Source organism: Papaver somniferum, unplaced genomic scaffold (assembly GCF_003573695.1).
Source record: "Papaver somniferum cultivar HN1 unplaced genomic scaffold, ASM357369v1 unplaced-scaffold_117, whole genome shotgun sequence".
NCBI classification, from domain to species: Eukaryota; Viridiplantae; Streptophyta; class Magnoliopsida; order Ranunculales; family Papaveraceae; genus Papaver; species Papaver somniferum.
In genome coordinates, this window is record NW_020620714.1 from 1,189,310 (window position 1) to 1,261,398 (window position 72,089).

The 72,089-nt window shown below is 35.3% G+C and overlaps 4 protein-coding genes, 1 long non-coding RNA gene and 1 pseudogene across 5 annotated transcripts in view; 2 read left to right on the forward strand and 4 right to left on the reverse strand.

Moving 5' to 3' along the window:
- Positions 1-12,097: 12,097 nt before the first annotated feature.
- On the reverse strand, positions 12,098-13,751 carry LOC113330100 (annotated as a pseudogene).
- A 21,332-nt stretch (positions 13,752-35,083) lies between these two features.
- On the reverse strand, positions 35,084-35,794 carry LOC113330101 (probable E3 ubiquitin-protein ligase plr-1). The gene has a single exon (XM_026576960.1). It carries the CDS (start codon positions 35,792-35,794, stop codon positions 35,084-35,086), a length of 711 nt encoding a protein of 236 aa, XP_026432745.1.
- An 8,654-nt stretch (positions 35,795-44,448) lies between these two features.
- Positions 44,449-47,126, forward strand: LOC113330102 (wall-associated receptor kinase 5-like). The gene is made up of 4 exons (XM_026576961.1): positions 44,449-44,750; positions 44,820-45,433; positions 45,618-45,794; positions 45,898-47,126. The coding sequence occupies exons 1-4, from the start codon at positions 44,449-44,451 to the stop codon at positions 47,124-47,126; spliced, it is 2,322 nt and encodes a 773-aa protein (XP_026432746.1).
- Positions 47,127-69,224: 22,098 nt separating this feature from the next.
- On the reverse strand, positions 69,225-70,685 carry LOC113330205. Its single transcript, XM_026577059.1, has 5 exons — positions 70,646-70,685; positions 70,287-70,496; positions 70,053-70,145; positions 69,877-69,978; positions 69,225-69,773 (listed from the first exon to the last, which is right to left on the reverse strand). The coding sequence occupies exons 2-5, from the start codon at positions 70,440-70,442 to the stop codon at positions 69,402-69,404; spliced, it is 723 nt and encodes a 240-aa protein (XP_026432844.1). The 5' UTR covers positions 70,443-70,496; positions 70,646-70,685; the 3' UTR covers positions 69,225-69,401.
- Positions 70,686-70,691: 6 nt separating this feature from the next.
- LOC113330206 lies at positions 70,692-71,009 on the reverse strand. Its single transcript, XR_003350110.1, has 2 exons — positions 70,962-71,009; positions 70,692-70,858 (listed from the first exon to the last, which is right to left on the reverse strand). It is a non-coding gene; the product is annotated as an uncharacterized LOC113330206 (long non-coding RNA).
- Positions 71,010-71,086: 77 nt separating this feature from the next.
- The window catches only part of LOC113330104, a 1,557-nt gene continuing 554 nt past the window's right edge, over positions 71,087-72,089 (forward strand). The window contains exon 1 of the mRNA XM_026576962.1: positions 71,087-72,089. This exon is cut by the window's right edge and continues 554 nt beyond it. Coding sequence (XP_026432747.1) covers positions 71,087-72,089 — 1,003 coding nt within the window.

A 72,089-nucleotide genomic window follows, 5' to 3' on the forward strand; every position in this document is an offset into this window, starting at 1 on the left:
TTGTTTTTTGTATCTCAATCACTCTATTTCACCCTAGCAGTGGTAACAACTTGATTCGTGTGCCCCACCTAATCACTTACAGAAACATATTTTAAAAAGAAAAAATAAAAACATAAGTGAAAATGACTCAACGAGATATGGCGAAACTATCATGTTATTTCTAACACATGAGCTCTCTGCTTTTATTAATAGACTCTTTAGATGTTTCCATCTAATCAGATTGGTCCCTCAACTCCTAAAACCAAAATGCTTCCATCCACTTAGATCGGTTAGTGCCATCCTTAATAGGCATAAATTTCTAGGCTCTGGAGTTTATTTATTGCAACTAAAAAGTTTCTCCCATACCCCCAAACTTAAATCTAACATTGACCTCAATGTTCTAAATATGAAACTAAAAGCATGAACAAGGAGAAACTGTTACCATTTGAAGCAAAAGAGTTAAGGAAAGATATTACTGTGTTGCATGAGAATAGGTTACCTCCCAAGAAGTGATAAGTTTAAAGTCTTCAGCCAGACATTGAAAAGGATTAGTCACCTCGAATCGTATAAAAGTATCCGGAATAACTGTGGGTCTTCAAAACCAAATAGAGATGACCAAATGAGACTACAATAAACCAAGAAAATGAACAAGACTAGCAAACCCTTACCTAATTTCCTGATTAAGATATCTATATATAATTGTATTTCAAGTTCAGGTTCTATGAAAGGGTCTAAATAAAATATTTTCATTGGATGCATTTCCTCAAAGTTAGATCCAAATTATTAGGTCCTATAGTCTGTCGAAACTCAAGTAAGAACTTAGAAGCACATAATAATAATCTAAATAATTCAGGATCCTCTAAGTCAATCAGTTTTGACTTACATAATTGACCATAATGAGAGTAGTGGTCATTCTTAAGAAAATGTGTCGATTCTAATTTCCTAAAGCATTTAGGTTTAGTATCACAACTTAATATTCGACACATTTGAAATACAAACGTTCCCACATTTGGAAGAAAACTATTTGGTGGGAAAACAAAGTCAATCTGGGTATCATAGCCTGGGAAAACCACATCAACCATATGATGGGTTTTTAACGACTGAACTTCTTCCTGGATATCATTAGGTTCGGGAAAACGAGTATGAAGGTAATCTTGTAAAATGGTTGAGGCACATATATCAAGTCCTAAGTGAGGGGACTTTCTGAGAGTTAAAGGTAAGGCACTAGGAAACTGATAATCACCCCAAAATATAGAGTTTCCAATGTCTCTAGATAGACTAGTCACAATCTCCCTAATTTCTAGATCATCAGATTCTTGAAAATGGTCAATTGATTCTTCTAAGTTATTATCAGATAGTGCATTTTTACTCATCTCTACGAGTCTATCTTCATCTAAGACTATTGTTTTTAAGTCGCTGGACTCTAAAATAACATTTTTGAGTAAACTTGTTCCTCTAAACCAATTGTCTTCGTAATCAAAAGGAAATACTACATCGTCTAAAACGGTGGTATCCCTAGTCAATTCCTCGTCCTTTTGAATAGGTGAATAATCATTCAAATTATTTGGATTTGAACTAGAAATAATATAATCATTATAAAGCTCAATTAGATTACTAGATTCGTGATCATTATGCCTACATATTTTAGATTTTTCATCATTACTATCCTCATCATTATAATAGTACGAAGATGATTGAACCTTATCTAAATAAGTAGTGTCTTTTATTCTAACCTCTTCCTCTAAATTAGGAAAATATTCACCATTGATATCAAGTGTAAAATTGGAAACACTATTTTGAAAATTTAGATTACTTCGAGCAGTTCTTTTCTAGGCCTCTAACAAAAGCTTCTGGGTCGACTCACATGACTTCCTGACATAATCTAGGAAAGAAGGTAAAGAAAGTTCACTTGTTACATTCCTTTCATCCATATCTAAGTTATTCATTTCTGCTAACTTACGTGTCGACTCTAGTAAAGATGAATTATCAGAATTTTGCTCGTATGACTGATGAGTATGGGAATAGTGATTGGGCTCATCATGGTATGGACTATAACCTTCAAAGTTTTAGCGTTCCCAACCACTATTCCCACCATGGTCATAAAAATGATGATGCCCATATTCAAATTTAAGTCGATACTCATTGTATTGGCTTCTATCGTACCAGTTCGACATTCTTAATTGCAAGGGAATTCAACACAATCCCAAACAAGGCTGACTCGACCAAATCAAACCTATAAAATCTAGCAAACAACAAGCATGATGGCTCCCTTAGATTGTTTCTAGACTATCTTATATTATTCCAAGAGGAAACTAGGTATAGTTTTAGCAAACCTCTATAGAACGATCCGAATAAAGTAAGTCGAAGAGAAGTAAGGGAAGCTCAGATGATCTTTGATACCCCCACCTCTTTGGAAACGATTCCCTGGGTTACAAGGCGGCTCTAATCGACTTACAGTAATCTTCCTGAACTTTGACTTAGGATAACAAGATACCTAATACGATCCTTTTGAACGACTTTTATATATAGATAGTTACCCTATCGGTCTCGTTCTAGTACAAATTTTAAGGCTTAAGTTCGCGTTAGGTTTCGTTTTCATAAGACAGGCAAGAAGGAAACTGTGATGAAATCCGAGCCCTTATCTTAATTTTTCCAGACCTTGCCCTTTACTAGGAAATTAAAGTCCGTATTCAAAGCCTCAACATATATGCACCTTAAGGAAGACAGTAAACTCGCTCACAGGGGATTCACGGGTGTTTAGAAGCTTACCTCCCGCACCAGAAGGGGGATGAATCGGTTTTAGTCGAGTCAGGCCATTGACTCCTGTGTCAGTGTGCGACCCCAGGGGACGAGACGATATCGTAATCTTCGTCCTTTCCTGCAAATAGTTTATATTTAAAACTATTATTCCATAGGGTTTGGAAATAAAATAATAATGTCCAGAGTCCAAAAAGAAAAGAAAAATTACGAAATAATATAGAACCCTAATATAGTTTTTTTTAAACTAAACTAAAAATAAAATAAAACAAAATAATAAAAACCCTAAAAAAATATGTCTTCTTTTCCATTCTTTGGCTTTAATCTTTCGCTGTCTTTACGAATCAAAAATTCTTTGGCTCACCTTTCTTTACGATTCGAAAACCTGTAGACAAAAGATAAAAACCAAAAACGTAAAAAGGAACAAAAAAAATAATAAAAAAGAAATACAAACCTAAAAATAAATCTAAAAACTCTATCCTAAATACAAGTCCGCGTCGGCGGCTCAAAAAATTGATGTGATTTTAGATAGTGGTATATACGGTTGTAATTCATTCGGACTTGTAAAGATTAAAGTTTTTTTAAAAATACTAAATAAATATATACAAAGACTATTAACAATGCTGAGAGGTACTGAGACTAAGGATTTCACCAAATTTCATTCATGTGATTCAAACAATAATTCCATACAATTATAGCTCAAATATTAAAAACATGGACTCTTATTCTTTGCCAAAAGTAAATTTTTGAAAAACAATGAATGTAAATCACAAGCATGATGTATCAAAAATACAAAGACAAAGCATACATCATCAAACAAAATCACACTGATTCAATAAAAACCATAAATCATTTAAAATTAATATAAATACTCAAAAAAAGAATTATTAAAATTACCACATGCGCGAAATAGGGCTTCCTCCGTCATCCTAGTGTTGGGTTTTAGGTCATCATAGTAAACATGCTCTCAAAATATTTATTATTGCTCAAAAGTGGTTTACAAATGATGAAATCGGAGAAAATGGTTAAAAACAGGATTTTTTGATGCATGAAAAGCATTGCAGAATCACTATTCAAAGAACGAAAAGGAAGTGCTATAATCATTGTTCCACAGTAGCTAGAAAGGTTTTGCAAACCGTCGCTTACTTGCGACAGTTTCCAACGACTTTCTGTGACGGGTCGTTGTTCTTTGTGTGTCTTCCTCTACACCAGCAGAAAAATAATTCATGCAACTCCTCTGATCTTCTCCCCGGTCCCCAAACTCTCTCCTCTCGACCCCAAACTCTAGACAGCCTATCTATGACATCTCACGACTCTATATAACCCAACAGGTCTTCCAAAAATCAACAACAACTAAAAAATCTTCTGCATTCACTCTCTGCAATTTTCTGAGATATTATTCCCTTATATTTCTATTCTCTTCATTCTCACGCGACTTCATATAGTTGGCACGCTCCAATCTAATTTGTTCTTCATCCAAACACGTAACAGATTGATCACAACATACTCAGGTCACACGCAGTTACCGTAAATAGCTCGGAAAATCCCCAGAATATTTCTTTCTCTGTTTTACGTGGAAATCTTCTTTTTAAGTTAATCCAAGTTACACACCTTCCCTGTTTAGTCATAACAGGATCATACCAAACCAAATCCACGAAAAAGTTATGTAAAATAAAGTCCAAAATCATCCCTGAAACTATGTAGGTTACCGGAAATCCCTGCTTTGTTTCAATCTCGAATTCTAGCCAAACTTCAACCAAATCCTTGTTTATACCACCTGGTAACCCCAGAGGAACAAACCCAATTAAATTCAGCCGTTGAATCTGCTTAAATCCCGTCCAAAAAATCAAACCCAACTCTGCCTGTGAAGAACCAGATTTCCCGCCAAGAGTAAAATTCAAACGAAGGGGATGAAGGTGCCCCTTATCGTGTTGCTTGTGTGCTGATAGTAATTTGGGTGCCTCTTAGTAATTTGGTACCCCTTATCCAGTAGTGAGATTCCGAATAACATGTGCTTTCTGGGTGCTTAGACAACTTTTCGAGCCGGTTTTTTCAAAAATATTTATTGCCAAAAATACCTACAAATAAAAAAAAATGCCATAATAAGTACAAAATCAAGTGCCAACAATACAGAAAATTGAGGACAATGTTGACGTAAAAATGTGTTGGTGCTTGGTACACGCGCATGGGCATGGGTCGAAACATGTATTTTTTGAAAGTATAAAACGAGTTTTGTTTCTTGTAAAACAATTAAACACAAAAAAGGATTTTTTTCCATAAATAAAACTCTTAAATAAATTATTTATCAAGTTAAAAACTTGCAAAAAATAATTTCAAGTAGACACGGACTTGGTGCTTGGTACACGCGCATGTGCATGGGTCGAAACATGTATTTAAAGGCATCACTTGCCCAAATAAATACTTTTGAGGAAACGGATTTGTTCATTTTACCCTATTATCTCTCCTTCTTCTCCGTTTTAGAAAGGCATGTCTTGTTTTTTCAGAGTTTTGTTTTATGAGATATTTATTATCGAGAGTAAATATTACTTAAATCATCCAGTCAAGTCGAGCCAATCCTTCATTATTTCTACTACTGAATCATCTCCCTGGTAAGTATTACTTGAATCTAGGTTATTTTTCTTTGCTTGAGTTTTTAACATTGCACAGATGTTTAGGTTTCTTTCATTTCCCCTGTTCTTGGTGTTCTGTCTGTTTACATTATTCCCATGCTTATTCCCAAATGTTATGTTTCTACCCTAGCTGTACTCATTCGAAACCTCTGCAGCCTATGCTAGTGATCGAAGGGTGGCTACGAAGGGAAGAAGGATTCTTTCAGAAAGAACCTCCCACAAGATATGGCCGTTAAGGATGATGAGGATTCGCCCCAGAAGAAGAAGGTTATGCGTCGCAAGGCCCTTGTTTCCTGTGTAATTCCATTGTCGATCTTGGGATCATTGTCCACGATGAAAGCGAGATGTCCATTAGTCTCTCTCCATGACCCATTTCCTCTCTTGCTCCTTCTCCCGTCCAGTCTTCGTGTGTGATTTTGACCACGTTCGCGACAGATATTCCTCTTGCGAAAGAGGCTCTTCACGAAGGCTCTTCTACAATTGTTGAGGCTTCTCAATGGTCCAAGTTGGCTTCTCGCGCCATTGATATCCCGCCCCCTAAAGTTGATTATGATTCGTTTCAACTGTCTAGGCGCACAGGCTTATCGCCTTTGAATCCGCGGTACGGTTTGATTATTCTCGTGCTAGTCTTAATTTATTCTCGCCTTAATTCTAATTTTTTGGTGTTTTTCTAGGAATTCGGTCATCGCTTTTTTCAAACCAAGGAGTACTGCAAGTCTGAGCAGGTTATTGCTGATATAAGGGAGCATGTGTCCAATTTAACTGCCGAGGCGAATGATGCTTGTAGATACATGAAAATTATTACCCCTTTAATAGGGCTTGTGTAGCCCCTAAGAGGGTTCCAAACCCAACATGTGACAAAGGATACTAAGGCTCAAGTCCACTAAGAGGTATCCATCACTAGAAAAAGATAAGGAAGGGATTAAGGGAAAAAGAAGAGGTTGTATTTGTGAAGGGATGAAAATAGTGGTAATTAAGGGGGTTTAAGACATGTGGTACGAGGTCATAAAAGGAAAGATTTTTGGAAAAGTCTATAAAAGGAGGTACATAGTATAATGGAAAGCAAGTTCTCTCTCTTATTATTTCAAGAAGGTGTTGTCATTAAAATCACCTCTCAACATTTGACAACCACACCGGAAGCTCGTGCATAGTCCACCATGACGCATCAAGGAAGCACTAGCGCGGACAAACTAAAAAATAGACCTAACACCCCACATACCAACCGTGATGAGGTAACAATAGAGGAAGAAAACGAGGACAACGAGGATGAGGTACTAATACGAGACGAGATCACGCAGCTAACCCGCAAACCTCAGGAGAGAGAGGAAGGAACAACACAGGGAAGGAACATATAACGAGCAACCCTGGTCTCGCATGTCACATCACCAATTCTATAGAATATGCAGAAGGAGTTGAAGGAACGCACACAAAGGGAACAAGAACTGAAGGAGTGGATAGAGAAAGCTGCATCCGCGGACCAAAGCATCACCGAGGGAACAATAACAACTGAAAAGGGCGAAGATAGCTAACTAAAAACAATGTCACGAAAAGTTGTGGCAGTATATTTAGAGACTAATTACCGAGTGATAAAGCAGGACAACTTCATCTCTACAAGCAACCCCTACCCGACGAGTGTAAGTGAATACCGATATCCATAGAATTACATATCACCAAAATTCAAGGTATATGATGGACAAGGGAATGCGCGAGAAAATTTCAGCCGGTTACTTTCAACAATGAATGATAAATATTGTGACGGGAAAAATGTGTCTAAAAGAATTCCCGAAGTCACTCACATACACGACATTCATCTGGTATGACAATTTGAAATAGGATAGTGTAGACTCGTGGAAAGTCATGACCGCACTCTTCCTTAGGAAATTTTATTCGGCCAAAAGAAAGATAACATTGATGACCTGAGTAGGTGCAGTCAGTAGACAAAGGAGGAAGTAGGAAAAAATATATCTCCGTTCCGCCGTCTCGCACTGGACTGCCACGAAGACTTCATCGAGGAAACGCTAGTAGATATTTGTACAAGGAGAATGATAGCTGCTTTCAAAAAGAGATTAATCAACTTCAGATTTCAGAGTTTCGTCGAGTTAGAGGAGGCAGCGGAAAGGATTGCCGACCGTATTGAAGAAACGCATACAGAGCGCCCATGGTACCACACAGCAGATGCCGCAGTTGATACGACGCGCAATGTAAGGATCGACACTGGTAAAGGAAGAAAGAACCCATATCAAACCGTCAACGAAAACCCAGGGGGGGGAACAAGAGGTCAACCTTCCACCACCCTTACCTTGCAGTCGGGAACGGATGATAGAGATCTTAGAACAATGGGTGGATAACAAGGAAATCATATTACCTCCGATTGTGCTGGATACCAACAAGATAGATAAGAACACCACCAGATACTATCATCATCATCAAAGGCCGGGCCATCCGAATACGGCATGCCTCTCCCTTAGAAGCATCTTCGATCGCAAACATGCGGCTGGAGAAATTGAAATAGCGAGGCAAGCAATTTAACACGACTCTCTTCCCCACCACTGAGTTCCTAACCAAGCAAAAGTGGGAAGGAAGCAACTTAACGAATGATGGTACCACACCCTGTTCATCACATACTCAGCAATAGGTGACACCGTCGCGTAACTAAAAGCAAGCTGCGTTTCCCTTTTTTTATTAAATAAAAGATAAGATTCGTTACAATGGAGAAGAGATTGGCTTCACAATTTGCTAAAAGGCTACGGGTCGCCAACGACACCCGGTCAGCTGATGAATTGATATAAGGTTACAGGATGCTCAGGCACCTGGTCGACCAACGAATAAGATTTAGGATGCGGGCTGCCAACGACACCCTATCGGCCGATGAATTGATATAAGGTTACAGGATGTTCAGGTACCTGGTCGACTAACAAATAATATTTAGGCTACGGGCTGTCAATGGCACCCGGTCGGCCGATGAATTGATATAAGGTTACATGATGCTCAGACACATGGTTGACCAATGAATAAAATTTAGGTTGCGGGCTGCCAACGGCACCCGATCGGTCGATGAATTGATATAAGTTTACAGGATGCTAAGGCACCTGGTCGAATAACGAATAATATTTAGGCTACTGGCTTCCAATGGCACGCGGTTGGCCGATGAATTGATAGAAGGTTACGAGATGCTCAGGAACCTAGTAAATCGCCAAATAGATTTAGGCCACGGGCAGCCAATGACACCCGATCGGCCGATGAATCTATCAATACCACAAGAACACAATGAGCCGCGCCCCACCTAAAAAAAGGGGGGGAGTAGGCGCGTTTTAAACCCCACGACTGCTATACCCACCAAGAGCACGTATAGAGCCGCGCCCCACTTAGCGAAAAAAGAGTAGGGGGAGTAGGCACTTTTTACACCATCTAAAAAAGGGAGAGTAGACGTGTTTTAAATACCACGACCGCTCAACCCACCGAGAATCACGCAGAGATCCACGCTCCACCTAGCAAAAAGTGGGTGGAGAGTAGGCACGTTCTACATCATCTAAAAAGGGGAGAAAAGAAAAGCCGTCTATTCGAAAACGAAAACAACAAAGCAATAATATAACCAAAAAGCTAAATAAATAATTTATATATAATAATAATAATAATAATAAATGCCTTAGTGGCTCTCTTTTATAATAAAAAATAATAATAATAATAATAATAAAAATAATAAAAATTTTGGAGAGAGAGAGTCCCGCGAGAGAGATTAATGTTTCCGGCGATTGAAAACCAGAATCGTTCATCTTTAATCTCTGATGTTGAGAGAGTCCGGCGCTCAACAGTCACCCAAGGCAAGTCCATGAAATTAAAACTCTGATGTTGTTGGCATAGACTGTGTTTAATAAGTGTCCTGACAATTTTGTTATGAATTTAGGTGTTTTAAGTGAGCACAAGTCAAATGGCTATCTGCTTGCAACCAGTGGACGACTAAACCAACAAAGAACGGGGGTAAGCGAAGCTTTTTCCTTATCCTGCACCCAAATGTGTCATATGTTTGATGCCTCTTAATTATGGTGGATGGCTTCTTAGTTGATTAGAAGTACTTTAGTTCTTCTCACTTTGTAAGATAAGCATTTTTGTGTTATTCTGAACTCCACGTATATTTCCCTTCTTGCTTTGGTACGCTACAAGCTATCCACTTCCTCCCCATATTAAAGTACATTGTGATACCATAGAAAGGTCCTCTAGGATCTCAAACATAGGATGTTTTGACACGCCTGTGTAGTAGGAGATGATATAAGCGCTTATTGATGTCGATTTTAGTTTAGCCAATGAAATGTACAGTAGCATCTGGTTTATCATTCCAGTTTCTGTATGAGTTCTCCAAGTTAGATGCTCATGAGTAAATTGTATTCTGTTGGTAGTTTTTGTTGGAACTGTAACAATAAAACTCAAGAAACAAAGTTGAAAAATAAATTTCTAGAAAGCTTAAAGACACTCAAAGATAGTAAACAGAGGACATAGTCACGTGTTCAATATGTTGTCCTTAACACGATAGTTGAGCGGTACGCCTCAAGAATGAGTGATGCCTCAGGATAAAACTGTCCGTTGCAAGCACTGTTAGCACTACAGTACTGGCCCACTCTTACGAACCCAACAACAATTGCACGGAATGAAATAAAGACCACACAGAGGGAGAAAGACGAAGAGAAGAGGGTAGTAGCTCTTTTGGACACAATGAGAATGACAGTTTCGAATTCTTTTTATAGGCAAACAGAAAGGGTGAAATCAATGCACATTAATGTGCGAATCAGTACTGCATGCGAAATAATGCTGCCATGATGTCGAAATAATTTTGTCATCATAATTCAAAAAACGGTAAGAAAATGTCGACATCCATGCAAATAAATACGTTAAGAAATCTGTTTTTGGTAAGAGAATAAATTCACCCAGGTCATGCGCCTCCCCACAATTAAGAGAAAATATATTTTCGTTTAAAATCTTTTGGGAAATAATTCCAGAGAAATTTTGCCAAAAATATAAGTCTTGATTGGCCCACACCCACGCCCGGACGGCGTGCGTGCTTCGCTGCGAAGCACCGCGCATGTGTGAAATGTGTAATTGCATCAATTAGCCCATTTCCTAAGTCCTCTCCCTCACACAAAAATGTGTATGACCCAAGGGCCACTCTAAGATCAAAAAATTCAATACTTATGGAGAGATATCATCTTTAGTTTCCCCTATCTGGGACTAAAGATTCATTCACAAATAGTGAAAATGAGCTAGTGTCCTTAATGACCAATAGAACCTAAGTTCCAATCCCACCAAAATCAAAACCAAAACCAAACATATATATAAACTCATTTTCTCTAACAGTTTTTGTTGTTGTGCTTAGTGGAATTAGAACACAAGTTCAGCGTCTTTTCTTGCACTATTATCTGTTGATATCACATACCCTTTCGGCTAATTTTCAATTACTGAATTGCTAATATACTGAACTCAGAACTTATGAATGATTGGCTTTGACATGTAGTGCATTTATCAGAAGATAAGCAATTTTGGCATTTTGGGACGTCGCCATACTTTTATCAGAAGATATGCAATTTTGGTAGTTATGTCGATTTATAAACTTCCTCAAGGTGAGCAGCTTTTTGTTGACGCACCTGATATGATTGATAAATCTCTTTCATCTTGGCAAGATCCCTCTGCAAAAATAAATGAATTTCTTATGTTGTTCACTTATGCTCAAGAATGTGCTATTAATTATGTTCTTACCCATGTAGATAGCATTCCTGAATTTTGGTGTCGATGTTTATTGAGAATTTTCCTGTATTGCATATTTGTTTGGTGATCTTAGAACTTATTTCATCATCGTATATGGCGATAGAAGAATAAGGTTACATGAAGAACATGGGTTTATGATGGGATTTATCCTAGCATCAACCCCTGTGGAGTGCTTTCCACCTTTGGAGTTTTTTTTGTATATCTGTGTTGTTGGTTGGGTTCTGCTTTACCCCCTCTAGATTTTGAAAAGAACATAACTTTTGTTTCTTGAGACTACATTTGGCTTTGTGCCTAACAAGATTGCTTTTGTTCAATTTTACCTAGTTACATTGGCAGCAGCGTTGAGTACATTTAGGTAGACTGGCTTTTAGTTTGGTCGTTTAAGCAAGATTTTGTATATGAAGCTTACAGGGCAGTGACCAGATAATAAAATAAAATAAAAGAAGACCGGTTACCCATTACCCATCCTACCTGACCCGCCATTTGGTGGGTGGGGTAAAATTTTATCCACTTAACGACGGGTAGGGTTACATGTAAATTTTTTCTTATTCGCTATTCAGCAGGTAGGGTGGCAGAATAGGCTTTATCCTGCCCACCCTACCGTTGTGCAGCCCTATGATGTTTTAAAATATGTTCGACCACTCATACACATTATCTCCATTTTAAGCTGTAAGGACTACAAACATGGTCACAAATAAAAAGAAAATTTTGATCAAAGATTGAAGAGAATATTTATACTCCCTCGTGCCAATTTTTTTTTTATTTTGATCAAAAAATCAACTACAAGAAGAGAACAATAATTCTGCTTAGCCCAATGGTCAACTATAATTCTAACAAGAATTTAACAGCGGATATCTCCCAGTTTGCTGACGCCAAAAACAACTATATGATTGGGCATAGAGCTTTGATCTAGGAACGTTAGAGGAGAAAAATTTCCGTTTTTCCCACATAAGGACAGAAAAGCATTCTCGGCTCCATCAATGATCTCTTGGAGTTACGATTGCTAACAAAGGATTGAGCTTTTGACTGGTGTGGTCAGCTGTTTTCATATTTTCTTCCTTTCTTCCTGGTTCCAAGCTCCACTTAAACTCTTGAATGCATCTAGCAATAGCACTGCAAGTAATCAAAAGTCCCTGCAAAGCTCCTGGACAAACTCGCTTTCCTCCTCCAAATGACATAGTCTTGTAAAAATCCATTGGATCATACTTACTGCCTAGAAATCTCTCAGGTTTCCATTCTTCCGGTGCATCCCATTGCTTCTTGTCCATATTACAGCCATAGATGTTGATCGCAATCTGTATTTGCATAGAAAAATGGCGTATAAAATTAGGCAATGGTAATTGAAACAAAATAGATGAATACTCATTCTTGGGTTTCCATTATTACGATCTATCACCTCAGTTCCAGCAGGAATGTCATACCCTCCCAGTTGAATATCTTCATGTGCATATCTCAGAGGTAGTACTATAGAAAAAGGGGAGTACTTTCTCAATGTTTCATGAAAAATGGAGCTTAAACACGTAACTTCTGAATATTGCTCCTCCGTATATTTGTTGTTCCCACATCGCTTCTGAATTTCATGGTAGAGGTCATCCTGACGGATAAAGGTGAACAGGAAAATGCCATCAGATTGTAACTAGCACTCATTTGATGAATGACGATTAAGTTGCGAAAACTTACTTGATGTTTTTGATTTTTTGCAAGTTCATACAGGGCCCATTCTGCTGCCACAACAGTTGTTCCAGTACCCACCATTGTCTCTCAGACCAACGTAGTCAGTTGTGTTTTTGTAAGAGTTTTCCATTCGGACACCAACCGATCCAGGTAACAGTTTATTCCCTGTTCCGAAACTAGTATTGACGAATTTGTTCGAATTGTAACATAATTAACTAATGCAAACAAATGTAGACTGGAAAATGGAACGAGCAGTATACCTCTCCGGAAGAAATCCTTTCCAGCTGCTCCTCAATAAGTGTTTTCATCACTTCTACCCTGCGCGTTTCCATTCGTTGAATGTGCATTTTAAAACTTCTATTAGAAACCCATCTCATGTATGGAAAAAAGTCTTTCCAATCCATCTCTACTGCTCCCGACAGTGGATCAAAGACCAAAACCTTCTGAATCTCATCTCTTGACAAAGTTTCCCCAAGCCCCTCAATGTATTTTGCGGACTCTATATCCTTTCCGAATGCCTAAAATTTTCCCGCGGATTTCCATCAAGATTACACAAATAAAACTATCGAGTTTGTATACAATTTAAGAGGTGGCTAGAAGCGAGCTTACTTGTTTTAAAGTTAGACCAAACACTTCAGTTTGGAATATCCGTCTGAAGTTTACAGGTTTAAGAGGATCTTCCTTTGCATGAGCTTGTAAGCGAATAACTATGTTGTCCATCATGGTGTCTCTGTGTGCACGATGTTGTCTCTGAGCACTGGATCCCAACATGTGAGTGACTAGATGTCGTCTTGCCATCTTATGATATTCATTGGAGTCACTTGTTACGATAGTATTAAGTGTAAGTATTTTCATTGCGTACGTATGCTTCTGCTTTGAAATGGATGAGAATTTAGTCACAATTGCCTGTAAATATTCAAGGAAAATATTCAACATGAGCATGGATACGGAATTCATTCTTAAAGTACTCTTATACTAATATAAATATGGTTATATTCGAACCTCATTGACAACATCAGTGCTATTGAGGACAACAATAGTAGAAGCTCCTATTTTGATGGAGTAAATGGGTCCATAGATTTCTGCCCAGTTTGCAAAAGTCTGGTGAATTATCTTATCTTTTAGCTGCAGTAGATTTCCTATCAACGGCAATCCAGGAACAACTGCAGCAATTTCACAACCACAAACTAAATTAGGGATGTATTTTTTCTTTTTTTAATAGTTAATAAAAGAACTTTACCAGGAGGAGTTAAATAAGTTGTTGACAGCAACTTCTTGTTTCCGGTTGTTCCCTTAGCGAAATACCTTTTTGGGACGGTGACTATGAAAACAAAACCTACAACCAAGGTGATGACTAAAGGTATAACAAGAAAATGTTTTGGATGATTAACAAAATCTATGAACAACCCGATTGATGGACATGAAGTCATACTCTTAACCACACCTTTGTGGTTCATAGCAAGGAAAATGAAGTAGATTTATAGTAAATGCTAATGGCGTCTGTTTATTTTGATAACAATAATTCGATTCAATGGTCCCCCAAATGACGTATGAGCAAGTTTCTTTATCAGACGTAAATACCACTATAACAGAGTAACCAGCTTTATACGAAGCTAAAAGGGCGGAGATGATAGGTCTGCGAAGAAGATAAAGTTCATCATTACTCGATGGGTATAGCAGCGTGTCAGACGTTTTAACATTCAAATGTGTGGTGAAGAAGAGAGTGAAGAAAGAAGTTAAGCTATCAAAGCACTGCACTTAAAAAGGATATCATTAATTAATTAACTCCTCTCTAGTTTCTTCTTTGTATTCGATTAAAATAAAACTGATAATGGCCTAAAGTACTGTAGCATTCAATATCGCTGGTGTGTCTATTATTGCAGCTTACCATGACCCAGTGTTACATATTCAACCCCAAATTGCTAGTCTCTTTAACTATTTTCATCCTAATACATTTCTAGAACGTGAAACTAAACCATGGTTAGCAATTCAGGGGTTGGGAAACGTTAGGAGTGGGATATGTACGGGTATTATACAGATTCATAAAAGTTAATTTCGGTAAAAAAATTCGGTCAATAGTTCGTGATTCGGCGTTAATACAAAATGGCATACATACGTGTTCGAGATGAATTTGCCGTACATTAACCTGTTGAAAAATCATTTTCATTATAATCTCTCTTTAGATATTACTCCCTCAGTTCTTTTTTAATAGGCCAGTTTCTACAAATAAAAGTTTCAAAAAAATAGGCAAGTTTTCTAATTTGGAAAGTCAAATGTTATTTTAATTTTGTAAAATTTGTTGATTGGTCCAAAGCCTATATAGTTATTTATAGTAAGGTCCAACCAGAATTTTCTTTTATCCGGAGGTCCAAAATTAATTAAAACATATAAATGACCATAATACTCCCTACTACCAAACGTGTGTGTCTACACTGCTTACAAATTTGAGTACACATCTGGTACACTGCTCACAAATTCGAGTACATATCTGCTAACAAATTTGAGTACATATATGCCGCACTGCTTACAAATCTGAGTACATATCTGTCGCACTGCTTACAAATTCGAGTAGATATCCGCTGCTTACAATTCGAGTACATATATGTTGCACCGCTTCCAGGTAAAGTACATATCTGTTAGAATCAATTATAAATAAATTAGAAAATGTATTACATCACATGTATTGTAGGATCATACAAATTAATCTATAATATTTCTTCAATACAGTATTAAATCATAGAAGAAAAATAGAAAAACCAACAAATCCACGATAAACACAGAAAAAGCTATACAAAACTAGCACATATTTCAGTATTGCGCATATGTACTCATGGATCAAACAAAAAAAGTGACAAAACTCTGAATAAAACAGAATCGAAAGAAGTTTCTATCAGCACACTTATATGTACTGCGTATTCATGAAATAAAAATCAACTGCATATAAAGAAGAATTGATGAATCCATGAATAATAAATATATAACATAACAAAGCACATATTTCAGTACTACATATACATACTCATGGATTGAACCCAAAAAAAAGTGGTAAAACTCCAAATAAAACGGAATCAGAAGAAGTTTATATCAGTACGCCATATACGTACCGCGTATTCATGAACAAAATAATCAACTACATGTCAAGAAGAAGTGATGAATCCATGAATATAACCGAATGGAAACACATATTTCAGTATTACACATACATACTCATGGATCGAACACAAAAACAGTGGTAAAACTCCAAATAAAACAGAATCAGAAGAAGTTTATATCAGTACGCCATATACGTACTGCATATTCGTGAACTAAAAAGTCAACTGTATGTCAAGAAGAAGTGATGAATCCATGAATATAACCGAATCAAATCACATACTTCAGTATTACACATGTGTACTAATGGATCAAACCAAAAAAAAAGAATGGCAAAACTCTGAACAAACAGAATCAAAAGAATTTTATATTAGTATACCAAATATGTATTGTCAATTCATACACAAAAACAAACTCTAAACAAACAAAATCAAAAGAATTTTACACAAAAAAAAACTCAATACACCATATATGTACTGTCAATTCATAAACATATTTCAGTATTACCCATATGTACTAATGGATCAAACCAAAAAAAAAGTGGAAAAATACTGAACCAACATAATCAAAAGAATTTTATATCAGTACACCAGATATGTATTGTCAATTCATACACAAAAACAAACTGTAACAAACCTAAAAACATAAAAACGTCATAAAAATCGATTTCATCTTCAAAATCAAAGAAGATGATTAGAAAACATACCTGGAAACACAACCAATCTTCTTGTCGTAAGTCATAACGATGCATCTTCTTCTTCTTCTTCATTCAAAATAAGCTAGGTTTCTGTCAGTACAGGATATACGTACTGTTGTTTCATGCAAAAAAAAAAATCTAAAAACAACAAAATGTAACTAGTATGATCAAATCTAATAACGAAATGAACCAAAAACGTGATTATTCATCTAGATCTAGTAAATAATCAAGAAATCAAACATGGAGATCAAAATCTTAATCAAACACAACAACGATTAGACCGTGAAAACCCTAAAATAAAGATTACAAAAGAACACTCTTCATTTTAATCGGTAGAAACCAAAAAATTTGAAGAAAAATCTCCATCTGAATCTGCAGCAGCGGTGAGAGGAAAGAGAAGAAAAAACAGATCTGAAATATAAATAAGATTTCTCGTGCTTATAACCTGTTAAATATGAAAGGTTATTTTTGGTATTTTCAAATTACGTATACCTGATTTCGTACATGTACATGACCTGGGCTTAAAAAATTTGGTTCATTTTCATGTTTTCTTTTAATTATGGACCTCTAATTAGTGGGCTTTAATGGGTGGACCTGCTACTAATTAAGAACACTATAATGGTACCTATTGGTAATTCCTACTTTAATTTTTTGGGACCACTTTTCTCTTATCTTCTTTTGATGGCAAGTGTCATGTGGACCACTCACTTTACTTCTTTTGCTAACAAGTGTCATGGACACCATTTCATTTCACTTTTTTTATTGACAAGTGTCATGAGGACCACTTTCAATGATAAGATCTCTTAATTTCCTTAAATTTCGTTCAAAACAAAACTGGCCTATTAAAAAATAACGGAAAGAGAATAATTTAATAATTGACATGAATTACATATATGATGTGTGCATTACAATGGACGAGTAAATTTTAACGGAGTCTTCTTAGAGTTCATGTGACTGGTTAAGGAGGGGAAGTAAAGTAATATTGACCATATCTAGTTGACTGGTCAAGGATGGGAATAGTAAGGTTGATTTAGTACAACAGCCAATAGTTAATTGGGGACGGAAGTGCACTCCAAAAATTGTTCTTACCGTAATTATAACGCAGTCATACATATCATCATTTCAGGAACATAGATGGTACCTTTCTGGTCAACTTTACATTTTTGGTCGTGTTATCTGTTTTAGAAGGGAAAAAATCTATTTCTAGTCAAGTTTTTTTTTCTATATTAAAAACCCATCATAAATATTTTGTATATAAAAAATTCATAATTACGTACTATTTTAAAATCTAATCATAAAAATAACATTGCACCCAATTATGGAGGTCAACTTTTTCTTTTAGAGGTTTCAATTTTTCGATTGAAATTTCAAATTGGTCCTATTTTAGGTGGTTCCAAGTTACACCTTGTTTTTTCTCCTGGAACATCTGACTCGTCTGGATCTGACTAACATCACCTGACTCATCTGAATTTGACTCGATATGTTTGTTTTTTGAGTCAGATCTGACTCATCTAACTCAAAAATATGAGTCAATGATTTGTTCCCATGAGTCAAGGATCCTTTATTACCTGACTCCAACGAGTATGCGTCTCGGACTAACCACTGACTCGGAATAAAAAACAAACCGTCTGAGCACCAACTTTTTTATTTCATAGTTTTAATTTTTTTCATCCTCCCTCTCTCATAAAAGCAAAAGAAAAAAAAAACTTAGAACTTCCTCTTTTTTCTTACGCGGATCCAGTTCTTTCGTCTCCACCATGAAGCAGCTCCTCCATTTTGTTTATAGGAGACCAACTTGACTTGTTGGGATCGAGGAATTTTCATACATTCAAAAAATTCCTCAAAAAACCTTCAATATCGATCTTACTGTCATACGTTTGCACTTCTAACTTCATCTTGTATGCTGGTTTTTCATGAACTCCATTCTGGATTGCATTAACTTGAGATGCATCTTCATACTGGAAATTAACATCAAAGTCTTCTTCTTCCCACTCGTTCAGGTCTTGTCGTCCATGTCTCCCAAAACTGTGTCATATCTAAGACGACGTCACATGAAATTACGATTGTCCTGGATAGGACGACGGAAGTCACTTGTCATCACTGTTCAATCCTAAGTCACTTGTCATCACTGTTCAATCCTGCATAGGTTTTCTCTGTACGAAATCATCCACATCTTCAAAATCCATAAAGCTATCAAGAGCGAAGGCATATTCTCAAACAGTTTTTCGTCCAGGATTTTCTCCTCTAAATCCAGTATCACCAGCCTCCTCAAAAACATTTAACGTGCGACTTGGGCCTCCTTTGAAAATTATTCTTGACCCATATAGATCTCCATTGTCAATGCCCCTGGAATGAAACCTTTAGTACGACTAAAAGAACGTCGTTCTCCTTCTTGGTTATACTCAGCATGGTCTAACTTCCCAATCTTAAAATTCTTCATTGAATCTTGAATATCCTTCAAGATTTTTGTATGTGACAGTAGAGTATCGCCCTATGTTGTAAAAGGCGTCAGGCGAGGCGAGGCACCAGATATAGGCGTGGAGGAAAAATTCCAAAACAAAAAGGCGCATTTTCTCCTAGGCGACCCCTGTGCCCCGTGGCCCTTTTACAACATAGGTATCGCCTAGTTCAGCAATGATTTTATCTTGACCTTCAATCATCACCAACATAATATTTTTAGCGGTGTTCTTTTCTCCACCTTCGGTAATCGTCATTTTCTCTGAAAACCTTAGATAATACGAGACTCCTCGACGGCTTCTTAGATAGATGTCAAAGATGAGCAACATGAGAAACCCTACTCGATCTAGATAACACCTGATATGGCACAAGCGGAAGGAAATAGTTAGTAACGTAACACGCAGAAGGATCCACTCCTTGATCTTTAAAAGAACTCCGATCTAGGAGTTAGAATGGTAACAACTCTAATCCAAGGGTTAAAATAGACAATGGTTATAACCAATCAATAATAATATTAAGAGATATTGATCTCGCAAGCTGATTTCAATGAAAGAAACATAAACTACTTATCTAACTAAACCCTTAAAAAGCTTTGACTGATCAGAACTTCACACTCCTGTGAAATTATCCTAACAAGTTATCTAACTAAAGATACTCGAGGATAACTCGTTCTCACTTATCCTGAATGTTCCTATATCTTATTAAATTTGCAACTAAAAAGCTAACAAATCCCAACAACTGAAATGACCTGGACTGGACACAAGACTCAACTTAATAGAGCCCCTAAATACGTCCCGTATCAATGATTCAATGACTTCACAAGCTTTTTGTTCGTCACCTAAGGGCACATCAGTAATTTTCATATTTAGAATAAATCTTAGCCATTAATCAGTTTCAAAAAACGTAGGGTTAGATGTGAATTAAATCAAGATGGCGAGCCTTGACAGAATTTTGGATGGAGGGTGTATTTTATTAATCCCACGGTGGTGTACTTTGTTAAAATTTCCTTTATAGGAGATAAAGATCTTGGCGTTTGTAGGGGCTACTCAAAAGAAATTAGGGGCCAACAATAAAATAAATTAGGGTCACCCAAATCTAAATTGAGTCACCACTTATCTCGCATATTTTTTAATGGTAAATTTCCCTTATATAACCGGGAGGTAGGCGCACAATCGGACGTTTCACCTTCTCCTTTTTACTCATTGAAAAAAAATTTCATCGTTTTAATTTTGATTGAAATCAAAGATCATCGATCAACCTAATTTTGTGATTGATTGTTTAAAATTAAAACCCAAAATTCATTGACCTTAAAATTGAAACTTATAACATAAAAGAAAAAAAACGAGTTAAACAAACAAAAGGGGTAGATGATAGTAGAGTTGTGATCCAAAGTTAGGATTTTATTGCTTGAATCAAAATTTTGATCAAAATTTTTTCTAGGATTTACAGTAGCAGAAACATAATCGGTAGATAATAATCTATTTTACCTAACGATTATGTTCCTGCTACTGCTTTAAATTTTCTGCACTAAAATTAAACACAATCGGTAGATAATGAGCTGAGTTTACTACCGATTATGGTAGTACCACAAATTCGAATATCGAATATATTCGGAAGTTAACGTAACACAATTTACTACAGATTATGACTAGTATAAAACTCGAAAAATTGAGTATTTTTTCCAAAATCTGATTTTTGGGCCATTCAATATTCGGAGATTCGATTAACAATATAAACCTATGAATATAGTAGTGCCAAGGCTCTATATGAGGAGGCTCATGGTGGTTCCGAATCCCTATATGCCAAGGCTCATGGTGGTTCTCATTTGGGAGCCAACACATATTTAGTAGTAAAGTGTGTTGCTTTAACCTCCAAATGTATTCAATTTTCGAATTTTAAAATTACCATAATCGGTAGTAAATTTAATTTCCGAATTTATATTGGCCCCAAAATGTGATTTTTCCAAAACGTTAAATTTTCGAACTTTGGTACTACCATAATTGGTAGTAAAGTGTGTTACTTTAACCTCCAATTGTATTCAATTTTCGAATTTTAACACTATTATAATCGGTAGTAAATTTAACTTTCGAATGTATTCATTTTTCGAATTTTAACACTACCATAATCGGTAGTAAATTTAACTTCCGAATGTATATTGGCCCCAAATGTGATTTTGCCAAAATCCTTAAATTTTCGAACTTTGATACTACCATAATCGGTAGTAAAGTGTGTTACTTTAACCTCCGAATGTATTTAATTTTCGAATTTTAGCACTACCATAACCGGTAGTAAACTGTGTTAATAAGTGATGCTTATTATCTACCGATTGTGTTCATGTTCCTAAATTCAAATTTTCAAAACTTAATAAATTTTCAAAATTTTCTACATTCACAATCGGTAGTTAATGGTGTTCATTATCTACCGATTGTGCGTAACTTTTGGTACAAAGAAACTGAATTTTTTGAATCAAGAATAATCGGTAGATAACGATCAATTTACCACCGATTATGTATACGCTAGTGTAAATCCAAGAACATCATCTATAATCTGTAGGTAAAATATATTTTTATCTACCGATTATGGTAGAACCAAAATTCGGGAAAAAAAGAAAAAACTTGAAATAGTTGTGGGATAACTTCCGAATTCATGTTTAATTTCCAATTATTGAAGGGCAGTTTTGCCATTACGAAAAAAAGGATAATAAGAGAATTCAATTTAGATTTGGGTGATCCTATTTTGTTTTATTGTTGGCCCCTAATTCCTTTTGGATGGTCCCCAAAAACGCTAGGATAAAGATTCGTTATGGAAATGCATAATTCTGGGTCTATTTGGGTGACCTTATTTTGTTTTATTGTTGACCCCTAATTCCTTTTGGATGGCCCCTAAAAACCCTAGGATAAAGATTGGTTATGGAAATGCATAATTCTGGGTATGTGAACATTTTCTGTAAAATTATACTTAATTCAATCTACTGTTACCTGGGTGAAAAATCCACCACGACGTACGTAGTTAAAGAAAGATTCATGCATTTTAAAGAACCTAGCATTTTTATGGGCCATCCAAAAGGAATTAGGGGCAATAATAAGACGAAATAGTGTCGCCCAAACCTAAAATGAGTTCACCCCTTATCCTTTTTTCGTTATGGAAAAATTGCGGCTTCCACAATCGGTAGTTAATACTACAATCGGTAGTAAAGTGTGTTATTTTAACCTCCGAATGTATTCAAATTTCGAATTTTAGCACTACCATAATCGGTAGTGAATTTAATTTTCGAATGTATATTGGCCCCAAAATGAGATTTTGCCAAAATCCTAAAACTTTCGAACTTTGGTACTACCATAATCGGTAGTAAAGTGTGTTATTTTAACCTCCGAATATACTCAATTTTCGAATATTAGTACTACCATAATCGGTAGTAGTTTTAACTTCCGAATGTATATTGGCCCTAAAATGTGATTGCCAAAATCTTTAAATTTTCGAACTTTGGTGCTACCATAATCGGTAGTAAAGTGTTTTACTTTAACCTCCGAATGTATTCATTTTTCGAGTTTTAACACTACCATAATCGGTAGTAAACTATGTTAATAAGTGATGCTTATTATCTACCGATTGTGTTCATGTCCCCAAATTCAAATTTTAAAAATTTAATAAAATTTTAAAATTTTCAACGTTCACAATCGGTAGTTAATGGTGTTCATTATCTACCGATTGTGTGTAAATTTTAGTACAGAGAAATTGAATTTTTTGAATCAAGAATAACCGGTAGATAACGATGAATTTACCTACCGATTATTATCTACCGATTATGTTTCTGCTCGTGTAAATCCAAGAACATCATCGATAATCGGTAGGTTAAATAGATTTTTATCTACCGATTATGATAGAACCAAAATTCGGGAAAAAAAAACTTCAAATAATTCTGCTAACAATAACTAAATATATAATAACTACCGAATTCATGTTTAATTTCCGATTATTGAAGGGCAATTTTGTCATTACGAAAAAAAGGATGAGGGGTGAACTCAATTTAGATATGGGTGACCCTATTTTGCTTTATTATTAGCCCTAATTTCTTTTGGATGGTCCCTAAGAGCAACTGCAGTGGTGCGACCAAAATCAAAGACCAAAGACTAAAAAAAAAAGATCAAATTTGGGTTTAGTCCGTCGTGTGGCGTAGAGGAAGAAGAGTAAATTTGGTCGCGCGTTGATATAAAGTTCGCCTGGACATCGAGCGTTGGTAAAGTTTACGCCTGGAATTAGGCGTTGGTAAAGATAACGCCTGAAATGGGGCGTTTGTAAAGATTACGCCTGAAATCAGGCGTTAATAAAGATTACGTCCCACTGAATTCAAACAAAAATAAAAAAAAAAAAAGAAAAAAAAAAGGGGCGGAGGTATAAAGCCCGCCCCATGTGATGTATCTCATTTTGGTCCAAAGTATATCAACGCCTGGTCTTCAACTCAAAGAATATCAACGCCCAACTAAGGGGCGTTAACTTTATGTACGCCCCATCCAGGCGGACATTATACCAACGCTCCATCCAGGCGTAAGGTATACCAACGCCCTGCATCAGGCGTTAACTTTACGAACGCGCGGCTACTGGCGGACATTATACCTACGCCTGTTAGGTAGGCGGACACTATATAAACGCCCGACTATATTTGGATTTGGTCTTGGTCCCCGACCAAATTTGGTCTGGATTTTAGTCTTTGATCAAATTTTGGTCGATGGTCCGTCCCACTATGCCTATCCACTGGACACTATATTTGGGTTTAGTCGTCCATTGTGGACACTCTAAAAATACTAGGCAAAAAAAATCCTTCTCTTACAAAGATTTTATCTTCCTTCTATATTATATTTATGGAAAATGATAGATACACAAAATGCTGATTACCGTGGCGGAGACCGTGTGGGAGGGGCTGGGCCCCACGCCTGCCCACCCCCGACAGATGCTGAGAACGCAGCATTTGGGGCCATCACATCCCTCTCGGTGCCCAGCGTATCGGTGTGTCTAGCGAAATCGTTTATAATAAGAGAGAGTTGTCTCTTTCTGTAATATTTGATCAATTCATTTCTCCTTTAGTCTCTACAAAAAAAAAGTCTCTCTTGTCTCTTATTGCTTAGGACTTTTAAATTGAATGAATGTACTTTTTACAAAAGTCTCTCTAGTTTCTAATCATCTTTGTCGATGTATTAGTTCCAGCATTACTTGATAGCTACCGCACACTGACTTTCAGAGATCTTATTAACTGAGTGCACGATGAGAGTCAGAATGAAGATAAGCATCTTGAACGTGTTATAATCAGAAGTATCTAGTTGCCCACTAGATAATCCGTCTTTTACTATCTGTTACTATCTGTAATAACACTCTTCGATAATGGTTTCAAGTTGATGGCTGCAAGTTAAGGGGTCCAGCAGGGCCGGCTTATGATGTAGGCAGTATAGGCGGGTGCCTAGAGCCCCAAATTATTGGGGGTCCAAATATTTTTATTTCTTTTCTTATTATGATCAATTTGTAACACTTATAAACAGTTGCTAAAACATCTTGCCACAGTTAATGACTTTGCAGATAATTGTAACAGTTATAATTGCTAAAAAATACCATGTAACGCCTATAGGCACTACTAACTTTTAATTTTGCGAAATCAATAACCAATTTTGAGAGTATTTGTCTGGAAAAATACAAGCTTATAACCCGAAACCTAACCCAAATTCTAGAAAAAAAATTGGCGGCCTTATACCAGTTTCCAAGTTATTGTTTAGATACACTAATTTATCTCTTCTTAAAAGAAATTTTAGCTTTATTCCTAAATTGGTGACTTATAAAAGAAGCCCCATATTATTAGTTCGCCTAGGGTACCCCAATTCTATAAGACGGCCTTGGGGTCCAGCTCCAGCTTTCAAGTTTATAACGCATACGCGTCCAGAATCTGGTGTTCAATGACATAGAACTTTGTAAAGCCCGGGAAAATTGGTATTCTTGTATTGGCCCTGTAAACTAAAGCCCCGATTGAGCGAAACTTTCGTCCAAGGGAGATGAGAAATACCTTGAAAAAGTTGATGGTTGGTCTTGCTGGGCATTTTGGCAGTGATAAAGCTATTGTTTTAGTTGAAAAGCGATATTATTGGCCTTATAAGAAGAGACCAGTACAGAAATTTGTTCAAAAATGCATGGTTTGTTTACGTTTTAACGGTACTATTCAAAACACTGGTCTTTACACCCTTTTGCCAAGCTCCTTGGGTTGATGTGAGTATGGACTTCATCCTTGGATTACCACCTACCCCTTCGCAATGTTTGAGTGTAATTTTGGGTTAGCATGGGAAGCCTAACAGATACCATGGAGATCACAGAGACCAGAAAATGAGTCACACTATGATTTTTCATCTCATGATTTTAATTTAGTATAGGTTCATGTTTTCCGTCAGAGCAGATTTTCTTTTTTTATACACCTGTTTTTGAATGTTATTTGAACTCACTTGTGATGAATTCTACAGGTCTATACTAGCCAAAAATGAAGAAGACATGAAAGATCATTAATCTGTCTTTATATCAAATGTAAACTAGATGTTGAACAAGGTGTGAGAACCCTTGTTTGAACCAAAATAGGTATTATTGCTTTGAAGAATGAAAAGCAGAAAATCAAGATCATATTTATTAACATTTTGGCTTCCAACTCAAAACCAATTGGCGATGAGTGGAATGGCCCTCGTGCATATAAGGAGATCTAGCCTAGGAAAGCTTTTTATGTTTCCTACCGGGCTTGTTTTTAATACACCGCTGTTCATCAGCATGTTCCCCCTTACTCAGAAAGAGTGCCATAAAAAATCATAGCGGGAGAACTTTGAGAATTTGGAGGCTTAGGAAAGCTTAGTATGCGCAATGGTACAAATTTCCACATTTTGATACGAAAGTCAACTATAGAACTGAATAACTCAAATCAAGTGCCATCATCATAGGGGCAATAGACAAGAAAATCTCAAAAATTGCTAACGGATTAGAAAAATTAAACTAATCGATATTCATAATCCCATTGAACTCCATGAAAAATCCATTCTGGAAGTAAACATGAACAAAATTTCAGTGACAGGAGTTTACTTACGAGAGATATGCTCATGATGATTAGTACCCGAGTAGAAAATGTCAGTGGTAGGAGTCTATTTCGAAATGCTTCAAGTATTTATGCTGCTAGATGATATAGTGGGTAGATGTGGTAATTAAGCTAACATTAGGATGGCTAGTTTTCATTTGGGTACTCCTTCCTGGTAAATTAAATGGAAAGAATTTCTCCTCAAACTTAACATGTCGGGAAACAATTGTTGTGCCAAGACTCTGGCGAATTTGGATAACATGAAAGGCATCCGAACGTGCGCAAGCAAAAAATTATAATCTGGATCGAGTTTGTAAATAAGAGAATTAGCAAAATTGTTAGATGATGGCATGCGATTAATCAAATAAACAGCAGTAGAAAAGGCATTGACCCAATGATCAAGTGGATCATAGCAAGGCCAGTCTCCAACTTCACATGAAAAACGCATAACACCTTTTGAAGTGAGAAATTTTTTCAACTTCACCGGACTGAGAAATCTTTCCACAAAGATCTAATTTATTCTCCAGGTATGCATTATACATCCAATTGTGCGTAACATAGGATGTCCAAGCCTCTTGTGACAACAAATAAGATCCACAAAACATTAGCCTGATTGAGATCGCAGTTATACAAAAAAAAATCGTAATTTGCACATAAAAAAATTAAAAGTCCCATGCAAAATTCTAATTAAAGAGAAAAAAATCGTCAACCGATTCATATCCCTGGATTATTCCAACTTGGAACATAGCTTATCAATATAAAGTTTAAAATCCTATGTTAATGTGAAGTTTGAAATCCAAAGCGGGTTAGGTTAGTCTAGCGGGAAGTTTTTGTGAGTCGTGTAGCCACCACTATATACGTGGTTGTTCATTAGGATATCGGTTTATCAAGAAGGATACCTAAATTCATATAAAATTAAAAAACATCATCTTATATGAATCTAAAAAAATCTCTGGTTAGAGTACTTGTATGTCTTAATAAAAACGACTTTACTATAACCGGGACAACAAGGACTGTCCAGATTTGGAACAAGATATGACACAATATAAATGGTGGAGAAAGAAATAACTATATTATTGGGGGACTGATATAAGGGTGGAGAGAAGAATGATCTAAAGTTTGGATTGATTATTTCTTATTTGGCCCATGCTATTTGTGCCAACTTTTGGAATTTTTAGGATTAAAAAAAAAAGTAAAATAAAGAAAGTAAAGCAAAGGTACAAGACTACGAGTAAAAGTAAAGTGTAGACGTGTACTTCTCTCGGATGAGCAAAAAAACTTGGAAATGTGTTATTATAGCCCAGAGGTGCATAGTTGTTTCCATGTGTAAACTGGTTGGTGTCCCTAATGCATGGTTACCGGATATTTGAAGTTCTTTTGTTAAATGTGGAGGATACGTTAGTGATTTACATTTTCAACTTATATTAGGTTACCATCTTTCTTATTTTTCCTTCATTCGATAACCGCCATCTCCGGCTATTATATTAGCGACGGCCTTAAGGTTTTTATTTCTCCATTTGAGCCCTCAGTCTCAATATCGATCAACAACAGTAGATTCACCCTCTGTTTCTCTTCCTCTCCCCTCATAGTAGTACCACAATCACGAATTTCTACTAACTAATGACCCATAAATAACTCGTCGTGTTCTCGACATAGTCAGGTTCAGTACTCAGTAAAATTTGATTTTAATTGTGGCAAATCTGTTCGAATTTAAAGAAGAATTAAAAGGTTTGATCACTGAAATGGGGACTATAATTTTGTCTTTGAATTAATTTGAAGTCGATTTATCTGTAACTGACTCCTGGTATTAGGTTTTGTTTGAGAATTGAATTTTTTTTTTTCTAATGAAAAAGTTACTGAAAATGGATCGATTGCGTTCGAATCAGTGAATATTGTAATGATCTTTGAACATGTGATTTGTTTCTTTAATTGTTAATTGATGGAAATTTGAAATCAATTGAGTTGATTATGTGAATATGAACATGAATTTCAAGAAATTTGGAAAAGGGAAAAGCTGATTTTGGTTTTTTTGTACAGTTATTGTGACTGACAAATAACACTGAAGTAACTATATAGAGTTCTCCATTGGGTCGACCAATTATTGCTAGCTTCATCATCTGATGCAGAAGGCCACATACTTGAGACACCATAAGCATTAGCTGTTGCACTCAAACCTGATTTATAACGGAGAGCAATCCTTTGCCTTTGAATGTCCTCGGTTTCTTGCATAGTCCAAATTGTGCAAAGCAACATTAGTGTATACATATTTTGAACGATTAAAGGTTTTGCTTATGTTTGGAAAGATGGCAAGGAATGTATTATGCAGAAAAAAGGAATGAAGCTTACCTTCGACCATCATAGACTTCTTTCCTACGTAATCCTCTGCGGATGTCAAGAACTGCGTTCTAATTAATGAGCTTTCACTTATTTCTCTGCAAAATATAAAACCCATGCAGAGATAGATTAAGCCTAAGTTGATATTCAGCGGAAACATTATGTGCTGTCTGGCATGTGATGTCAGTTGACTTGTCCACATTGCAGTCCTACAAACCTTGAGACAAGAAAGTATAAATAACGTAATTATTTCATTATTGTTTGAGGGAGGAAATGCTATTTACATAAATTTTCATTCAGATAATCTTTAGTTTTACATCAATTCTTTTTCTATTTTTTAAATCTGATCATTGAACTTCCTGGAATGATTATTCTTCAGACTATTTTAACTTTTAACAATTAAAATGAGTGTTTTCTTATAAATATTATTTTTTCAAAGTGAAATAATAAGTATATGTACTTCTAAACCGTCAGGTGTCGCATCTGTCGCAAACAGCCAGACTTAACTAGTTATTTTCGTATCTAGACAGCTAGTTAGTCCCATGGTTAGTACCTATACGAAATTTACTCTTGCACGATCATCTCTCAATTCTTGCTGAAGAAGTAGTAAACTGACACAATTAACAAAATCAATAGCCAAGGATATTCTTTTAATGTTTATTTGAATATTTTACAATAAAGCCACATCCAGGCTATATAAACAAAAAAGAAATAGAAAAAACACTAGGAAGAGGAACCGCAAAGGGAAATCAATCTTCCCAACTAGGTTGGCACCACTGACACCCTTAAACGATCAAACGCCCTCTAACCAATATATACATATTCTTTATCACGTATCTTCGACTTCGTCTTCTGTTTAATTTCTTCATTGACTTGGCCTTATCTCAGGAATAATCCCGCTTCTACAAAGTGGACAGTTTTGTTTCTTTTTCATCCACTTTGATATGCAAAGTAAGTGAAACCGATGCGAACAATTTGGCCAGGCAGCAATACCTTTCTCATCCTTTTCATCCTTGATAACTTCTAGGCAAATCGGGCAAATATTTTTTTTTTCATCTCCTTCGGATTTTCTTTGCAACTTCTCATCTCCAGAAGAGTGTCTTGCAGGTGTTAGTTGATCTCTTGAAACCGTATTCACTATTTGTCTTCTCGGTTTTATCAAACCGGGTGGTATTCCTATCAGACCTTGAGCTTTTAATGTTTCACAAAGTGTAGAAATAATAGAATCTTTTCCGGAATAGGGCAAGTCTTCTGATCCTCTTCTCTGCATCCGCAATAAACCATCACATAGATTTACGATCTCAACGAGTATACTCTTATAAAATCCTGTTTTCCCAATCGGCATAGATAAAGGCGAAAGTGTAGCCACCAGTAGCTTTTTTATTACTTCGATTATCATCATTCTTTCTCCTCCGTTAAAACCTGCGATTACTTCTTTGCTAACAGAAACAACTAGGGCTATCGAAATTTCATTGTTCTGACCGTTATTTTCTAACTGATGAGCAAGTGATTGAATCTTTAGAAGAGGATGATTTATTAACTCAAAACTTGTTATTGGAGGCAAACGAAAACTATCGAAACCACTCCTAAACATCGACACTTCTCCTCTCAAAACTTCCATAGAAACTGATTGAAACTTGAAAAGGAAAAGAAAACCTTCTTTAATTCTCTGATCTTCTTGATTGAAAGCTACAGCAACTTGTGTATATATATATATATATAGGGTTAGATTCTCTTTACTTGCTTTGGAATAAAGCTACACGGGTATAGTTAGAGATGTTTTACGGAATCGGGAAAGGATTGATATATAGTAACTCATTAGATCAGGAACCAAGTGATATTCCTTCCGGCCGCTGGAAAAAAGGTCTAGGGAAATTACGTCCCGTGGTCATCTTAGCAACTCAGTTGTGTTCCCGTACCTGCAGCGGTGACGACAGATGCATTGAAGGGTGTCACGTGCACACGGCTGCAGGTTTGGGCATCAATGAATGGAATTAAGTGAGAAAAGCATGCATCATTCGATTAACGTAACATGAGATTAACTCCAATTGCCTGGCAAAGAAAAACCCAACCTATAATTTGGATGCAGAATATTAATTCCCCATAGTTTAGACGAACGTGTCTACATAATACATGAACTGAAAAAAAAATATATACTATTACTCCCTCCGTCCCATTTTAGATGAAAAGGAAGGGATTTTTTTAAGTCCCAAATTACCTGAAGGTTTGTATATTTTCTCCATGAACTTTCCTGATTTGTCCATGTTTTAGAATCATATACAAACATAAAGTATAATATAAGTTCAATTTCCCTAATGATTTTTTTAAATAATCAAATAGATTTTTTTAAATAATCTAATAATTTAAATATTGTAGGAGATATTAATGAGGGTAGATTAGAGAAATATACAGTCTCTTTCTTTTTTCTTAATATGTGTGAAAACACCTTCCACTTCATTTAAAATATGGCGGAGGGAGTTAAAAATTCGAAATCCAAACCCTAGGATTCAAAAAATTCATCTGCAGTAGAAATAGATCAGTTTTGATCACGTGCACTGTCGCACATTTGAGGATCTAATGTTTCGGCTGAGGTGCATGTTTAGCTATTTTCAGTGGTTGATGGGTGACGGAGAGGCTTCTTCGAGGTTCACATCATTTGAGCTAATACTACTGCTAGCTTCACCATATGATGCAGAAGGTACTGCCTTTGAGTTCACTACTGAGTCTTGCTGAGGCCACATACTTGAGAAACCCATCAAGAGTAATGCTTGGCCTTAGAATTTCCTCCCTTTCTTGCTTCATAATTGTGCATACAAATTTTTTCAACTATTGATGGTTAACTAAATTAGCTTATGTTTGAAGAGATGGTTCTCAAGGAATAAGTATGATGCATAAGCTTACCCTAACTCGTCATAGTGATAATGTCGAGCTATCACTATTGTGATAATGATTTGATATTGAGAGATACGTATATATTGTATTTGGTAGATATCATTAGGATATATTTTAGTTAGGAATTTTTTTATTTTGGGAGTAAATTTGTTGCTCTCCATTTAGTCACAAAGAATCAAATTGTATCCTCAAGCTTTCATAATAAGAAATCTTCATCATATCTACCTTGTTGTTTCATGGCATATGAGCCAAGTTCGATTTAACCTAAGTAAAATCAAATCAAAAAAGTTTCACTATGATTGGGAAACAATCATCTTCTCAAGCTGAATGAAAAGTTGATTCTACTTCACCATATTATCTACATCATTCCGATTATACGAGTATGCTGATCTCTCCGGTGAAGTTGAATGGTGATGATTATGAAGAATGGTCCCGATTGATGTTGAATGCCTTTTGAGCCAGAAGAAAAATATGTGCATGGAAAACTTACTCAACCAAGCGAAGAAGATGTATACATTGAAAATTGGTGGAGTGTTAACTCTACGCTTGTTGTTTCACGTTGTTTATTTGAAACAACATTTTTCAGTCGGTTATGGACCAAGATTACTGCAGTTAAGTTCATATATTGCAAGATGTAGATAAGATGGACAGATTGTCCCGGTTTATTATGGACAATTGAAATCTCTCTGTTAAGCCACATATATGTTGAAGAACGACGGTTCTGATGCATCAAATGTTCTTCATGTTCTTAGTTGTAGCAGCAGTAGTTATTTCTGGGACTTTGATTACTGGTTTTTCTAGCGTTCTAAAACCTCTCCTAAGCTTCCCCCAAACTACCGAATCGACCCCAGAAACCTATTTATACACCTTTGGACCAAGAATAACTTCTCATTAATCCAAAAAATCTTCCCATTACTCGGCAGTCAAAGAAAATATTCTGGAGATATTTTCTTCCTAAAATAATCTTCTCATGCTGTTTTCTCGTGTTGAAACACTCCCAACACGCTCAGTCCTCATCCAAGAAGTGGTTACACACGTTGTAGTTGTCTGAAAACCTGTTACATGCACAAACACGACTCAGGAAAAGCCGTGTTGCTATGTTCTTCTCCACACGATGAATCAGCCAATTTTAATTGATTCTAACCTCTATACCAGTCCTGTTTAGTCAAAACAGGATATTCTGATTCAATTCCAGCCACTAAGTCTCGCTGAATCAAGCCAAAAATCTACCCAAAGTTCTGCCAGTTTTAAACAAACTTTTCCCGCCAAAACAGTTCTTGCTGTTTTCATCAATCGTTGATTACCCAGCCAAATTTAACTGAAACAGAGAACATTACCATCTCTTTTTAGGACCTAGGAACAAATCCAATCAATCTCAGCCTTTTAGTCTAATGAAATCACGTCCAAAAGGTTAATCGAAATTCTGCCAGTACTGTTCACAGTTTTCCCGCCAAACTGGTTTTTTGAAAGGTTGAAGATGAAGTACCCTGATCCAAAACTCGGGTGCCTTCATCCTCTGAGTGCATGGGGTGCCCTCAGTAATTTTCTCCAGGGGTCCAAATAGCACTTTTCGAGCAATTTTTTCCACACAAGTGTATTTCTCTATAAAGACCTATACAAAGACAAAAACACCATAATAAGAATAAAATCTAGCACTAACAATATAGACACCGAGAACAATTCAGACATAAAAATGTGTCTATCAAGGAGTGGGTAACAGCGGAGGTTGATATGAACGTTGTTGAGGATTCTTAAAATTTTGATCAAAGCGGGGACAACACCGAGTGATATGGTGGTTACTAAGACCACACAGTAGACAAGGGGGTCCTCTGTAGGACGGAGTAGAGAATGGATTTCGAGATGGGGATGGAGATGGGGATGAAGAAGGATTACGGGGATTTGGATTGTTGTTATGATAACGGTTTTGTGGTTGATGTTGGGCATATTGGGATGGTGAAGATGAATTGGTAATATTAGCAGTGGGTTAAGGTGAAAGGACAGAATTTTGAGCCTCTATTCTCAGCTCAAAAGCTAAGAGATGTGCATGGAAATCATCCATAGAAAGTAGTTTGTTATCTATGGTTGAAGTTAAGGTGGTGACAATGGGATCATAGGATGTTTCTAAGCCATCATGAATAATTTGTTGAAAGGAATGATCAGAGACGGGATCACCTGTAGTAGCTAGGTTGTTGGCTAGGGTTTTGGCTTTAAGAAGGTAATTACTCATAGATGACTCACCTTTGCGGATTGTATGAAGACTGCGTTGAAGTTGAATGATCCGAGCTTGAGACTTTGACGCTAACTTTCCTTCAATGCCTTTCCAAATTTCTTCTGATGTTTCTAGACGAGCTACCAAGACTAAGATTGGGTCAGAAAGAGTAGAGAAAATCCAGCTTACGATGGTCATATCTTGTTGTTGCCATATTTCATATTCAGGGTTTGGGTCTTCCATTGTGGATTGGGATTTAACATCATCGGATGGAGTAACAACATTATGGGTCTTTGTAGGACAAGGATTAGATCCATCTACGAATTTCATGAGCCGATAACTGCGGAGGAAAGCTACGAATTGAGCACGCCATATGAGGTAGTTGTTAGAATCAAATTTTATCCAAACAAGGTGTTGTATCTTGGTTGTACTAGTCATAATGGAAAAAGAATAAGAAGAGGAAGCATTGAGGAACAAGGTTGTATAACAAATATAATGTCTAGTAAAGAACAGAGAAAACAACTAAGAAAGAAAAAAAAGAAAAAGGAGTGAGGACCGGAACCAATCGATACCATGATAAATAAAGAATTCTTATTCCCTACATCTTTCCGTAGAGAATCGTATATTTATAATCAAGAGTGTTACAGAGTTTCCAAATTTTAACAAACTTAGATGCAAAGAAATACTAAACAAGGAGAATCCAATTAAAGAAATACTTGGACTTGAAGCTAAACAAACTTGGATGCAAAGAAATACTAAACAAACTTGGATGCAAAGAAATACTAAACAAGGAGAATCCAATTAAAGAAATACTTGGACTTGAAGCTAAAGCTAAGCCATATGGTGTGCTAATCTAGCAGCTAGATTAGCAGTCCACGTCAGCTAGGATTATCTTCTAAGTGCTATGGGAGTGCTAATCTAGCAGCTAGATTAGCATTCCACGTCAGCTGGGACCACTGCCCAATGTCGTTTGGTTCGGAGCAATAAATCTCAGCCGTCATATTAAAAATAATCTCTCAGCGCTGGATCGTTCGACGTAGAAGTGATTTTCTCAGCGCCAAACCATTCCGCGCTTCAATCTAGCATGCTAGTTCAAGTGCGAGCAAATGGTAGGAAAGAAAACTAGTGTTAACAAATATGCCACACTTTTTCTTTGAACTGCAACACTTAATTGCTAATTTAATAGTTGAAACTAGCCCATAATACTTAGCCTAAAGCCTCATACGTGTGAGCATTGTCATGCTCATCACATATCCTTAACATATAATTCTGAACTCGCTAACAGAGTAAGTGAAAAAACTTTTAGATTGACAAAATTCTACCCTAAACAATCAGCAAAATCACTAACCAATAATATATTATTATTATTGCGAAAATTTGGCTAAAATAATAGCTTCTTTTCAAATATTTTATAATGAAGTCACATCCAGGCTCTAGGGGAAAAAAATTTATTTGAGAGAGGCTTAATAAAGGGACATCAGTCATCCCCAAATAGCCTTTTATTGCATATCTTCGCCTTCTACTTATTTCTCAGGATTAATCACGCTCCTACAAATTGGACAGTTTTGTTTCTTTTCCATCCACTTTAATATGCAATGGAAGTGAAACCGATGAGAACAATTAGGCAGACTAGCAGTACCTTTCTCATCTTTTTCATCCTTAATAATCTCTAGGCAAATCGGACACTTTCTGTTTTCATCTCCTTCTGATTTTATTTTCACCTTGTCATTGTCAGAAGAGTGTTTTACAGGTTTCGTTTGATCTCTTGAAGCCGCATTCTCTTTTTCTTCGCGCGGTTGTACAAAACTAGATGGTGTTCCTCGTGTCATAAGGCACTCCAAACCGTCAAGACCTTGAATTCTGATTATTGTATAAAGACTAGTTATTGTACCATCTAATCCGGACAATGGAAGGTCTTCTGATCCTCTTCTCTGCAGCCTCAATAAGCGATCACAAAGATTCGCAATTTCTATGAACAAACTTTTATACAATCCTGTCTTGCCTGCAGGCATAATTAAAGATGAAAGCGTATCCATCAGTAGCTTTTTTATTGCTTCGATTCTCATCATCCTATCTCCTCCTTGAAACGTTGCGCCTAGTTCTTTGCTAGAATAAACAACTGGAAGTATAATCGCATCACCGTTGAACCCCAGAGAACGAGCATAATGTTTTAACTGACGAACAAGTGATAGAATATTTTGAAGGGTGCGATTCGAATCATCATTACTAGCCATGGATACCAGGCTACAACCATCGAGACAACTCCTCCTAAAGACCACCAAATCTCCTCTCAAATCTTCCATTGAAACTCAGAAGAAAACTTCTTCTCTGAACTAAAAAGAAAACTCCTCCTTGACTCATGATAACTCCTTGCTTATCTCTAGAGTTAAATATCTTATTAGACTGACGACTGACAATAACAGAATAAAGCAAATCCTAACAAACGAAATACTAAAACAAAGATATATCCAAGATATTAGTCATATCTGGAAATGCAGGTGAATCCCAAAGATACGTCCCATATCACATTCAACGCGAATATCTTGTGCCACGAATGCAGGTACGGCATCAGATACCATTAATCGATGTTTGTAACACGAGAATAACTCTAATTGGTTAAGTTTTGTAACCTAAATTTTAGAAAAGTTGTCTGGCAAAGAAAAACATATACTCCAAAAACCGAAACCAAAGCCTTTTTCCAATAATAAGTACCGGATAGGTTAGAGAAAAATCTCATAAATATATAACATAGTTTTGACACCAGCCTGTTACGCCCTGCACAACCCACACTATGGTAGGAAAAAATCTTTGACACATTCCGTGCCGGATCGGTTATGAAACAAGGGTTGGCATCCACTCTAGTTGGGTTCATGTATTCACGACCGTTAGAGTGGTATACCCACATTCCCGGCCCCGAGAGGCCTAGCAAGGAAACATGCTAGCGGATGGTGTAACATGTTCGCATGTTGAAGGTATAGCCATCAGAGTGTGTGACCCAGCGCCGGCCCTGAGGCAAGGTCAACGAAGGTTGATTTTGGGGCAGCGCTGGAAAGGGGGCAGTAAAACCAGTTTTTTGTCCAGGGGTGATTTTGTGTTGAAAAAAAAGGAAGGATTAAACAGTGATTGATAAAAAATAAAAGAACATATTTCTAAGAGATTTAGGGGCGTAATGCAAATAAGAGATTGCTTTGATGGCTTATTGCTAAATATATAACAAGTCTACAGTTATTGTTTCAGGAATCCGATTCATCCTTTGTATCCTTTTGTTGGTTCTGCAATTTTTGTCTTTTGAACTTTCTTGTATTCTCAAGCAACATCCAAAAAAACAAAAGCAATTCATTTTTTCCTTTTGGTTAGACGCATAAGAAAAAAATTGAATTTTGATGTGTTTTGCTGATTCTTATTACTAGCCTTACACTTTCCACAAACACTTATTCTTAACATATGAATTACTCCTTTCGCGTTATTTGATCTATCAGCATGAACTGAATAGGGCATTTTACTCCTTTACGTACTGTTGAAATGGGGCAACAATCTTACTGCCGCTTCGGGGCAGCAAAATCTCAGGGCCGGCCCTGGTGTGACCCTGCATGGATGTCCGCATATACCTTAATATTTGAGAATAATTCAGGTATACACCTCGATCCATCAGATGCTCCGTCACGATAGCCTTAACGCTCAACTGTCAAAGTAACCAAATGGGTGTTTCTCGAAGGAAAACATGGGACGAGACTGAAGAGGTAATCGGGCTTGTTGTTCCCTGCACAGAGCGGAGAGCCAACAAGCACTAGAGAACCAAACACCACTCATACGCCAACACGTATTGTCTTCCAAACAACGGTCGTCAATAGTAGCATTGATAACTCAACCAATTAAGGTAAGAGAGATTAGAGCACCGCGGACAAACCGTTCCAGGCAGACACGCTGAGCGTGCAAAAATTCTTAAGGCAAGGAGGAAAGGGAGTATGTTTAACTATTTTTTTACAATTATACCCTTATGGATAATAAATAATAAAACTTAGAAATGATTTATCTCTTAAACCATATCACGGTTTTTCATAAACTTTATATCGTTGAAAAACATTTTAAAACATCTACGTAATGAATATAAACATGGGTATCAAATTATACATATTTCTCATAATAACAATAATAAATAAAAAGGTAGTTTTAGAAATATCCCCTTGATTCATGAGATAGTTCATCTATTATGAGACAAAGATTAAAACCAACTAGCTCATCTAATTGGGGACGGAGGGAATAGTTTGTATCTTCTTACTGCGGAATGTTAATTCGGCGTAGGTTAGACAAAGTTGTCTAAAAATTACATGAACGGAGAACAAAAGGTTTTAACACCACAATTTAAAAGAAATAAAAATCAATTTCCAAACCCTAGGATTCAGAAAAGTCATTTTCTTTGGTGGGTAGCAGTAATATATCAGCCTTGTTTGCTTCCGCCAAGTACCGGTGCATGTTTATCTCTTTTTGCTGGTCGATTGGACGATGAAGAGCCTTATTGGAGACTCACATCATCTGAGTTATCGCTGCCACTAGATTCACCATCTGTTGCAGAAGGTGCTGCCTGGGCTGAGTTCACTAGTGGGTCTTGCTGAAGACACATACTTCACACACCATAGGCATTAGCCGTTGCACGAAATACGCGAATTTTTTTCATGAAATAATGGTTAACTAAGCTTATATTCCAAGAGATGATTAAGAATTGAATGACACAGAAGGAGGGAAATGAAGCTTACTCTAAAGCACCATGGTCTTCTGTTTTTAAAAATACAGCCGGATCGTTTAAATATAGATGGTGTGAGGTGTTATGATAAGGAGAAAATTGTTAAGGAAGCGAAAAATTTATACTTCATTTTTCACTGAAGAGCATGAGGTATTGAGTAACCTTCCTTATCTGTTCATGAAAGTATTTCTCTTGAAAAAATTTTTACTGGGAGGAGGTAAAAAATATCATTTGAAATTTTGGAACAAATAAGGCTTTGGGACCGCATGGTTTTACTATGGAGTTTTTTAAAGCTGTTTGAGAGGTAATAAATTCTGATTTGATGTTGGTAATTAAAGAATTTCAATCTAAAGGATCTCTTCATTGGAGAATCAATTGCACCAATCTTAAAATTCTTCTTAAATGTGATGATGTTGTTTCACTTCGTAACTTTAGACCTATAAATTTATTGGTGGAGATAATGTCAAAATTTTAGGAAGAAAGGATGAAATTGGATCTCCCTTCCATTATTACTGATTTCGAAGGAACTTTCAATCATGAAAGACAAATTAGTGGTGGAATTTTAATTGAGGCTCAGTTAATAAACTCAAGAAATAGTGAGAATAATCCTGGATTGGTGTGTAAGGTCGATTTTTAAAAAGCTTTTGATAATATTAATTGGAACTGTGTAGATATTTTTTTCGAAGTTTTGGTTTTTGAAATGTTTGAAGAGGTTAAATAAAATTGTGTATCTCACGAGTTATATTTTCGGTTCTTATCAATGGAGAAGTAACACAAATGTTCAGAAGTCATAAGGGCATTAGACAGGGCGATCCCATTTCACCTTTTATTTTCATTATGGTAGTTGAAATACTATATAAAATGATTAGTAAAGCTGCTCCAGACGGTCTTTGATAAACACATTTTTGTGTCTACATTGTCCTTAATTTTTTGTATTTTTGGTACTCGATTTTATAGTTATTATGGTGTTTTATGCGTGTGTAGGTATTTTTGGTCAATAAATATTTTTGGATAAATCGTCTCGAAAAGTTGTCTAAGTGCACCCAAAGGGACATGTGTTATACGTACTCCGCAAACGGATAAGGGGTGACCATTGGATAAGGGACACCCTTTTTCTCAAATTTAAAATCTGGTTTTGGCCGGAAAATGAAGAACACTCATGGCAGATTTTTCAATCGGATTTTGGATGGGTTAGAGGTAGACTCAATGGCTGAAACTTCATGCGTAGATGTGATATACCATAATAAAGCTAGTATGAGTGATCTTATCGATTAAATTTGGCTGAATGATTATGTGGAAAATAAAACAGTTACCATGAGTTTCACGGGTTTTACACGAATTGTGAAAAATTTAAACGTGTACTCCACGTGCTTGGAAGACTTAATCGAAATTCTGGTACGTAAAGAAAATTTATAAGGAAGTTAATCCAGCTGCAGATGCGTGAAAATCAAAATCAGTGGTAAAAATGGAAAGAAAATATTTTTCTTCAATGCCGAGTTATGGAGGATTTTTCGGGATTTATGGAGGAGATTCAATGCTTGTTTTGGGTATAAATAGAGTCTCTAGAATCACATAAATTGGTGTCGAGAGTCTGGGGGGTGAGGAGAGCTAGAGAGGAAGAAATTCGAGTTTTCCCAAACACAGATTCTGATGCTGCTCCTGCTGAAGAACATGAAGAACAAGAAGAACATACAGCCAGAAACCGTCGTTCTTCAACAATGACAACGACAATATAGGTGAGGGTCATACTGCTACAGTGACAGCAGCACTACGCTTTTATCGTTCCTTTGTGATGCTTTTTGTGGGGCATTCATTCGTTGTTTTATACCTTTTCATCATATTAATCAATTTGAGCATCAAACATGTATTTTGAGCAAGTAACTAATATGAGAAGTTAAATCCCAACACTGGGACGAAGTTTGGAGCCATGTTTCGTCATTGTGGTAAATAAATTAATTTCTTTTTATGACTATTTGCACTGTTTATTCAATGATTTATGATTTTTATTGAATGAGTGTTATTTCAATTGATGGGTCATGCTTAGCTAAAATGTTTTGATGTCCATTTTTCGTCATTGTGGTAAATAAATTAATTTCTTTTATGACTACTTGCACTGTTTATTCAATGATTTATGATTTTTATTGAATGAGTGTTATTTCAATTGATGGGTCATGCTTAGCTAAAATGTTTTGATGTCTCATGGTTTAGATTTACATTCATTGCTCTCAAAATCTACATTAGGCAAGGAACTAGAGTCAACAAATTGTTATCATACCAGCTATAGTTGTGTAGAAATAATTTTGAATCACATGAATGAAATTTGGTGAAATTCTTAGTCACAATACCTCTCGCCAACTTTGTTAACATTGTTATAAATAATTTTATTTTCTTAGAAACTTTAATCTTTTCAAGTCCGAGAGTTTGAACCTCATTACTACAACCACTGTAAAAATCACATCAATTTTTAGCGCCACCGACACGGATTTTTTTTTAGACTTAGAGTTTATAGATTTATTTTTGCTTTGTTCTTTTTTACGTTTCTTTAGGTATTTGTTTTGGTCCTACAGGTCTTGAAGCTTGGATCTAAAAGACAAAGAAACTGGCAAAGAGTTTGGCGATTTGATATAAGACTCGGAGCTAGAGCTAAAAGAAAAAAGAACAAAAAGAAGTCGAAGTATTTTTTTTTATTATTTCAATTTGTTTTTTATTTTATTTCTTTTTATTTTTATAAACTGTAATTAGGATTTTATTTTTATAACACAGCTTATAGCAACAACTAGAGCTGGAAAACGGGCGGGACTGACTTGTTACGGGTTACACACATTATGAGTTAATACGAGACGAAACTTGCGGGCGGATAATCTTCACGAGTCGTCGTTTCTTCAACCGGCGTTCGTAGCGGGTAAAACTTTCGAGTTTCCGGGTTAGCCTGTATAATTAATGTTAAAAATTAAATCTTAATTTGTGAAAAATTGTAAGAAAAATTACAAACAGATCTTACAATAATATCTAAACAATGAAGTTCATTAACATCTTTTATGGTCATTCGTCTCACGATTTATATGCTTATAAAAGAACTGAAAGAAAGAAACACAGATAAAAAATTCATAAATCGAAAATTAGTCTTTAGTTTCAGAAATTATATAATTAGGAAATCTGATCTTTTGTCTGGTCAAACCAGATTCAACCAAGATTTCGAGATACTGTAGAACATGAGCATATTTCGATTTTGCTAAACAAAGTTGGAAAATCGGGCTTAATAACAAATCTTCATACCTTACAATTAACATTACTTGAAGTTAATGGCTTCGAATATGAACTTACCATTCCAATAAACCTCCTTTTTTTAATAGATCCATCAAATTTTACTAACAATTAAAGATACCCACATCGATTTAGACTAAAGCCCTAATCAGAGCAACATAAAAATCGAGAAACTCATACATAAGTTATGTAGAATTTCATAAGCACCAAGAAAAGAAATAATAATAATATAACAGCTGATTCAATTTGATAATCATGGATGGGAAAATTCAAATTCCATGTTTATACAGCGATGGAACAACAATTAAACACTAATTGGCTAAACCCATCCTTTATTTTCTTAATCTTTTCATGTTTCTCTATCTCAAATCTACGATTTCACTTCATAGCTTGGTTCACAGAATCACAACAGACGAAGAGCATTGCGGCTGCGGCAAATGGAGAAAGTGAGGAAGAAGAAGAGAAAAGATGTGGGCGCTAGGGTTTTTCTTTTTCGGTTTTATATGTTGGACACCTGGACTAAAGGGGAGGGCCTGAGGGGACACGTGTTTTGAGAAATGGAACTGCGGATTTACCGGTTAAAACCCGCAGATTTACGGGCCTGTCCGAGTTTACCCGTTATCCAATTAGCCGGCACTTCTCCGATCCTAATCCGGTTTGTTTAGACAACTAGCCAAACCGGGTGCGAATTTCTACATGACAGACAAGGTAAATCTGGGAATTTTCGGCTTGTTTGTCAGCTCTAGCAACAACACTAAAATTGTTCTGATGAGTGGTTTTGAGTTTTACCATTTAATAATGACCCTATTTTGTTTTCTAAGTACTTACAACATAAAATGACCCCATTTTGTTTTTTTAGTACTTACAACATAAAAGTTTGGAGTATCTTCCATGTTAAAGTTCTTGACAAAATAAGTTCTCACATGGTGATAAAACCCTCATCTCTTATCGATCGAAATGTGTCCTTTTTAATTTAGAAACTATGGTGAGGATATTTGGCATAAAAAAAAGGTGGACAACACTTCCGTGAGAGTTTTAATCTAATTAATTTTCTTACACCTTGTTTATACCAAATGCCTAATTGTACGTTAGTAATGCTGTTTAGAATTTTATTATGACCAATTTTTTTCCAATACTAAATTTTACTTCAAATTTTTTTAACTTAATTTAATGGAAAAGAGAAAATTAACTTACCGTGTTTAGAATTTTATGGAAGTCCAACCTCAATTTGGAAATCGAGTACCTAATATATTAAGACTATTTTTTCCAAATTAATACATAAAAGAAAAAAGATTTTTTGCGAAAACAAAACGAAAAGATAAATAAATTTCATATTTTTCTCCATCTATTTAATACATTCGTCCCGCCGCACCAATCAAAAATGTATCAGCATGGGGCGGGGGAAGCTCCGCGCACAACAAATAAAAAATATGATTTGAATTAGAAAAGTACATGGTACGTAGCACGGCATAAATATAGTAAAACAAAAAGATAAATAAATTTCATATTTTTTCTTCACCTATTTAATGCATTCACCTCGCTGCACCAAATTAAAAATGCATCACCACCGGGTGTGGTGTAACCCCGCGCACAACAAGTCAAAATATGATTTAAATAAAAAAAGTACCAGATCGTAGCATGGGTACAAATATAGTACAACCTAAAAATAGCAGGATTCAAGGAAAAACACGTAATTTTATGTTGAATATTTTCAATATTGTTTGTCGGTATCCGGGGGTCCGGGAGGCGAATCCCCTCTCGTCTGTATTCGACCTAATTCGGTTTTGAAATTCAAAAATCTAGGGGGCGGTGCCTCCTAGCAGAGTGCGAGACAACGTCTCGTAAAAAAGTTTCTGGTTTTGAAATTCAAAAACCTAATTTGGTTTGCAGAATTTTCTACAGTCGCGTCTCTTTCCATTAATGGATGGCGACTTTTGGAAGTGTTTGTTGGTGATGAAAATGCATTACTAACGGGCATGAATATCCCTATAAGTAGTTATGGTATTCTCCCGTTCTAAACAATCAATTCAGCCTGTTTTCTCTCTATCTTAAGCATCATCAGAAATCTTTCTCGTGTGTTCTTGATTGGGTCAAGGGGCGCAAGCCTTGAATCAAATTTCTCTGTTATAGGGCTTTCATCGTATCCTGAAGACATTAATTCGCATACCTGTTATAATCGTCAATTAATATTGGGTGGATAGAAATAATTTTCTAAAAGAAATCTATTCGAGTCTTGAAAGTCAGGAGTACAATAAGCTCTATGCGTTTATTTCATCTCTATTTGAACCCTTTTTCCAACATTTTAACCACGTAATTTTATCATCGAAAAGAAAATTTTGAATCGTCGACTATAATTTAATCACATGGAAATTAAAAGTTCATGCCAAAATCAGCTTTTTGATCATTTGTCTCGTGACTCCAAATCTACAGGGTTCTTCACATTGACCAAAGGGATGATGCTTGAGGATTCACTAGGTTATTAAAAGCCGAGCATACCGTAAGGATCGATGTGCATCGCACTCGTTTGCCTACAGAGGAAAAAAATACCATTTTATAACCAGACGTGTATGCACATCTTGTACCTTTAAAAGTCTGCGGTGTTCATGATCAGCAAGAACACTTCTGCTTAATTGATTAAGTTGAATCAATGATTAACTAATTAATTTTTAATAGCTAAAATACTACAACTTGATCAATATATTTGTTAAAAGTAATCATTCGAATGTCTTCAACATATATGCAACACACTGATTTACTTTACATGGAAATTCGATCTACCCAAAAATTCATTCACCAAGAAAAACAGCATAAACTGGATCAAATTTTCTAGTGCCCTGAAAAACTAAAATGTCTCGGCATGTTCTGATTTTTTCTGCGGTGCTAATGATATCAATTTCATCATTTTCATCATCAACATCATCTGAATTTTCGGATTTCTTTCAAGCAAAACCTGGTTGCCAAACAAAATGTGGGAATGTTACCATTCCATACCCATTTGGTATAGGTGATGGCTGCTCCATGAGTAGTGATAAAAATGAGTTCGGTAATACTGGTGGTTTTGTTTACAACATTATCTGTAATGCATCATTTGATCCTCCTAAACCCTTCATTAATGCAAGCGGCGACAAATTAGAAGTCTTAAGCATATCTGATACAGAGTTGCGCATTAGAAACTCTTTCACAGAGTAAACGTGTATTGATAAATCTGGGACATGGTTGGAAAGTGAGTCTGAATATGGTACACTTTATAAAAGGCTCTACTTGAATAATACTCCATTTACTGTGTCTCATACCAAAAACAATTTATTTGGGGTTGGATGCGGGCTTAGGGAGGTGTCAATTTATAAACTTGGGGGAGATATCAATGGTGATTTAACACTAGCATCGAAAAGACAGTGTGAATCAAGCTGTGCGACTAAGGAACAAAGGATAAACACATCTTGCAACAGCACTGGAGGGTACATTTGTTGCGAAACAGCAATTCCAAAGGGTTTGAAGAGATTTTTTGGAGCGGCACCGTTGTTTAGTGAAATATTCTTCACATGGAGTGATGATAATATGTGCACCTTTGCCTTATTGGCTGAGCTAGATCAGTACTCGTTCAACCCATTGGATCTTACAATGGATGGTTTAATTAGCACATATAAAAGTAGAGTCATTCCTGTGGTGCTTGATTGGGCTGTAGGGTCTAATACTACTTGTGATGAAGCACGACAAAACCATAAAGCTTACGCATGCCAGGAAAATAGTGATTGTTTAGAGACAATACAATTCCGGGGAAAACAAGGAGCATTGAGTAATCTAGGATATCGATGCACTTGCAAGACAGGATTCGAAGGAAACCCTTATCTTGCACCTGGATGCGAAGGTATGTGTTTCTCTAAACTCTCCAAGCTATATAAGCATTGCTTCAACTTATAATCTTATACCTCTTTATACTAAGGGTGTACGGCAAGGACAAACATTTTCTTTGGTTAAATACCGCTGTTTATTGTAATTGACACCCTTATCCATTTTTTAAATAACATCAAAAGCTGGATTTTGTTCAACAGATGTGAATGAGTGTGAAGATAAGATCAACAGTCCCTGCGTAGGAAATTGTACCAACACATTTGGAAGCTACAAATGTTCTTGTCCAGTAGGCATGAGTGGTGATGGGAAGAAGGACGGACTTGGTTGCAGTACTACTGTTGGCCAAGCAGGATTTCCATTGATGAGGGTTGTTATCGGTAATCTTTACTTGTATAACTTACGCAATTAGCAATAGAATAAGTGAGTGATTCTCGGTTCATTTTGCCTGAACTTATTATTGTGTTAACATTGTTAATTCAGGTATCGGATCTGGTTTGTTAATTTTCATTCTCTGCGCCTTCCTTTTAAACTCAAGCATCCGGAAACGTAAGCTACTCAAGCTTAGAGAGAAATTCTTTAAACAAAATGGTGGATTGTCACTAACACAACATTTATCTTCCAACGAAAACGGCACAGAGTCAACAAGAATCTTCACATCTGAAGAATTAGAATTGGCAACTAAAAAATTTAATGACAGTGAAGTTCTCGGGGAAGGAGGGTACGGAATAGTTTACAAGGGAACTTTATCCGACAATCGTGTAGTCGCCATAAAAAAGTCCAAGGTATTTGACCAAAGTCAAGTCGAGCAGTTCATAAACGAGGTTCTTATTTTAACACAGGTTAACCACAGAAATGTGGTGAAGCTGTTGGGTTGTTGCTTAGAGACTGAAGTTCCTTTGCTCGTGTACGAATACGTATCTAATGGTACACTTTTCGAGCATATCCATCACAAGCACGGTTCTACTGAGTTACCTTCTATGACCTGGGAAAGTCGTCTGAGAATTGCAACTGAAACTGCAAGTGCAATTGCATATTTACATTCGGCGGCATCTCCACCCATCATTCACAGAGATATAAAGTCTACCAACATATTACTAGATGAAAATTTCACAGCTAAAGTTTCAGACTTCGGAGCATCAAGGTTAATTCCCTTAGATCAAACTCGTGTAAATACACTATTTCATGGGACTTTAGGATATTTGGATCCGGAATACTTCATCACAAGCCAACTGACACATAAAAGTGATGTGTATAGCTTTGGTGTAGTTCTTGCTGAACTCTTAACGGGTGAACTGCCAATTTGCTTTGAGAAGCCAGAAGAACAAAGAAGTCTTGCAACACATTTTTCTTCGTTAAAGGAAGGAGATAATGTGTTCCAACTTATTGACGCTAAAGTTACAAGTGACGGGAAAGCCGAGGATCTCTTCGCAGTAGCGAAGATCACATGGAAGTGTCTTAAACTAAAGGGTGAAGACAGACCTGTTATGAAACAGATAGCAGCAGATCTAGAAGTTTTGCAAAGGATAGACACATTCGGGTCAAATTATCAACCAAGCCACCAGAGTGGAACGTCACACTTACCATCGGAGCCAAGTGATCTCTATAGTGTCCCAATGAGTTCTTTCGGTGACTCAAGCCAGTACAGTGCTGTAACAAGTACGACTCTCCCTGTAACAAGTATGATTCTCTCTATGAATATCCCAAGGTGAACTGCATCTCCAAAAATTGCATCAAATATCTGAATTGTGAAAGAATGTAAACTTTGTTTTCGTTAGGTTGTTTGATTTCAGCTGTACGTTTGGGAAGATCTGTTATAGGATCTAGTTGTAGTCTATTTTTGTTCTTTTATAAAGTGGGTTTGTTTTCCTATTTGCACAAATTTCTCCCCAAACATTTTATTTTGTTCACCAATTTTCTGGTCTAAAATTTGCGACAAATTTCGAGAGAGATACCGTCTCTATGAAAAAAACTGAAGGTGCTAAGGGATGGATGGCTTAGTTCTGTTTGTTATGAAATATTTCACTCTTTCAAAAACAAAAACGGTGCCAAGGGATAGATACCATTATTAAGTTTATCGGTCCATTGATAAACTTTTCACACGTACATGTTGTTGTAACATATATTAGTCTTCTAATTCTTCTGTTGTAACAACTATTAGTCTCCCTATTCATTAGCTCATTAGGTTTCAGTCCTTCTATTCTTTAGCTATACCTATTCTTTTGCCTTTCTGTTATGCATTCTAATCCATGTAGAATTCTACATTTATGTAATCCGTATATATTACTCAATGAAATCAATCTCAACACGGTTGTGTGAGAAACAAAACAAAAATATCATTATTTCAAGATGGTATACTAGAGCTAGGTTTAATTTGTTTTTCTCTGCATCTTCATCTCATTGACTGGCGAAGGCGATCCTAACCCTTCAATGGTTTCTGAAGAGGATTCTAGTCTTTCTCCAACCAGTCTTATTATGTTCATCCGGCTGATAATCCAACATTGGTGATTTTTGATCCTCTGCTCAACAGTGAGAATTATTGTATTTGGGATCGAGGAATGATAACAGCTCTCAGTGCAAAGAGAAAGACAGGTTACAGCGATGGCACGATCAAGACACTAACAGATGCAATAGATCTCCCACACTGGACTCATTGTGACGATTTAGTTGGCAACTGGATTTCAAACTTTGTCGATCCAGAAATCAGGCCAAGCGTCATGAACTTCCCCTCTGCTCATGATATGTGGCTTGAAATCAAGACGCGATTCTATCCTCATAATGCTTCTAAACTGTCTGCCCTGAAGTAGTCAATCTCAACACTTACACAAAAAAATTTAAGTATCGACATGTACTACACTCGGCTCAAATCATTGTGGGATCAACTGGATTCTTTTCGACCACCTCAATCGTGTATCTGTGGAGCAGCCAAGAGATTTATGGTAACCATAATCAAGACAGATCAATGGAGTTTCTTCAACGACTGCATGATCGATTCTCCCAACTGCGTAACCAGATTCTTCTTATAGAACCTATGTTATCTTCTGCAACGGTCTACAAACCATGTCAGACAAGAAGAAGAACAATAAGGTATCAATTCTCCTTCTATTCCTTCAGTTGAATCTTCAACTTTGAATGTGTCTCGTAGTGATCCTAGAAATCAGAGATCCTTTGCCCCAAATACCAATAACAACAGCAATAAGAGACCCTGACCTTTCGGTGAACATGCAATAAGCATGGCCACACAAAATTCACCTGTTGGAAATTGAATGGCTATCCTAAAGATCTACCACAGCTGAGAGATGTTGAATCTCCACCCTTGCTGCTGAAACTGCTCCTGCACCTGTTGCACCCAATATTTCCGCTGCTTATGATCGCCTACTCTCTTTGCTTGAACCGGACAGTGAAGGCCATGATGTAGCTCCATATGCAAACTTTGCAAGTTCAGCCTTATCATGTTCAAATAATATATGGATAGTTGATAGTGGTGCTACACATCATATTTATTCTTTACTTTCTTTTTTTCATCATATACCTTGGTTTCTAAACTGTTAGAATACGGGCATCCAACTCAAAACCAATTGGCAATGAGTGGAGTGGCCCTATAGATTATAAACCGCAGGATCTTAGATAACCCAGACAATGTTGGACTAATAATCTCAACACGCCCCCTCACGTGTAGACTCGTTGGGTCTAACACGTGGAAAATAAATCGGGTGACGCGGAGCAAAGGCGCGGTCAATGACTCGTCGCAAATAGCCTGCTCTGATATCATGTTAGAATACGGGCATCCAACTCAAAACCAATTGGCAATGAGTGGAGTGTCCCTATAGATTATAAACCGCAGGATCTTAGATAACCCAGACAATGTGGAACTAATAATCTCAACATAAACCAATCACAGTTCAACTTCCAGATGGATCACATACATCTGTGACACATATTGGACGTGTTGTATTATCATCTTCCATAGCACTTCTTAATATATTTCATATTCCCAGTTTCAAGTTTAACTTGATCTCGATCAGTCAACTGACCACCACAACAAATTGTTGTTTCTCATCCTCACAAGAGTCTCTTGCATCTTTCAGGGTCACACGAACAAGGAGATTGGATGGAGTAGATGCGTTGCTGGTCTCTACCATTTCAATTTTCAACCATTTGTGTTTTATCTTTCAATGAAAATAAGCATCTTGATACATGGCACTTACGTTTGGGCCATCCAAATATGGATTGTGATAAGTTCTTTGCTAGTCAATTTGCTTACATTAATTTGTTCTCCTTTCAGTCACTTGTGTGATATATGCCCAAGGGAAAAACAACCTCGTCTTAAGTGTAATAGAAGTAAAGAAATTTCTACACATCCTTTTCAGTTAATACATGCTGATATTTGGGGTCTTTTTTTGACTTCATCACCTACTGATGCTAAACACTTTCTCACTATTTTGGATGATTACTCTAGATGTACTTGAGTTTACTTCATGGAAGTCAAATCAGAAACTCTCAAGTTTCTAAATATTGTTTTGTCTTTGTGCTAAATCAGTTTGGTCACAAACTATCCACAATCTCGTCTCATACATTACTCATTCCATAATTACGGAATTTTAGGTCGGATAATGGGTTTGAGTTTAAATCCGATGAACTTCAGGCGTGGTTTCATCAACATGACATTCTCCATCAAACCATTTTTGCTTACACTGCGCAACAAAACGGCATTGTTGAACGAAAGCATCAACGTTTGCTCAATATAACGAGATCATTACGTTTTTAATAAAATTTACCTATTTATTTTTGGGGAGAATGAATTCTTGCCTCATCAATAATTATTCTCATCAATGAACTTCCAACTCCAATTTTGGCTCATAAGTCACCTCATGAAGTATTGTTGCATAAGTCCCCAGATTGCTCATCTCTGCGAGTATTTGGATGTCTTTGTTTTAAAAGAAATACTAGAATTTTACATAAATTTGACCAACGGACCAAGCCAGGCTCCTTTGTTGGATATCCTTGTGGTCAAAGGGGATATAGGATTTATGATATTGAATCTGAATCTATATACACCTCTCATGATGTTGTATTCCATGAAATTGTGTTTTCTTTTCATGACATATCGGATTCTCCAGCAGTTTCAATTCATACACAACAACAATAAATTGAGTTTGCTACGTATGATTCTATTTTTTATCCGTCATTTAAATCCATTAAAACCTCATCCTCGACTAATATCATATCTCATTCTCTTAGTTCTCATTCACAACTTCCTTGTGAAATAGTAAGTCCTGATTTAAGTTCAGGCTCATCAACTGCGTCTCTGCCAAAAATTGTGTCACTTCCACTACCACCGTCTTTGCCACAACCTGTGTCACTTCCACAGACTCATCATGGCTCGTTACTTCCTATATCCCATGGTCACTCCGGAAACTACTAATTAAACTAAGGTCGTTTATCTATTTTGTCGTTTATCCCATGGTTACTGCCACAACCTTAACTATTTTGTCGTTTATCGACCTTAGTTTAATTACAAGCCGGATTTCCAGCCATTCTAGTGCAAAGTGTGTCTTTGAAACTGCTTTATTTGGGAATCTATTTAAATTACACAGTTGTTGAAAGAACATACATTCACTGATATATGGTCATTATGCATAACTCATCATGCTTCTAAACATTTTCATAAAAGTATGATTTTTCCTTTTGTTATACACCATTATGCCAAGGATAAGTTGGCATTGTGTATTGAGCAACAAATCCAAACTTTTGGAGATACTACGTAAAAGATTTAGGATATTATCCTGTTTTTTAGTATCTTTCACAATATTCACCACCTTTGTTAGACTTTATGATTTTCACTTTCTCTATAATTGCCTTTCAATTTCAATAATGAAAGTTCGAGAAAACATCCATAGATTTAGATTCATAATGCAATTAATAGATGTACACAATAATGCGAAAAATCATCAGGTGTAAAGAATTTGATCTTCCAAAAATTGGACCATTAATTAAAAGTCTACAAAATAATCATAATCAACAATTAATAAGAACAAAAGTTGAAATTTATAATAGAGATAAATGACACTTAAGATTACAATAGTTTCATACCTTCAATAAGATTCTCCTGTGGGTAAAACCTTATCAAGGAACAATGTGAGACATGAAAAACATCAGTACATATTTTACCTTCTCATACACACAACATTATGTTTGTTTAATACCACAACCAGAATCACCTGTGGAAACTCACGTCCCAAAATGTATTAACAAACTCCAATAATTCTAAATATGTTCAACCTAATATAATTTGAATTGTAGTCACCTATGGGTGGCTATTTTTTTTACATGTATATGAAACATTTAGATAACCTTAATGCTTTTTTTTAAACGTGTGAACCAAAACTACTTGTGAGCAATATTGTTCTAATCGTTAAATCAAACTAAAAGGACTCAAAATATACAATACTTACAATATAAGAGTTTAGTATCACTGTGGTGATAACTAAACAATCCAGCAAATATGTACAATTGCAAATATCACACTAGTTTTTCTTGTGAGATTCCAAGCTAGTATCACTGTGGTGATATGGACACCCTTGATCTGATCATTAAATTAGTCGATTGTAAACAATTATGAGTAACCCTGAAATATCAACTCGCTTTAATTGAAAAATATCCAAACGTATTGAACTTTAAACCAGAATTGAGCATTAAGCAAGTCTATAATTATAATTCAATAATGAAATTTCGTTGAAGGAAATTCTTTGATGCATCGCTCATTTAAATCTGATACAAGCTTAAAGATCGTGATAAATAAAGGATATAGTATGAATTAATATGAAAGGTGTTAAATAGTCGATGAATATCATTTTCACAAATATGGAGAAATTTATCAAAAAATAAAACCTCAAACTCCATAGAAGATGCAATAAGTTTTGGCCAACATAATAAAAATATTCATGAAAATATCAAAAATCGTAATAGGTTACTCAACTCGATAATGAGTTAATTTATGTAAATTTTCTTTTATGCACTTTTAAGAAATAACGTAAAATCATGTGCCGATTATTTAATTACCGTAATGTATGATCAGATATTGTACACTTCATTGTTATCTAAAACATGTGAACTCCAATTACCTGTGGGTAATTGGTAGGCTTTGGGATATGTATAAAATAAGAGCAAAAGACAGCCTACAGTAATACCGCAAGTGCACGGTCGTCAGTTGTAGCTCGTGCAAGTACGGGTCGATCCACAGAGACTGGGGGTGTTTCGTAGTGTTTAGCTATTTTGGGCTCTAATTTGCTATTGGGCTTTGGTAACTTCTAGGCACAGTGGGCTTGGCTTTGGTTTTGGAATGGTCTTGGATTCAGTTGGCTTTGATGAATTTCTTTGGGCCTTTGAGTTCTTTGGGAATGAACTGGGCCTTTGGCTTTTGAAGTGCACTAGGCTTGGGCTCAGTGAAGTGAACTAAGCCTCTGATTTAACCAAACAATGAGCTGTGAACTGGGCTTGGTAACCTAGTAATGAGCTGGGCTTTGATCCTTTTGCTTTACAGATTACAGTGGGCACAAAATTACAGAACATTAAACTGAATTTGGGAAGTGAACAAAAAGTAACAAGACAGTAGCAAGATAGTGAGAAGAAATGAGCAAAAAGGAAAGGAGAAAAGAAGAGATGGCAGTGAAGTAATGGTGGAAAAGTGACAGTGCAATGAAACTAAACAAGAACAATGGAACCAAGGCCTAAGCCAAGGGCAGGGGAGATGGTGAAGGTGAGAAAGAACAAAAAATGAAAGGCAAAGTTGGGAGCCTAGGCATACAACTAGAGTGGGAAGAGAACCAGTTTGCTCACAGTCACTAGTGAGCACTAGTTTCTCCCCACTGCTCAATCAATTCAATGCTTCAAAGGCTTTAGCCTAACATTCACACAAAACAGTAAACAAGAGTGATGAAAGAACACTAGGATGTTGAATCCACCATTAACCTAAGGGATATTCTACTCACAGCTAAGAAAATTACCAAAGTGCTAATTGTCTGATTAAAGCACAACTAGTCTAAGGGCTTATCAACACTGAACATGAGCTGCACATGATAAATACTATCTTATTGATTCATGGTTTCATCTAGTCCTAGCATTTGAGGTTTAGAACATACATAACAAGAACATTACAGAACATGATACAAACATTGCATAAACATAACATAACAGAAATATGGGAGTGACAGGAAAGAACAAACATAACACAACGGTGGAGTTCATAACAGGAACAACACATAACAACATCACAGTGACATAAAATGGAGAAAATCAAAACATTAAAATGGATAAACAGTGAACAGCAAAATGAACATTTAACAGAACTAAGTTCTGGACACTGGCTATTCCAGCATATTCTCTCACACACACCCTCCAGTTCTATTTATACCCAAAACATCAAATTAGGGTTATCACCCATTTTCCCAAAATCCCAAAATAAAACAGTATAATTAGGTTTACTGTTTTTCTAATGTCATGGGTCTAATTGAGCCCATTTCCCTACTCTAATCCTCTCCTGGTACGGTCCCAACATGAATTAGGGTTTCTAGAGAAACCCCCAAATTACAGAGAAATTAGGGTTAGTGATACTCACCCAAATCGAGGAAATTTCTTCCATGTAGTCTCGACCCATGCTTCCTCTGACCTTCCTGCTCTTCTCGGCTGCTTCAATTTCTGTCTCTAACCTCACCTATTTCATCAACTTCTAAACTAGGGTTTTCGGGTTGAGAAGTTGATGTAATAGATGGCTAGAGAAGAAGGGGACGTGATGGTGGTATCTGCTACGGTCGGGGAAGAAGTGATGGTGGTGGAGAAGGCGAGGTAGTGACAGTTTTCAGAGACAGGGCATGGAGGTGGTGGTGGTTCTGCAACTGATTTTGGGAGAAGGGGAAGAAGCTCGACTGTTTTGGGAGAAAGGAAGTGTTTGTTTGGGTATAGGGTATCGGGTTCTACGGTGTGAAGCGGGGACATCAAGTGGTGATGTTTTGTGAGATGGGCCGTGGGATGTGAAAATGATGGATTGATCGGATGTCTCCAAGTGAAGAGACTGGTAGCGACCGTCGGATGCCTTGATATAACGAAGTTAACGGCGAAGATCGAGGTTCGGTGCTGTAGTGTTTAGCGGAAGTATCGATATTTGATGCACATGCATAGGAGCGACCGTAGGATTCAAATGCAATCTAATCTGAAGACTTGGAATTTAAGCACTATGGTGTTTGACAAGAACCTCGGATTTTGATCCACTCTACTGAAGAGACCATTGGATTTCGATTTAATCCCATCTAACGGCTGAGAATGGAGGCGGGTATGGATATAGAAAATGGGTTTGGGTAAGGGTTTTGGGCCTTGGGTATGCCAAGCCCATATCTTCTTTAAGCACAATTCTTCCTGTTTGAGCCCACTTCTAGCATTTTGGTCTTGTGCGCACCATTCTTCGCGGCTTCCTTGCGTAATTTCTTCCGGCTTTTCACCACTCTTCAGCTCTTTTCCGCTCCGCAAGTCATCCAGACTTTATTTATTACCTAAAAATGCAAAATTAAGTAAGAAAAATATTTATTCTTGAAAACAATGAAAATACAGAATATGGGATAAAATATAGAATTAATGCACAAAAGATGAGTTAAATGCTAATAAAAAGGGATAAATATATACATTATTTGGCACTCATCAGTAATTGTTGTTCTAATACATTTAAGCAAAACGATATTATAAGCACTTGACATAATAACGATTATGGCTGGAAAAATTATTTGACATCACTGTGGTGATAGCCAAACAACTCAAAATAATGCCGTAATAACTACTAAACATTTCCTTTATTGCTAAGATAAAACACTCTATTATCACTATGGTGATAACTAAAGAATTATGACCTAAGAATCTGAAGCACAATAATTTTATACGTATAATTGAAATTATCATCAACGAAACATAATGACACAAGACACCCTCAAAATTCAAATCAACTCATATTCATAATGTATGGTCAAAAATCATATCAGTCAATGTTTTCTTAAATACATGAACTCCAATTTCCTGTGGGTAAATTCTGTTATAATATATTTAATAAAATCAATATTGCAAGCATTTGAAAAAATTGTGACCATGGAAAAAAGTGATTTGACATCACTTTGGTGATAGCCAATCAATTAAAATAATTCCATTATCACATGATATTGATAACTGCAAAACCTACACTTTACGGTTTGCAAATTCATGCTTATAATAACATTATGATTATACTGAGATATAACAATCTACTATCACTGTGGTGATAAGTAAAGAGTCCAATAATAATTTTAAGTATAATCCCATAAAATTTAAAGAAAAACAATAATGTGAGAGAAACTATACCACAACGCACAAGCACACAACCATAATGGTATATGAAATTCAACAAAAATATAAATGTCAAGTTTTGGATGAAATTATTACAGATTTATGCATATACCTCAATATTACAAACCGAGTCTTTGCCACATTATATTACATTTTGATATGGAATGGCAAAGACTCGGTTTTAGGTTCACAAATATTATGTGTAATAATTTGATTAATGGATTGATGCTATGTGAGCAAAATTCATTGGTTGAAAGTCAAGTCTCGGATATTGTCTAATTGTTCGAAAGACACAAATCAGTTGTATGAAAGTGGGTCTTTCTGACCTAATACGACTGTAATGGAAATTTTAAACGGTATAAAGCAAGACTTATTTCCAAAGATTTTACTCTGAAATGATGCATTGATTATAAATAAGTTTTTCTCTCGTGTCAAAGAAAGACTTATTCAGAATTATCATAGTATTATTAGTAGCTCAGTATGACCTAAGAGTTGCATTAATTAAATGTGAAAAATAGCCTTTATTAATGATAAATTTTAGTCTACAAATTTTAGAAATCAAAGTATGAAATTTAAACAGCCTCCCATAATGGTATATGAAATTCAACAAAACTGTAAATGTTTCAAGTTTTGGATAAAATTATTACAGATTTATGCATATACCTCAAGATCAGTGGGATAAATTCATACTCTTGGTCTTGTATGTTAAGACATACTACCTACGAGTAGTGATCTTGACTTTATGCATATCTCTAAAGTTTTTTGAAGTAAAGGATATGAATGAAGCTTACCATGTGATAGTAATATAATATGGATTAATAAAGCTCTCTTATAAGGCATATATCGAATATTCAAAGAATTTTAAGATAATAACATATTTAACAGATTTTATTTCATGTTAGATAGAAGATATAAATTTAGATCTTCATTACGTCTTAATTCTGATATGAAACTTATAACAAGTTGTTGATAAGTTAAAGAACCGAAGAACAAATTACAGGAAAGCTATCAAGAGTTTTGAGATAATATTTTAATTTATGTCTTATAATTAGTTAGCAAACCCAACAGAGTTGATTGGGTTTTCTGACTTCAATTTTTGTGGATGTATTGATTCTATAAAGGAAGAATCCATTAATATTAATTCCACAATTGAGATTGAATATTTATGATTGCGAGACTTAGAGATTTAAGTTTGTCTCTACATTGCTGAAATTTATCGTCTTAGTATCGCAGCATTAAAGCACGATATGATACAAAAGGAACAAAACACATGAACCTTGAGTATATATGCGTGAATCAAGAAATTCAGAAACAATAGTTTTTCATGTATCAGTTAAGCACAATTGCATTGAGAGATTTACTTATTGAACAATTACATTTTAAGACCTCTTAAGAAAAGAATAAAATCTTAGGTATGTGGGAGTAATTGATTATTGAATTCAGCTAATTTATGTGCCTGTTTTTTGAACACTTTATGAGCTCTTATTAATGTCGTTCTGAATTATTTCTGTATCCATGTTTAGTATACACTTATATAAACGAATGAATGTTAACATAAATTGTCTTTCTTTTGAAGACATCACTGGCTATGATATTAAGGTTATCTCATAAACTCTATAAGAGACGCAGTTGATGAGCCTATAAACTCTTTTGGATACGGATTAGCGCTATAAGGTATTTCTCATAAACTCTATTAATTTTATAGATTGTTAATTAGGATCGTGAACTTCATGATATTCACATAATAATATATTAATAGAGTTTATGAGAAATACCTTATAGCGCTAATCCGTAATCCGTTATTGATCAATTGGTGGTAACCGTAATACTTTGTGGAGGTCTTGGTTTCCCCTTCCTCACCTCTGACGTTATGTATACTAAATTCTTGAACCCAATACTGATGGATATTGTGTTCCTTTTATAGGTATAAGAAGGACCAAGTTCCTAGGGTTTAGTATTAACATTAAATCTCGACCGTCCATCAAAGAAGAGATATTAGGAATATAATCAGATAAAAGAAACCAGACATAAGTATAGAAATAATCTAGATTACCAAAGATTATTACATGGGCCCAAGGGAATATTTCTAGTCATACAAAATAGTCTTACATTCTCCCACTGGTCCATGTGATAATCGATTTAATGGAATCATAGAAAACATAAGTGCGCATATTTTCTAAACAAAATTTAACGGTTAAACATAATACCTTGATCAAGCAAACTAGTCATGCGGGTCATAGCGGTTGCACATTGTCTTGTTATCAACATGTTCCCTTCCATGTACCACAACACAAATAACTTACTTAACTAGGACTTAAATTGGGACATCATAATGGTCCAGTGATGTCTTCAAAAGAAATACAATTTCTGTTAACATTCATTCGTTTACATAAGTGTATACTAAACATGGATACATAAATAATTCAGAACGACATTAATAAGAGCTCATAAAGTGTTCAAAAAACAGGAACATAAATTAGCTGAATTCAATAATCAATTACTCCCACAGACCTAAGTTTTTATTCTTTTCTTAAGAGGTCTTAAAATGTAATTTTCAATAAGTACATCTCTCAATGCAATTGTTCTAACTGATACATGAACAACTATTGTTTCTGAATTTCTTGATTCACGCATATATACTCAAGGTTCGTATGTTTTGTTCCTTTTGTATCGTATCGTGCTTTAATGTTGTGATACAAAGACGATAAATTTCAGCAATGTAGAGACAAAATTAAATCTCTAAGTCTCGCAGTCATAAATATTCAAACTCAATTTTGGAATTAATATTAATGGATTCTTTCGATCAAAGAAGCAAACATTTCTGAAACCTTACGTGAAATTGAGAGAAGAACAACTTAAATGCTAGCATACTGACAGGTAATTAGTCCCATTAAAAAATAAGCCCAATAGTTATATGTGAAGCACAGGCCCAAATGTCATTGATACGTTAACCTAAATCGTTTATTTTTCTATCTGCGGTGTTTGATCTTAAGGAAAGAGAAACACATAAAAGTTAAAAAAAAAAACGACAAACAAGCCATTTATGATTTTGTGACAAAGATCTACGTTCACAAAAATCACGAAAGATTAAAATAATATAAAATCATGATTTAAAATCGTTCTGGTATCATCCGATTGAAAATGATATGATTTTGTATGATTTTTGCTAGATGTGGTATAACATGATGACGTGATTAGTTCATGAATAAAAAGTCTGTTTTGTTTGATTCATGTGTAAAGTAAAACGTTTGTTTAATATGCCAAGTATGCGGCTACGGTTATGTGAAGATGAAACGTCTATGAAAAATGAAAGTTTATGTGTATGGGCTCACTATGATGTTTATGAAAGTTTATTGGGCTCAGTATAATGTGTTGTTAAGTTTACTTGGGCTTGGCCCAATAGGTCATGTACGAACGCTTTTCAGTGGTTAGACGTGAAGTCTGTTTAACATGAAGTGAGAACTTTGACTACTAGACAATTTGACTTCAGCATAACTGACTTTGACTTCTGAGTTGACTGTTTGACTTTATGTGTCTGTTTGACTTCCGCATAACTATTTTTGACTTTTTGACTTGACGGTTGACTGTCTGTTTGACTTCACATGTTGATTTTTAATCATTGACTTTGACTGTTGACTTTCACATGTTGGCTTTGACTATTAATTTTGGTTTTTAATATGAACATGTGTAGAATTCTATTGTATGGTAATAACTATAACATGTTTTAAATTACCAAAATGTTTGAATTGTATGCTCTTTAGCTATCGCTACAGTGATACTAAAGTATTATGTTATATTAGCATGTCATTGTAAGTCTACATCGTTTTGTGCAATCACATAAGAATAACTATCACCCACGGGAGATGTTTGTTCAAGTGTTTGTATATATAAACATAAAGAAATTTACTATTTAGTCATACATATTAGAATGAAAAGTTACCCACAGCTAACTCTAATTCACATGTTTGAATATATATTATGATTATGTATGTAACCATGAAAGGCATAATGTCCACAGATGTTTGTCTTTGCTTGCTTATATATGTGTGAATGTTTATGTATGTAACCATGAAAGGCATAATGTCCACAGATGTTTGTCTTTGCTTGCTTATATATATGTGAATGTTTTTTTTTTTTGACTTTATGACATGATTGTTGTTTTATTAAGATTCTACCCACAAGAGTTTCTTAATTTGTATATGTGTGAATTTGACTTTGTGTATCTTTGTCATATTTTACAGCTTATAGTTCTAAGACTTTGCATTCGTATAGTTCTTCTATCCCATTTTTCAATGGCACCAACTTCTCAGAATGGAAATAGAATGTTGAGTTCACTTTGGGTGTGCAAGATATTGACCTTGATCCCCTAATTGAAAAGCCAATTATGAATGATAAGAGTACCCCTGAAGATAAGGATCTCCTGAAAAAGTGGGAGAGAAGTGACAGGATGAGCATACAGCTGATGTGAATGCACATTGATGCAAATATTAAAAGATCGCTTCCCGAATCTAAAAATGCTAAGGAATTTATGGAAATCGTAAAGGAACTCTTTAAGACAGCAGACAAGTCTCTAGCTGGGAAGTTGATGGTTGGTCTGACAACCATGAAGTATATCGGTGTCAGGTCAATGCACCAGCACGTGATAGAAATGCGTAGCATTGCTGCTAAGCTTACTGAGATGAAATTAACTGTGGATGAGAACTCTCTTGTCCAATTCATTCTCAACTCGCTCCCACCCCAATATGCTGCTTTTCAAGTGCATTACAACACTATTAAGGAAAAGTGGACTGCAAATGAATTGGCAAACATGTTGGTTCAAGAGGAAGCTAGGCTAAATCCGCAAGGTCTTAATCAAGCGCATTTTGTCAACCGAGGAGTGAACAATAAGCGCAAGCCTTCAAAGGGAAATAAGGGAGCACCACAGAATAATTCTGGTCAACCTTTAAAGAAGAAGGCAAAGAAAGATGACAATAAGTGTCGTTTCTGTAAGAAACCTGGTCATTTTCAGAAAGATTGCACTAAGCGTCAAAAATGTTTCGAAAAGAAAGGTCATCCTTTGGGATTCGTAAGTTATTTTGAAACAAATTTGACTATTAAAGAATCTTCTTTATCATGGTGGTTTGATTCTGGTGTTAATGTTCATGTTTCTAATTCTGGTGTTAATGTTCATGTTTTTTTTATGCATATACCTCAAGATTTTACTATAAGTTTTAATTTATAGATATACTTAATCAGGATCGTGAACTTCATGATAATCTCATAATAATATATTAACAGAGTTTATGAGAAATACCTTATAACGCTAATCCGTAATCCTTCATTGATCAATTGGTGGTAACCGTAATACTTTGTGGAGGTCTTGGTTTCCCCTTTCTCACCTCTGACGTTATGAATACTAAATTATTGAACCCAATACTGATGGATATTGTGTTCCTTTTATAGATAGAAGGAGGACCAAGTTCCTAGGGTTTAGTATTAACATTAAATCTCGACCGTCCATAAAAGAAGAGATATTAGGAATATAATCCCATAAAGGAAACCGGACATAAGTATAGAAATAATCTAGATTACCAAATATTATTACATGGGCCCAAGGGAATATTTCTAGTCATACAAAATATTCTTACATTCTCCCACTGGTCCATGTGATAATCGATTTAATGAAATCATAGAAAACATAAGTGCGCATATTTGCTATTAATGGTTAAACATAATACCTTGATCAAGCAAACTAGTCATGCGGGTCATAGCGGGTGCACATTGTCTTGTTATCAACATGTTCCCTTCCATGTACCACAACACAAATAACTTACTTAATTAGGCCTTAAATTGGGATATCATAATGGTCCAGTGATTTCTTCAAAAGAAAGACAATTTCTGTTAACATTCATTCGTTTACATAAGTGTATACTAAACATGGATACATAAATAATTCAGAACGACATTAATAAAAGCTCATAAAGTGTTCAAAAAACAGGCACATAAATTAGCTGAATTCAATAATCAATTACTCTCACAGATCAATTACTCCCACAGACCTAAGATTTTATTCTTTTCTTAAGAGGTCTTAAAATGTAATTTTTCAATAAGTACATCTCTCAATGCAATTGTTCTAACTGATACATGAACAACTATTGTTTCTGAATTTCTTGATTCACGCATATATACTCAAGATTCATGTGTTTTGGTCCTTTTGTATCATATCGTGCTTTAATACTGCGATACTAAGACGATAAATTTCAGCAATGTAGAGACAAACTTAAATCTCTAAGTCTCGCAATCATAAATATTCAATCTCAATTGTGGAATTAATATTAATGGATTCTTCCTTTATAGAATCAATACATCCACACAAAGTGAAGTCAGAAAACCCAATCAACTCTGTTGGGTTTGCTAACTAATTATAAGACATAAATTAAAATATTATCTCAAAACTCTTGATAGCTTTCCTGTAATTTTTTCTTCGGTTCTTTAACATATCAACAACTTGTTATAAGTTTCATATCAGAATTAAGACGTAATGAAGATTTAATTTATATCTTCTATCTAACATGAAATAAAATCTGTTAAATATGTTATTATCTCAAAATTCTTTGAATATTCGATATATGCCTTATAAGAGAGCTTTATTAATCCATATTATATTACTATCACATGGTAAGCTTCATTCATATCCTTTACTTCCGAAAACTATAGAGATATGCATATAGTCAAGATCACTACTCGTAGGTAGTATGTATTAACATACAAGACCAAGAGTATGAATTTCTCCACGGATCTGTAATAATCTATAAACTTGAAACATCTATAGTTTTGTTGTTTCATGTACCATTATGGGAGGCTGCTTAGATTTCATACTTTGATTTGTAAAATTTGTAGACTAAAATTTATCATTAACAAAGGCTATTTTTCACATTTAATTAATGCAACTCTTAGGTCATACTGAGCTACTAATAATACTATGATATTTCTGAATAATTCTTTCTTTGACACGAGAGAAAAACTTATTTATAATCAATGCATCTTTTCAAAGTAAAATCTTTGGAAATAAGTCTTGCTTTATACCGTTTAAAATTCCAATTACAGTCGTATTAGTTCAGAAAGACCCACTTTCATACAACTGATTTGTGTCTTTCGAACAATTAAACAATATCAGAGACTTGACTTTCAACCAATGATTTTTGCTCACATATCATCAATCCATTAATCAAAATTATTACACATAATATTTGTGAACCTAAAACCGAGTCTTTGCCATTCCATATCAAAATGTAATAAATTCTTGTAAGAAAATCACTGAAACAACATGAATAACTTTTTTTTAATCTCTGTTGATACGTTCTTAATGCTGGTTCATGTTCTTATCAAAAAAATTCTTTATTGGAAGTAGTTTTATTATGGAGTATTGGATCAGTAATTTGTGGTCTTTCATTATCTAACATTCTGATAATGAGAAGATTTACAATATTTGTAGAAATCTTAAATAAAGGGATCATTAATATGATTTCTTTAACAGATATATCCACGTACTCCCACTGATTATGCCATCATTAACGAATTTATATTTTCGGTTTCAATAAGTCTCATACTATGGTTAGAACGTTAAAGAATACCATTTGGATTATTTAGGAAAACCAATGAACCAATAATGGCTTCCAAATCCAATTTTTATTCGTTGGAATGTAATCCCTCACCTACAACTGAACAACCATAACATAAAGGTGATTTAAACTAGGTTTCCAGCCATTCTAGTCCAAAGTGTGTCTTTGAAACTGCTTTACTGGGAAATCTATTTAAATTACACAGTTGTTGAAAGAACATACATTCACTGATATGTGGTCATCATGCTTCTAACCATTTTCATAAAAGTATAATTTTTCCTTTTGGTATACACCATTATTCCAAGGATAAGTTGGCCTTGTGTATTGAGCAACAAATCCAAACTTTTGGAGATACTACGTAAAAGATTTAGGATATCATCCTGTTTTGTCATACCTTTCACAATATTCATCACCTTTATCAGACTTTATGATTTTCAGTTTCTCTATAATTGCCTCTCAATTTTAATAATGAATCTTCGAGAAAACATCCACATATTGAGATTCATAATGCAATTGATAGACGTACACAATAACGCGAAAAATCATCAGGTGATAAAAAAAAATTATCTTCCAAAAAACGGAACATTAAAAGTCTACAAAATAATCATAATCAACAATTAATAAGAACAAAAGATGAAATTTATAATAGAGATAAATGACAATTAAGATTATAATAGTTTCATACCTTCAATAAGATTTTCCTGTGGGTAAAACCTTATCAAGGAACAATGTGAGACATGAAAAAAATCAGTACATATTTTACCTTCTCATACACACAACATTATGTTTGTTTAATACCACAACCAGAATCACCTGTGGAAACTCACGTCCTAAAATGTATTAACAAACTCCAATAATTCTAAATGTGTTCAACCTAATATAATGTGAATTGTAGTCACCTGTGGGTGGCTATTTTTTTCACATGTATATGAAACATTTAGATAACCTTAATGCTATTTTTTTAAACTTGTGAACTAAAACTACTTGTGAGAAGCATTGTTCTAATCGTTAAATCAAACTAAGAGGACTCACAACATACAACACTTACCAGATAAGAGCATAACATCACTGTGGTGATAACTAAACTATCCAGCAAACATGCAGAATTGCAAATATCACACTAACTTTTCTTGTGATATTGCACAGTCCTAATCAATGATATGGACATCCTTGATCTGATCATAAAATTAGTCGATTATAAACAATTATGAGTAACCCTAAAACATTAATCATAAACCTTTACTCAAAGGCATGTCATCATACATAAATTGTAAAAATAATAACACCCTTTAATTGAAATGTCCAAACATAATGAACTTTTCGTAAAACAAAATCTAGTATTAAGCAAGTCTCAAAGTATAATTCAATAATGAAATTTCGTTGAAGAAAAATTCTTTGATGCATCACTCATTTAAATATAATACAAACTTAAAGATCATGATAAATAACGAATATATGATTAATTAATATGAAAGGTGTTAAATAGTCAATGAATATCATTTTCAGAAATATGGAGAAATTTATCAAAAATAAAACCTCAATTTCATAGAGGATGCAATGAGTTTTGGACAACATAATAAAAATATTCATGAAAATATAAAAAATTCGTAATAGGTTACTCAACTCGATAATGAGTCTCATACTATGGTTATGCCATCATTAACGAATTTATATTTTCGGTTTCAATAAGTCTCATACTATGGTTAGAACGTTAAAGAATACCATTTGGATTATTTAGGAAAACCAATGAACCAATAATGGCTTCCAAATCCAATTTTTATTCGTTGGAATGTAATCCCTCACTTACAACTGAACAACCATAACATAAAGGTGATTTAAACTAGGTTTCCAGCCATTCTAGTCCAAAGTGTGTCTTTGAAACTGCTTTACTGGGAAATCTATTTAAATTACACAGTTGTTGAAAGAACATACATTCACTGATATGTGGTCATCATGCTTCTAACCATTTTCATAAAAGTATAATTTTTCCTTTTGTTATACACCATTATTCCAAGGATAAGTTGGCCTTGTGTATTGAGCAACAAATCCAAACTTTTGGAGATACTACGTAAAAGATTTAGGATATCATCCTGTTTTGTCATACCTTTCACAATATTCATCACCTTTATCAGACTTTATGATTTTCACTTTCTCTATAATTGCCTCTCAATTTTAATAATGAATCTTCGAGAAAACATCCACAGATTGAGATTCATAATGCAATTGATAGACGTACACAATAACGCGAAAAATCATCAGGTGATAAAAAAAAATTATCTTCCAAAAAACGGAACATTAAAATTCTACAAAATAATCATAATCAACAATTAATAAGAACAAAAGATGAAATTTATAACAGAGATAAATGACAATTAAGATTATAATAGTTTCATACCTTCAATAAGATTTTCCTGTGGGTAAAACCTTATCAAGGAACAATGTGAGACATGAAAAAAATCAATACATATTTTACCTTCTAATACATACAACATTATGTTTGTTTAATACCACAACCAGAATCACCTGTGGAAACTCACGTCCTAAAATGTATTAACAAACTCCAATAATTCTAAATGTGTTCAACCTAATATAATGTGAATTGTAGTCACCTGTGGGTGGCTATTTTTTTCACTTGTATATGAAACATTTAGATAACCTTAATGCTATTTTTTTAAACTTGTGAACTAAAACTACTTGTGAGAAGCATTGTTCTAATCGTTAAATCAAACTAAGAGGACTCACAACATACAACACTTACCAGATAAGAGCATAGCATCACTGTGGTGATAACTAAACTATCCAGCAAACATGCAGAATTGCAAATATCACACTAACTTTTCTTGTGATATTGCACAGTCCTAATCAATGATATGGACATCCTTGATCTGATCATAAAATTAGTCGATTATAAACAATTATGAGTAACCCAACATTAATCATAAACCTTTACTCAAAGGCATGTCATCATACATAAATTGTAAAAATAATAACACCCTTTAATTGAAATGTCCAAACATAATGAACTTTTCGTAAAACAAAATCTAGTATTAAGCAAGTCTAAAAGTATAATTCAATAATGAAATTTCGTTGAAGAAAAATTCTTTGATGCATCACTCATTTAAATATAATACAAACTTAAAGATCATGATAAATAACGAATATATGATTAATTAATATGAAAGGTGTTAAATAGTCAATGAATATCATTTTCAGAAATATGGAGAAATTTATCAAAAATAAAACCTCAATTTCATAGAGGATGCAATGAGTTTTGGACAACATAATAAAAATATTCATGAAAATATAAAAAATTCGTAATAGGTTACTCAACTCGATAATGAGTTAATTTATGTAAATTTTCTTTTATGCACTTTTAAGAAATAACGTAAAATCATGTGCCAATTATTTAATCATCATAATGTATGATCAGATATTGTACACTTCAATGTTATCTTAAACGTGTGAACTCAAATTACCTGTGGGTAATTGTTGTTCTAATACATTTAAGCAAAACAATATTATAAGCACTTGATATAATAATGATTATGATTGGAAAAATTATTTTACATCAGTGTGGTGATTGCCAAACAACTCAAAAATAATGCCATAATAACTACAAAATCGTGTCTTTACGGCTTGGCGTGTTCTTGCTTACAATAAAATTCTTATTATTGCTAAGATAAAACACTCTAGTATCACTGTGGTGATAGCTAAAGAATTATGACCTAAGAATCTTAAGCACAATAATTTTGTACGTACATTTGAAATTATCATCAACATTGGGAGAAAAGTGAAACATAATGACACAAGACACCCTCAAGATTCAAATCAATTCATATCCATATGATCAACAATCATATCAATCAGTGTTTTCTTAAATATGTGAACTCCAATTTCCTGCGGGTAAATTTTATTCTGATATATTAAAGAAAAACAAGATTACAAGCATTTGACAAAAATTGTGATCATGACCAAAAGTGATTTGACGTCACTGTGGTGATAGCCAATCAACTAAAACATTGTCATTATCACATGATGTCGATAATTGCAAAACCTACACTTTACGGTTTGCAAATTCATGCTTATAATAACATTATGATTATACTGAGATATAACACTCTAGTATCACTGTGGTGGTAACTAAAGAGTCCCATAATAATTTTAAGTATAATCCCATAAAATTTAAAGAAAAATAGTAATGTGAGAGAAACTATACCATAACGCACAAGCACACACACAAACCATATCATAATGCACACACAACTTTAATCGTATATCAAAAAGTCATTCGATAAAATCGTCTTAATTAAATGTATACATTAAAGTTTTCTATAAAGCGGAAGCACAATAATAGGATCTTATTTCGTTAGTAAAATTCACTTCATAATTTCTTAACACCATTAAAGAAATTAGTTTTAATTATTGATCGATTCTATTTATTATTGAGCGGAAGCATATAATAATGGGTTCATTTGTTTACAGAAGACCCTTTTCTTAAAAATACACATTATATTCATAAATGAATTCTAACTGTCAGTTAGTTCCAGTTAAACTAGGTTTATAATAATTTAATCCTAGTCAAACATAAATTGGAACCACAAAATAAAATAGAAAAGAAGGTACTACTTGTTCATGATGTGCCGCTGTTTGTCATGATCCGAACTAAATCTATGATGTCAGATGGAGGTTCATGAGGGCAAAACATGAGAATGAAAACCGATCAAAAATTATGTAAACATTGCATACCACTACAACAAAACATGGTTTTTTCAATGAAAAATATCGTCACAAATATTTGATTTTATGTCACAAATATATTTTTCTGACGTTTTTTTGCTGTCGGGCAGTGCGTTATAACAACAGGTGTTGCAAATAATCCAACCGACGCTTAAAGCGTCACAAATACTGTTTTTTTCATTTGTACTGAAAAATTCTTTATGTGACATTCGTGTATGTAACAAAAAGTTTGTATTTATAACGGTTGAAGATGTCACAAACGATCCTTATTTTCAATGCATTAATACGTAGAAACTTGGCGCATACGCGGAGGATACACCCGTCGGTAATAAATCTTATGTATAACGGTTGAAGATGTCACAAACGATCCTTATTTTCAACGCATTAATGCGTATAAAATTGGCGCATACACGGCGGATACACCCGTCGGTAATAAATATTATGTATAACGGTTGAAGATGTCACAAACGATCCTTATTTTCGACGCATTAATGCGTATAAAATTGGCGCATACGCGGCGGATACACCCGTCGGTAATAAATCTTATGTATAACGGTTGAAGATGTCAAAAACGATCCTTATTTTCAACGCATTAATGCGTTATAAAATTGGCGCATAAGCTACGGGTACACCCGTCGGTAATAAATCTTATGTATGATGGTTGAAGATGTCACAAACGACCCTTATTTTCAACGCATTAATGCGTTATAAAATTGGCGCATAAGCTACGGGTACACCCATCGCTTATATATGTTATTTTCAACACGTAAAACATCATGAATAATAATTATATGCTACGTATTATTATGTCGAATAAGAATTATATTTTCCACGCGTAATTTTTGTAGATACAAACATAATATGGGCCACTTTTATAATCGTGGAATATATATACACATTTTCAACGCGTTTGTTGATGTTAGAGTGGGAAGTAGTTCTCATATTTTTCATAACTACTCAGAAATTGTTGATGTTAGAGTGGTAAGTAGTTTTCATATTTTTCATAACTACTCATAAATTGTAATTCATGAAAGTTAGACTACTGAATCTTTTCGAAAAGAAGCAAATCATTAATAGAAAAGATTTACATTGTTCATTAAATGACACCACTAATTAAGAAACTTAACATTCTAAACTGAAGAAAAGAAACGATACCACTACAAATTTCAAAAGAGAAACATAAAGCTAATTCTAAAGTGAAGAAAAAACGATACCACTTGTTGAAACATAAAGCTAAAAAAAGAAACAGAGATGCAGATCTCAACTGTTGGTCCCTCAACAATCATCTCAAGAGGTGGTTTGACGGTTCTCAGGAGTACTTTGACTGTTCTCAGGAGTGCTTTGACGGTTTCCCTGCATTTCAAGCAACATTCTTCTTATATCCATTGTGTCAGTTACTAGCCCCTGTATTGTGCGATTTTGATCATCAACTCTTTCTTCAAGTTCCTTATTTCTCTTCTCTGCGTCATCTGCCCTCCTAAGAGCTTCGCCTAACTCCGCATTATATTCGATGCTAGACGAGCTAGGTTTTTCATACCCATGACCAAGACCCTTGACATATCCGGATTTTACACCTAGCACTTCCTCACATATTTGAGCATCGGTCAAGGGTGTTGAACCTTCAGGTGTAGGCGCATCTCGGAGTTCAAGCATTTTACCCTACACAGTAATTAACAATAAATAGCAGAACATATGCTAAAACTAAATAATAACTCTCAACAAAAAACTTAAAAGAAAATCACAACGAAAATCCTTAGATTACATAGTTTTCCTCCGCTGTATGACACGTCCAAACATCATTTTTGCAGTGGGTTAACTTGTAGAATTCAATTTGTTCAACAACTTCACCTGTTTCTGGATCACACTGCATGTTTCCCCATAAAAAAAATTAGATACAGTATTAACCATAAACTTGTATAACAGAGACAGCACAATTACCATTTCCTCTCTATAGCGGGCAAAAGGTTTTGACCCTGTACAATGAATGGTTGTATTCGCTTGTCGACTTTTTTTACCTTGAGTGCTACTTGTATGCACTCAAATCCAAAGAAGACAGTTCAATGAAGATTGATGCTACATAGATATCATAAATACGACTACTACTGAAGTCTACCAATATGACTACCACAAATAAATCTTATAAATACAATAAGGATCGAACACCAATATTACCTGAAACTCATCAGACTCAAACCAAGTGCAAAGTTTCTCCCAATCCTCCTGCTTAACCTGATGATGCGGGTTTTCCCGTTCTGTTCCATCTTGTTTGTACTGCAGGTAGTGTTTGTGAAGTGTGCATCTGAACTGTCTGTACTCATTTGCTAGCATTGTGTTGACCGCCTTCTGAATGCGTACTACATGTAGATCAATAGTGAATTTTTCCTAAGTTCACAATCACCAAAAAAATTTCTGTTAGCACCAGCAACAAAGAAACTACGCAAAGAGAGTTCTAATTAACAAAGCCGTAGTCTTTGCAAGAAGAACATAACAGTAGGGACACTAAAATGATTCAAAAATAAGTATATGATTACCAATATGAGATCATAAAATTTCTTCAGATCTGATTTTCCAATTGACGACGATGATTCCTATTTCAGTTTGGAATTCAGTGGCCCAATCCCCAGTTGGAATCTTATTACCTGGTTTGATCGTTATTGTAGGCTTTTCTTTCTTTTTCCTTATGTGATCATTAAGCTTTGCATTAAGAGCATCCCCTCTTCCTCCTTTGTTAATCTTTGGCAGATCTATTTGTCAAGAGATATGGGAGTTAGATAATACTGCGTCTGCCGAAAATCAACATAATAATTCCAAGAAAATAATTTGTAGGTATGTGATTAACTCAATTACCAGTGCGTGACAACTGAGAGGCTGCGTGTGATGTGCGAGGGGGTCTAATTAGTTTGTTGTTCAGGAACTGCTACAATATTGGAGTGTTGAGTCTAATTAGTTTGTTGTTCAGGAACTGCTACAATATGGATAAGAGTTGGATGCAAGGAAAATCTAGGTTGCATCCTGCATATAAAAGAGGTCTTAATGAATTTATAAAGATTGTTTGGGATCACACAGATAGCATGGGAAGGACTCGTTGTCCTTGTGCCAGATTCAAAAATGGTCATTTGGAGCCCATCCAGGTGGTTGAAGATCACTTGCAAGATTTTGGAATACACAAGGATTATACACTATGGATACACCATGGAGAAGATTATGAAATTGTCTCTGATGATGACGATGTTGATGAGGAAGAAACACAAGGTTATACAAATAATGGGGTTAGTGAACTTCTTGAAGATGTGTGTGCCAGAGCAAACAACAATGAATGTTCAGGTACACAAGACAGTTGTGAAAACATAGATATGTTTGACAGTCTCTTGAAGGATGCCTGCGAGCCTTTGTATCCTAATTGCAAGAATTTTTCGAAGTTAGAGTTTGTTATGAGGTTGATGCATATCAAGATAATGAATCACATGAATAACAAGTCATTCCAGATGATCCTTGATTTAATTAAAGCAGCATTGCCTGAAGGTGAGACACTTCCAAACACCTATTACGAGGCTAAGAAACTATTGAGGAACCTTGGACTTGGTTATACAGTAATTCATGCATGCAGATACGACTGTGCACTTTTCTGGAAGGAAAATGAGAATCTTGAAAACTGTCCCAAGTGTAATGAGCCGAGGTATAAAGTTGTCGAGGGAAAAGGAAAGAAGATACCTCAGAAAGTACTGCGTTATTTTCCACTCAATCCAAGGCTACAGAGATTGTTCATGTCAAGGATGACTGCTAAAGATATGAAATATTGGAAAAAGATACAGAAAAGGGAGAAAAATGTGTTTAGGCATCCAGCAGATTCTAAAATTTGGCAAGAGCTCAATGAGAATCACAAGTGGTTTTCCAGAGATTCACGTAATGTCCGACTTGGCATTGCAAGCGATGGGTTTATTCCATCTAATGACCTCAACGGAAAACCACATAGTA

Coding starts and splice junctions, on each gene's coding strand:
- LOC113330101 (XM_026576960.1), bottom strand. CDS start 35,794: ATGGCTAGTAATGATGATTCGAATCGCACCCTTCAAAATATTCTATCA.
- LOC113330102 (XM_026576961.1), top strand. CDS start 44,449: ATGATATCAATTTCATCATTTTCATCATCAACATCATCTGAATTTTCG. Junction 44,751..44,819: donor ATTAGAAACTCTTTCACAGA/GTAAACGTGTAT, acceptor ACTTTATAAAAG/GCTCTACTTGAATAATACTC. Junction 45,434..45,617: donor TCTTGCACCTGGATGCGAAG/GTATGTGTTTCT, acceptor TTTGTTCAACAG/ATGTGAATGAGTGTGAAGAT.
- LOC113330205 (XM_026577059.1), bottom strand. CDS start 70,442: ATGCTAGCAAATGAGTACAGACAGTTCAGATGCACACTTCACAAACAC. Junction 70,146..70,286: donor TTGAGTCTGATGAGTTTCAG/GTAATATTGGTG, acceptor ATTTGAGTGCAT/ACAAGTAGCACTCAAGGTAA. Junction 69,979..70,052: donor CCCGCTATAGAGAGGAAATG/GTAATTGTGCTG, acceptor GGAAACATGCAG/TGTGATCCAGAAACAGGTGA.